Raw genomic sequence first — 62,981 nt, 5'->3', positions numbered from 1 at the left:
CCCCCAAAAGTGACCCCATTTTGGAAACTACACCCCTCAAGGAATTTTTTTTAGGGGTAAAGTTAGCATTTTGACCAAACAGTTGTTTTGCTGAATTCATTGGAATTAGTCTGTAAAGGTAAAAATCTACGTTTTTGCTGAAAAAACAGACATTTTTAATTTTTACAAGGAATAAAGGAGAAAAAGCACCCAAACATTTGTAAAACAATTTCTCCCAATTACGTAAATACGCCATATGTGGTAATAAAGTGCTGTTTGGACCCACAGCGGGGCTTAGAAGGCAAGGCGCGCTATTTGGCTTTTGGAGCTCAAATTTAGCTGCAATAGTTTTTGGGTGTCATGTCGAATTTGCAAAGCCCCCGAGGGACCAAAACAGTGGACGCCCCCCAAAAGTAACCCAATTTGGGAAACTACACCACTTAAGGAATCTATCTAGGGGTATAGTGAGCATTTAGACCCCACACGGTTTTTGCAGAATTTATTAAAATTAGGCCGTGAGAATTAATATCAACATTATTTCCACTAAAATGTAGAATTTTTTCAATTTTACGAAGGATAAAGGAGAAAAAGCACCCCAACATCTGTAAAGCAATTTCTCCCGAGTATGGCTATAACCCACATGTGGTCATAAATGCTTTTTCATTAGAAAGTAATTAACCCTTTCCGGACTGATCCATGTTTTTCTTTTTAATTTTTCCCTCACCGCTTTCCAAGAGCCATAACTTTTTTATTTTTCTGTCAATAGAGCGATGTGAGGGCTTATTTTTTGCGAGACGAGCTGTAGTTTCTATTGGTACCATTTTTTAGTACATACAACTTTTTTAGCACTTTTTATTACATTTTTTTGGTAGAGCCAAGGTGACCAAAAAACTGCGGATTTGCCGTTTCAAATTCTTTATTACCATATTCTGAGGGCCATAACTTTTTTATTTTTCAGTCCAAAAAGCTGTGTAAGGGCTTGTTTTTTGCGGGACGGGATGTAGTTTGTATTGGTACCATTTTGGCGTTCATGCAACTTTTCGATCACTTTTTATTGTATATTTTGGGAGGGGTGGTGACCAAAAAATAGTGATTTCTGGCATTGTTTTTCATTTTATTTTATTTGCGGTGTTCACTGTGCGGGAAAAATAATATTATAGTTTTATAGTTGGGGTCGTTACGAACGCGCCGATACCAAATATGTGTACTTTTTTTTTACGTGTTCATTTTTTTTCCTATAATAAAAGACTTATAGGGAAAAAAAGCAGTTCTTGTTTATGTCACTTATAACTTTTATTTTTACACTTTTTTTTAAATATTTTTATTATTTTTTTTACTTTCTTTACTTGTCCCACTAGGGGACACTTAGACTTGCAGCTCTGATCGCTGCTGGAATACATTACACTACACACGTAGTGTAATGCATTCCAACTGTCATTGTGACGTGACCGTCACACTGACAGGAAGCCTAGGAGGACCAGCAGAGGCTGGTCCTCATAGGCTTCTGTACATGGCAGCCCGGAAGCCATTGTCTGGCGTCCGGTTGCCATGGGTACCATCGCCAGCCCCCGTGATTTCACGTGGGGGCTGCCGATCTCCGCTAAAATCCTTAGATGTGGCAATCGGAATCGACAGCCGCATCGAAGGGGTTAACTGCCGAAATCAGCGGCGATGGGCCGCTGATCTGCAACAGGGAATGCAGGGCAGACACCCTGCACAGTTAACCGCCGCTACGGTGTATCGCCGCATGGCGGTTAACTGTCAAAGCACAGACGTAACTGCACGTCGAGGTGCGCAAAGTTACTGCTCACCTCGACGTGCATTAACGTCAAGGTGCGGGAAGGGGTTAAAGGGGTTGTCTGATTTATACAACCCCTATCTATCTGATAAGCTGATAGTGGGGCTTGTTGGTCTACGTTTCTCCTGCAGCACTTGGAGAAATCACATCCATATTTACGAATAGAAGTGTAAATTATTGTTTTTTTCCACTTTTTGTCTTGGTTTTATTTCCTATGTTATTGATTGTTATGACCTAGCAATCTCTTCGTAGGGTATGTGCACACAACTTATTTTCTGCCATTTTCCGGTCCGTAAACGGCTGAAAAATTTAGAAGCAGAACGCCTCCAAACATCTGCCCATTGATTTCAATGGGAAATACGGCGTTCTGTTTCGACGAGCCATTTTTACGCGGCCATTTTGAAAAACGGCCGGGTAAAAAAATGCCCGCAAAAAAGAAGTGCATGTCACTTCTTGGGACGTTTTTGGAGCCGTTTTTCATTGACGCTATAGAAAAACATCTCCAAAAATGGCCGTAAAAAACGCTGCGAAAAAACGTGAGTTACTTAAACGGCTCAAAATCAGGAGCTGTTTTCCTTTGAAAAACACACAATTTTTTTGCCTAGCGTGTGCACATACACTTAAACTCCATGCAAAACGTACACATTGCTCACATTAAGGCCTAATGCACATGGCCGTGCCCGTAATCACGGCGCACTTAGACTGTCCGCCCGCATTTTCAGGCCGTGCTCCCATACAAAGTAGAATTAAAATGCCAAAGAGCGGACATGTTCCATAACTTTTGGAACATTTCTACGGCACGCACACCCATTCCTAGCAATACGGAAAGGTGTGCGCGGCCAATAGAATTGAATGGGTCTGTAATTGCGGACCGTATTATGGTCACAATTACAGAGTGTTTTTACGGTTGTGTGCATGGGGCCTTACTAATGCTGTTTGATGCAGCGTAAACTTAGACCAGGCAGTCAGAAAATGCACCAAATTTATCGCAGTGGTGCATACTGTATGATAATTTTGCTGCATCTTGCATGACCTGTTAGACACTTTTTAGGCTTCGTTCACATCTGCGTCAGGGCGACGTTCCATCTGAGGTTTCTGTCGAAACGGAACCCTGATTGACACAATTGATTTCAATGGTTGTCGTTTTTACGGAATAGCGTAGTCAACGGAACCCTTGCACAACGGAGACAAACGGCATTGGCATCGGATCAGTCACCATAGCAATCAATGGGAGGTCGTTTCTGACTTTTTTTTTTGTGCTGTTTCCATGTCAAAATCGGCACCAAAAAACTCTGTGTGAATTGGGCCTAAGAATAACCAGTGGGGTGTTCATACTTTGTTTGTCACCCAGGGCCCTCTTCTATAAAACACCGGCCCTGCCACAAATATTATACGTGCACAAATGTGTAAATATGTGTACGTAATGAATTGCAGTGGAACTAGGCTCCAATCATCGCTTAAAAAAAAGCTGAACAATTTGCAGTGCTCCATGCTGGACATTTTCAAACAATATGGGAATGTGCACACATGGCGGAAAAATCTCCCACAAATCCGCCTGTGGGTTTTGCTGTGAATCCTGAGCAAAATCCATGTGAATAATATGCAAATTTTGCAGTGCATATAATGCGGATTATACCCCTCTAGACTGAAACGGGTAAAATCTGCAGTATAATTCTGCAACAGAAATTGACATGCTGAATTTAAAATATGCATCGCTGGTTGACTTCCAAGCGAAAAAATTCCACGGCATATGGGTGAGATTTGTTCAAATGTCATCCACATGGCTGGTACTGTAATCCGCTGCGTATTTTGTGTGTGCAAATCCAAATGGAGAATCCATAGGATTTCCTCTGTGTGAACTCGGCTAAACCCTCCCATCCGACTAGGTTTACTAAGCATTGAGGCGCTGCTTTCTGCATAGACGCTTGGATGTTTTCCCATCTCATGTGCCCATAGGTGACTACCTTTAGTCAAAAGTATGCCAAAAGTGTTGTTAAGTCCTGCATTTGGCCAGTATACTTTGATAACTGTATTGAAAGCGTAGTCCATTAACTTTTTCAATACAACTGTATGCAAAAAACAAAACAAAACCTAATGCGCAGTATATGTTTTTTTCAATGGAAATCAATAGCAATTGTTTGGAACTGTATAAACCTAAGGCCTCATTTACACGAGCGTGTGCGTTTTGCGCAGGCAAAAAAACGCAGCGTTTTGCGTGCGCAAAAGGCACTTGACAGCTCCGTGTGTCATCAGTGTATGATGCGCGGCTGCGTGATTTTCGCGCAGCCGCCATCATAGAGATGAGGCTAGTCGACGTCAGTCACTGTCCAGGGTGCTGAAAGAGTTAACTGATCGGCAGTAACTCTTTCAGCACCCTCGACAGTGAATTCCGATCACCATATCGAGTAACCTGTTTAAAAAAAAAAGAGGTTCGTACTTACCGAGAACTTCCCATCCGTTTCCTTGGTGACGCGCCTCTCGACATCTGGCCCTACCTCCCTGGATGACGCGGCAGTCCATGTGACCGCTGCAGCCTGTGCTTGGCTTGTGATTGGCTGCAGCTGTCACTTGGACTGAATTGTCATCCCGGGAGGTCAGACTGGAGGAAGAAGCCGTGAGTTATCGGTAAGTCAGAACTTTTTTTTTTACACGTTCACGTATATTGGGATCGGAAGTCACTGTCCAGGGTGCTGAACCAGTTTAACTCTTTCAGCACCCTGGACAGTGACTGTCTCCTGCCGGGTTCGGTCAAAACGAGTTCGGCTGAACCCGGTGAAGTTCGGTTCGCTCATCTCTAAGACACTCCGTTCGGATGTTTGTAAACAGAAAAGCACGTGGTGCTTTTCTGTTTACATTCAGTTTGACAGCTCTTGCGCAAATCACGCAGTTCGCATGGAAGTGCTTCCGTGCGGCATGTGTGGTTTTCACGCACCCATTGACTTCAATGGGTGCGTGATGCGTGAAAAACGCACGATTATAGAACATGTCGTGAGTTTTACGCAACGCACTCGCGCTGCGCAAAATTCACGCATTGTCTGCACTGCCCCATAGAGTAATATAGGTGCGTACGACACGCGTGAAAAGCACGCGCGTCGCACGCGCGTATATTACGCTCGTGTAAATGAGGCCTAAAGTTACCTACATTTGGCAGAATATTTCTGATCTAATTCCTGAAAGTAATATGAACCTAACCCTATGAGCACGAACGCTGTTTATCGGCTGAAATATAATGCTCAACTGGCCAATTTTACATCTGACTGCATTCCTTGACTACATAATGGTCCCTGGGGGAAAAAAAACACAGGAGTACTGGAAAGATAAAAAATAAAGCTGGGTTTTAATTTTAGTTGATGTTTTGTTTGTTTTTTAAATTGAAGCAGCGGTTTCCAGAGTTGATGCGGCATTGTCCACAGCTGTAGCAGCCACCGTGACATGGTGGTGGACATGGTCCCAGTCCTTTTTCAGCTCTGTGGAAATTGCCTTTGCATAAGCATCTGCAATTCCTGGGAATGTGACCACACTGGAACTGCGGGATGCCCAGATCACATGACTGTAGGAATGAAGGAAGCACATGTAAGCGGGAATTAATTATAAATGCTGCACAACAGCCATAAAGCACCAACCAGACTTCACTGCATCACAAAACAAAAAAGAGAAACACCGCAAAACATGTAAAGTAGGATCGGGGAAAGGAATAACATTTCCTCAAGAAATCCCTCCATTGTGTTTAGATCCAATCCTCGTTATAATCAAAAAAGACGAGCGGATTTCTTGAACGTGATGTTAAAGGGGCAGAAGTGTTTAAAGACATTATCAAAAAGTATGTCGAATTTTATGTGCGGGTTTTGCTCTGATGCATTTTTGCTCAGTGGAATGAATGGTGAAAAGACACCATCAAGGCCAATTTCATCCGTATTGTTAAAGGGGTTGTCCCAAGATTAAAAGTTATCTCCTAATCACAGAATAAATGATAACATGCTGATCGGTGGGGGTCAGAACGCTGGGACCCTCCACCGATCACGAGAATGTGTGTTCCGTTCCTCCGAACGAATGGCGCATGTGCCCTGTTGCTTCATTCATTCTCTTTGGCACTGCCGAAGGTAGCTGAGCGCTGTACTGGGCTACCTCCGGCAGTGCTATAGACAGTGAATGGAGTGGCAGTGTGGGGGTGATCGGTGGGGGTACCAGCAGTCGGACTCCCACTGATCAGCCTGTTATCACCTATGATGTGGTTAGGGTATAACCTTTAATCTTGAGGCAACCACTTTAAGCCAAAACCAAGAGTGGATCCTAAACATAGAAAGCTTAGCAAAAGAATATAATGTAAAGATGAATACATCTTTGTGTTCGATGAACTCCTGGTTTTGGCTTAAACATACGTACAGATGGAAGATCCTGACTAGTGTGTAAAAGTGGCCAAATTCTGATTTCTTTTATTTTTTCTTAGAAAATCTTTAACAGTTCCTAAACAAAATACAGTTTTTTGTACTACAAAATGTGAATATAATTTTAATGAATGTAAACTCTGATATAAACCATCCACACTGACAATCCCAAATCTGAATTGGACCTGCAGGTGAGTTCACACACTTCAGAGTGAGTTCTGCATGGATGTTGCTGTAGATTTGGCAGGGATTGGACAAGTACACGGATTGCATTGCAAAGGGTGAAATCTGTGGCACATCTACAACCAGTGGCGTAATGATCGCAGTCACAGGGAGAGCGACCACTACCATGTCCGCTGGGAAAGGGTCCCCTCATGCTGCCACATCAGGTGGTCTGTGCTGCGCTATATACAAGGTCCTGACACTGGGCAGCATCAGGATGTTGTATTAGATACAGAACACAATGTCCTGATACTGAAAGTTGGGTGCTGTATCATATACAACATCCTGACGCTGCACAGTGTCAGGACTTTGTATGCCCCGCGGCACAGACCTGGCCTAATGTGGCAGCCTGAGGGAATGCAGGCGGGCCGCCTGAGGACAAGAGAAGTGGTAAGAAAAAGAAAATTCTGAAGTGGGGTCTGATCTGGGCGAGGAGCCTTGACACAGGAAACTCAGGGCAACCCCCCTGCGAGATGGAGGAGTAAAAAATGCTTTTTTTTTTTTGAGGGAGGGGGTCTGATCTGGAGGAGGGGCGCTGGCAAATGGTGATGCCAGTGTCCACAACTTATTAGACATGTCCCATAGATCCGCACCTATCTCTAGAACCGAGCCCCCTGACTACATTCTCATGCTCTCACTAGACAAGGTGGTCGGGAGTATGGAAACAGCATAACACACCGAGCTACGCTTTTTCCATAGCTCCCATTCACTTCAATGGGAGTTATGGAAACAGCATAGTTCAGTGAATTCGGCTGTTTCCATACTCCCGACTACCTCGTAAGTCACTGGCTAGGGAGCAGTTAGAGCAAGAGAAGGTAGGATGGGGGCAGGGGGCCCTGTTTTAAAGATAGGTATTCATGGTATATTCTGTGGATATGCCATAAATGTCCAAGATGTGAACAAATTAAGTAAATAGCGCTATCACACTGTGACCTAATGCAATCACATTAGTGCGATGATCATGGTCACCGTAGAGCCATGGCCTTAATGTGGCTGTATCATGGCAGATCCTGGTGGCCATGTCTATGGGTAACAATGAAGAAGCCATGGGAAATTGGTTAGATGATATGTGGAGATAGGGGCATATTCTGTTATTGTTTGTAATGGGTGATATGTATTTTTAGCTGTTAATAAAACTATTAATCATGAGGTCAGTGATAAGAACCCCTTTAAGAGGATGACCACATAGAGAAGTAATGTTCCTAGAATGTATTCAGTTCTGTGATTTCTGCTCCTATCTCATCTATTGATCTTTATTTTTCAATATAAAATAATTAAGCTTTATTAACATAAAACCGTAAAACCCTCTAAAGCAGCGCAGTTCTATAAAATACAGCACCTGTAATAAAGTTTATCCGGGAAAGCAAAATGATTGATGAAAGCTCGCTCCAGCAGCATTAGTTGGTCATTGATCATGCGAACTCTAAGCGGCCTAGATAGAATGAAACACAGTTAAAGGAACACTCTGAGGAAAACTGATATTCTGTGTTATGTCTAGCGCAGGTCTTCAGGGGTTCAGAACATGCTGTTAGATCACACATGCGCTCTGTAGTGGCCCCAGTAAAGACAAGTTCCCACAAAGCAGATTTTGACTACTGTGGAGAAGCTTGTGTTACATGCGGATCCTGCAGCGGATTTGACTCATTGCTGTGCAAACACGTCACATCTGTGGTAAATCTGGAAAAAAAATACGATAGAAAGGGGTGCTCTGGACGTGAAAATTCGCAGCAAATCCACTTGGATATTTTCAGCTGCTTGTGTTTAGTTAAAGCGATTTTTAAAGCGGTTGTCCAGTCGCCTAGGGTGTGGCAATAAATTCTAAGATTATAAAACAAATACTTATCTAGCTTTTTTCCTCCCCACGGCTCTCTGCCTCACAATGGAGAGGACGGGAAGGAGCTGGGGAGTGTCAGCACAGCCATAAACTACCGCTTCCCTCATATTGCCATTGGTTATCCACCGCCATTACACAACCAGGATTGTGGTAGTGACTAACAGCCATTAGCAAGATCTTACTCAAAATAAGATGTCATGACTGAATATATTCAGAAAATATAGGAGGATTCCTCCAGCTCACCAGTATGTATGTCCAGACTTGGACTGCGCACGACTCCACATGGTGGCACGCGGTACAAACACAGCAGAAACGGAAGTATTTGATCCAGCGCGGTTTCGTTAAAAGGAAGTATTATTCCAACATAACCGTCAATGTCAATTGTGCCATGACTAAGGACAGGTGATCTGTTGGAAACGCGTAGGCTTACTGCTGAGACAACCACTCTTACTCCTAGTGGATTTTGCTCTTGTCTGAAATAAAGTTGGAATATTACATCCTTTTAACAAAACAGCGATGGATCCAATTCATCCGTTTCTGCTGTGAATATATTCAGCCCAGACATCATATCTACAGTGACTGTGTCACGGCACAGTCGCTTTAATACATTGCGCATCTAACTTACGTTTCTTCCGCATTTTTCAGTTCGGAAATTGTTTTGCTGAGCTCCTCAGAAAATTTCTTGTATCTTGCAATTGCATTCTTCAATGGTTCTGAAACACGGACAGTCTGCATGAATATCTGTCGTCACAGAATTGTTCTTAACTTAATATATGACAAAAGAACAGATGAGAGGGGAAGCAGACACAAGAAAAATAAAAAATAATATATTAAGCGTCGAATCATTTTGTTCTTCTTTATTATATCTTTGTTTGGAAAAACCTGGTGACAACCACCAGGGCTGCCATTACAGCACTTAAAGGGTTTATGTGGGGACCAAAAATTATTACCAGTGTACCGTCTACAATATGTGAGTACATTCGCTAATATACATTCCGGTTCCCCATTGCATAGATTCTGAGATTTTCGTCGATTGTTATAGCGCTGCTGGTGGCCTGGAAGTCTAGTTGCACAGCCTTCTTTGATGACGAGATACGTCACTTCGTTACGTGACCGAGCCCACTGTACTCCATGTACAAGCAGGAGCAACCAATCAGACTCCATCTCCCATTTTTCTGATGCTCTTTTGAAAAGGAAACTAGCAATTTGATTGGTTGCTATGGGTAGCTACTCCACTAATCTTTGTGGCAGTTTTGATAAATGACCTCCATTGACTTTTTAAAAACTTGGCAGAAGAGGACGACTCAAGGACTTGGGGAATGTTCCTATTTACAATTCTGAATCAGATCTTCAGAGTTTACGTATATGCATGTGAGATAGTTGCTAGATCAATTTGCCTATAAGCCCAGATAGAGCCGAAATGTTACTTCTGAGTTGTACGTAGCTGTAATACGGCACCCATAGACTTCTATAAGTCTCTACTGTACCTCTGTATGCCTCCGATTTCATACAGGAAGCATACAGAGGTTTTCTCTGTTGGAATCCGCATAAATCCGTAGTGCCTACAGCTCGGTAGTATGGAGTCACAGGGACTCTGTATGCCACTGTAAGGCCGGATTCACACGAGCGTAGCGTTTTTGCGGACGCAAAAAACACTTGACAGCTCCGTGTGTCGTCCATGTATGATGCGCGGCTGCGTGATTTTCGCGCAGCCGCCATCATAGAGATGAGGCTAGTCAACGTCAGTAAGTAGTCACTGTCCAGGGTGCTGAAAGAGTTAACTGATCGGCAGTAACTCTTTCAGCACCCTCGACAGTGAATTCCGATCACAATATCGAGCAACTTCCCTCCCGGCCGTTGCCTTGGTGACGCGTCCCTCTCTTGACATCCGGCCCCACCTCCCTGGATGACGCGGCAGTCCATGTGACCGCTGCAGCCTGTGCTTGGCCTGTGATTGGCTGGAGCTGTCACTTGGACTGAATTGTCATCCCGGGAGGTCAGACTGGAGGAAGAAGCAGGGAGTTATCGGTAAGTCAGAACTTCATTTTTTTTTTTTACACGTTCATGTATATTGTGATCGGAAGTCACTGTCCAGGGTGCTGAAACAGTTTAACTCTTTCAGCACCCTGGACAGTGACTATCTCCTGACGTCGCGTACCGGAACATTTTTTGCCGGGTTCGGTCAAAACGAGTTCGGCCGAACCCGGTGAAGTTTGGTTCGGTTGTCCGGGTTCGCTCATCTCAAAGACACTCTGTTTGGATGTTTGTAAACAGAAAAGCACGTGGTGCTTTTCTGTTTACATTCAGAGTTTGACAGCTCTTGCGCGAATCACGCAGTTCGCACGGAAGTGCTTCCGTGCGGCATGTGTGGTTTTCACGCACCCATTGACTTCAATGGGTGTGTGATGTGCGAGAAACGCCGAAAGAACGGACATGTCGTGACTTTTTTTCAGCGGACTCACACTGAGTAAAAATCACGCACATGTCCGCACGGCCCCATAGACTAATATAGGTCCGTGCAACGCGCGTGCAAATCACGCGCGTTGCACGGACGTGATTCCCGTTCGTCTGAATAAAGCCTAATGGAGAGGTTGTAGAGGGTCAACCTAAACAAATATAATGTCTATGCCCAGATTTAGCTCTGCAGAATTGCTGAGAGCCCACAGAGATGACAAGATATTTACATTGATTACCGCTTGGCACAGGTTTTTAGTGGGCATAATCACTCCCTCTACCTCAGCCATTTAGGGCATCTGCATGAGAAATGGGCATGTCCCTTTTTACGTAGACATCATTTTGCTCCCATTACCCAAAGAGATGCCTCTGGCTGAAAGCTTAGTAGAAAACTCTTTTTCAGCAGTGTTGTAGTAGTCTTCCAGCGTTTCTGTATAATCTCTTGGCCCAAGTGGAAGTATAAGACTGTCTGCAAGTCGAAGCAGAATATTGCCAGCAGTGCGAGCCACTGTCCGATGACTGGTAAATCCTAAAAGGAAATATAGAAGATCTCACTAGAAGCAGATGGAGCGGGAAATTCTTCAAATACATTTCATGTCTGTAGTCTCTACTTTTCTTAACAAAGGTGGGATTTGTTCCTACTGGATTGGATTCTTTCACGAAAAGGAATACATACATGAAATAAGTTTGTTTGAATTAGTTATTTTTCACACATTTTTCCCAAGGCATATGCTCAGGTTGAAAAATACGAGGCTATTTTCAAGAGAAAACAGCCTCTGAATCCAGACATTTTTGGAGCTGATTTTCATAGTGTTTCTTTTTATTTTTTGCAAGCATTTTTAAAGCGTATTTTTGAAGCGTTATTTGAAGTGTCAATGGGAAATGAGAAAAATCAGCTTGTAAAACGCTTCAAGAAGTGACATTTCACTTCTTTTTCATAAAGGGTATTTTTACGAGATTACTTTTTAAAAAAAAAATACGAACTACACGTGTATTTGGAGAGTAATACGAGTGTTTTACGCTACGAAATACACCTGAAAATATGTTGTGTGAACATGGTCATATAAATATAATTTCAGTATCATTAAATACATTTCTAAATGTGAAACTCAATTGGAAATGACTTGTTTTAATTGCTCCCAGGACTGAATATATACACCACGGTTAAGCTCTAATGTACACGACCATGTGTGCCGCCCGAGTCCCGTCCATGATCCGTGGAAAGATAGGATATGTTCTATCCACGGATCGGATCGGAGACCCACTAAAGTGAATGGGTCCGTGAAAACTATCGGTGCCACTCAGATGCTGTGAAAATGGCCCGAGTGGCCAGGGCCACACTATCCATGGGGTGAGATGAGCATCTTGCCTCAGGCGGTGGCCTGCTGCCTCGCTGAGGGGGCGGCGGCGCCACTGAAACCATCCGCCGCCACCCCCTTTTGTACTATAATTGCATAAGCGATGAATGGCTGAGCGCCGTTCCCGGCCATTAAGCGCTTTTCAACAACGCAAGCGGTGCGATGACTTCGTCACGCCACTTTCGTCATTGAAAGGAGCTGATTGGCAGTGCAGAATGATTAGCCCTGCCATCAGCGCCTTTCATCGTTCAGCCCCAGCAGACCTGCTCAGAAGAGATCAGGTCTGCATTGCCACTGGACGGCGTAGGAACAGGATCAAGGTGAGTATGTAAAGTTTTTGTTTTTTTCTAATAAAAATGTTAGTGACATTATCTACAGGGAGCACTGTATACAGGGGTGTGCTATATGAGGGATTCTATGTACAGGGGTGGGCTATATGAGGGACACTATATACAGGGGTTGACTATATGAGTAACACTATATTGGGGTGAGCTATATGTGGAGCATGATGTACAGGGGTGGGCTATATGAGGGATACTATATACAGTGGGGGGCTATATGTGGGGCACTATATACAGGGGTGGGCTATATGTGGAGCACTATATAAAGGGGAGCTATATGTGGGCACTATCTACAATGGTGGGCTATATGTGGGGCACTATATACAGGGGTGGGCTATATGTGGGGCACTATATACAGGGGTGGGCTATATATGGGGCACTATATACAGGGGTGTTCTATATGTTGAGCACTATCTAGGGGAAGCTATATGTGGGGCACTATCTATGGGGGCTATATGTGGGGCACTATCTACAGGGGGCTGTATGTGGGGCACTATCTACAGGGGGATCTTTGTGGGGCACTATCTACAGGGGGATCTATGTGGGGCACTATCTGCAGGGGGCTCTATGGGGGGACACTATCTACAGGGAGCACTGTGTGTGGGACACTGTATGGGACACAGTGTATGGGGCTATTATAATCAGGGACAAGGTGTATGGCGCTATTATAATCAGGGACAGTGTATGGTGCTATTATAATTAGAGGTGCAGTGTATGGCGATTATTATATTTAGTGGCACCATGAGAATTTCATCTTCGTTTATAGGTGCAGAAATGTTTCAAAAGTGAGAAGCTGAAGACATCTAAGCGGCAAACTGCAGAAATGGGCTGTGGCTGGGAGAAGTCATCATAGAGGTCTGGACCGGATAGAGAAGAAGGGAGAAAAAGAACAACTAGAATCTGAGACGTTACCGGTGAGTCACTTAATGTAAATCTTACTGCTGCCTCTAATCAGCACTGTAGTCACTGTATGATCTGCACCGAGATGATGGGTGGTATGATTTTTTTTTTGTGAAACAGCAACTCCCAGAATATTCTTTGTTTACCATTGTTCGGGCCATGCTGGCCTTTACAGCAGAGATTGCACTAAATTGAGCTGTATTTGTGCTGTTGCTGTATATATGTATGAGCTTTGTCCTGGAGCTGTATATATGTACTGAGCTTGGTTCTGGTGTTAGGTATATGTACTGAGCTTTGTTTCAGTGCTGTATTTATGTACTGAGCTTGGTTCTGGTGCTGTATTTATGTACTGAGCATGGTTCCAGTGCTGTATTTATGTACTGAGCATGGTTCCAGTGCTGTATTTATGTACTGAGATTGGTTCTCTTGCTGTATTTATGTTCTGAGCTTTGTTCTGGTGGTGTATTTATGTACTGAGCTTTGTTCTGGTGCTGTGTATATGTACTGAGCTTGGTTCTCATGCTGTATATATTTATGAGCTTGGTTATGGTGTTGTATATATGTATGATGCTTGGTTCTGATGCTGTGTATATATATGTACTCAGCTTTGTTCTGGTGCTGTATTTATGTACTTAGCTTTGTTCTGGTGCTGTATTTATATACTGAGCTTTGTTCTGGTGCTGTATATATGTTATGATATTGTTTCCGGTGCTATATATGTTATGATCTTGGTTCTGGTGCTGTATATATGTTGTGAGCTTTTGTTCTGGAGCTGTATTTATGTACTGAGCTTGGTTCTGGTGCTGTGTGTGTGTGTGTGTGTGTGTGTGTGTGTGTGTGTGTGTGTATATATGTATATATGTATGTATGTATGTATATATATATATATGTAGAGCTTGGTTCTGGTGCTGTATATATGTAATGAGTTTGTTCTGGTGCTGTACATATGTACTGAGCTTGGTTCTGGGGATGTACATATGTACTGAGCTTGGTTCTGGGGATGTGCATATGTACTGAGCTTGGTCCCAATGCCGTATATATGCATGAGCTCGGTCCTGGTCTGTCTATATGTATGAGCTTGGTTCTGGGGCTGTATATATGTACTGCGGTTGGTTCTGGTGCTGTATATATGTATGAGCTTTGTTATGGTGCTGTATTTATGTACTGAGCTTTTTTCTGTTGCTGTATTTTTTGTTCTGGTTCTGTATTTATGTACTGAGCTTGGTTCTAGTATTGTATATATGTACTTAGCTTGGTTCTGTTGCTGTATTTATGTACTGAGCTTTGTTCTGGTGCTGTATATATGTACTGAGCTTGGTTCTGATGCTGTAATTATTTAGGATATATTTATAATAACAAAATTGCAGGGCTAATGGAATTGTTTTAAACTATTTGTATATTTAAAGAGAACCTATCAGGTCGTTTTAACCCCTTGAACCGCCACTATGCGGTAATACATGACCTGACAATTTTTCCAAACATTCCCTTGTATGTTTTTTTTCAGATGCAGCAAAATCTATAAAATCAACTTTTAAAACGGCGCACGCTATAGCCTAATTACTCATTAAAGGTTCATGGGGCGGTGCCGCTATCCTGAATAGTCACATAGTCCTGCCTCCAAACCCACCTTTCCATGCTTGATTGACATCCCCCTGGCTGTTATACATCACTACCAGTCTCCTCCAACTTTCTCGGATGCGCCATTGCCTTGTACTCCTGCACGCACCGTGCAGCGAGGTGTACTCTGCCAGGCTGCACTGCGCATGCCAGTACAAGGCAACGGCGCATCCGCAAGATTTGGAGGAGGCTGATAGTGATGTAGAACAGCCAGGGGAATGTCAATCAAAATCTGGGGGGCACCATTTCGCCTCAGGCAGCAGAAAAGCTAGAACCGGCCCGACACTCGGTCATGTGCAAGAGAGTTAAAGCCTGTAAAAAAATATCTAGCATTCAAGAACGGTAGAGACAATTGGGATATAAACACTGGTGTGTTATCTGCTTCTATGCTGTGATATGGAGATCAATTTCTTACCTGGGTCAATATGCCGATCTGTATAATCAAATGTGTCAAATGCTGTGTGATAAGCCGGATAGATCCGGGCAGTTGTCTTTTTCTGTAGAAAGGAGATACAGTATAACCACATAATACAAGGATTGTATAGACTTCTTATAAGAATACTGGCATTGTTATAATAATAATAATCTTTATTTATATAGCGCCAACATATTACGCAGCACTTTACAATTTAGAGGGAACATGAAACAAACAATATCATAGATTACATAGTGACAAATTTAATTTACATTTCAAACCTGAGGAGGGAGGACCCTGCTCGCAAGAGCTTACAATCTATGAGGAAATAAGGGAGACACAAAGTGTAACAGTGTTTGTTCTGTACAATGGTCCAGCCATCTTTTATACACATGGGGTGGTAACATAAAGCTGCATGAGCCGGTCACCAGCCAGTATCCGTGAATGATGGAATGAAGAGGAGTGTGAGGGAATCTTATTCTGATGACTAATCTAAAAGGGGGGCCATGGAAAGGAGTCAGATTAGGGAATGTTATAGGCCTGTCTAAAAAGATGTGTTTTCAGGGCACGTTTAAAACTGTGGATATTGGGAATTAATCTGATTGTCTGGGGTAGCGCATTCCAGAGAACTGGTGCAACACAAGAAAAATCTTGGAGACGGGAGTGGGAGGTTCGGATTATGCAGGATTTAAATCTAAGGTCGTTGGCAGAACGTAGAGCGCGAGTAGGGTGGTAGACAGAGATGAGGGAGGAGATGTAAGGAGGTGCAGCACTGTGGAGAGCTTTGTGGGTAAGAGTAATACGTTTGAATTGAATTCTGAATAGGATGGGCAACCAGAGCAGTGACTGGCACAGGGTAGAGGCGTTGGTGTAACGGTTGGTCATAAAGATGAGCCTGGCTGCTGCATTGAGGATAGATTGGAGAGGGGAGAGTTTAGTGAGGGGAAGACCGACTAGTAATGAGTTACAGTAGTCAAGACGGATGTGAATCAGAGCAACAATGAGAGTTTTGGCGGTTTCCTCCGTAAGAAAAGAGCGGATTCTGGAGATGTTTTTGAGGTGAAAATGACAGGAGCGTGAAAGTGATTGAACGTGAGAAGTAAAGGAAAGATCAAAAATAACCCTGATACAGCGGGCGCGCTGCTTAGGAGTGATGGTAGTGCCACACACAGAGATGGAGACATCAGGTTTAGGGAGGTTAGTAGATGGTGGGAACACAAGGAGCTCAGTTTTAGAAAGATTCCGTTTCATATAGAGAGAGGACATGATGTTAGAGACAGCGGACAGACAATCACTGGTGTTTTGTATTAGAGCAGGGGTGATGTCACGGGAAGAGGCATATAATTGGATGTCATTAGCGTAGAGATGGTACTGGAAGCCAAATCTGCTGATGCTTTGTCCAATAGGGGCTGTGTAGAGAGAAAAGAGCAGCGGACCTAGGACTGATCCCTGAGGAACCCCGATAGCAAGGGGAAGAGGAGAAGAAGTGGAACCAGCAAATGACACACTGAATGAGCGGTCAGAGAGATAGGAGGAAAACCAAGAGAGAGCAGCGTCCTTGAGGCCAATAGAGTGGAGCATGTTAAGTAGGAGTTTGTGGTCTACAGTGTCAAAGGCTGCAGAGAGATCCAGAAGAATCAGGAGAGAGATTTACAGTCGGATTTAGCTGCCAAGAGATCATTTGAGACTTTAGTAAGGGCAGTTTCTGTGGAGTGTAGAGTGCGGAAACCAGATTGTAAGGGGTCAAGAATGGAGTTAGCAGAGAGATAGCGGATAAGGTGAGAGTAGACCAAGCGTTCCAGGAGTTTGGAGATATAGGGGAGATTAGAGACTGGTCGGTGGTTAGCAGCGCTGGATGGGTCAAGAGTTGTTTTTTTCAGTAATGGGGTTATAACGCATGTTTAAAAGAGGAGGGAAAGATACCAGAGGAAAGAGAGAGGTTAAATATTTTAGTCAGGTGACTAGTGACAGCCGGGGAGAGGTACTGGTGGAGGTGTGAGGGGATAGAATCACTAGGGCAGGTAGGAGGACGAGAAGAAGAGAGGAGCCTGGAGACTTCTTCTTCTGTTATTGGGTCGAATGCTGAAAGTTAAGAAGAGGGAGTGCGGGAGGGAAGGGGATCGATGTTACTAGGGGACTGGGAGATAATATCATGCCGGATGTTGTCAATTTTAACCTTAAAATAAGTGGGCATATTTATTTATTGTTATAAATAAATATGCTGACAAATATCTTAATAGATCTGTATAGTAGTCAGAGCCAGTGGCGCCATATTCAACAGTATCTGCATCCTTCGGACACAGATACTATTGAACTATATGACAGAGCAAGGAGGTATCTCTTTGGCCTGCTGCCTATCAGGCGCATGGACAAGATACCTGCGCAGGACGGCGTGATGATGTCACTGGATCACACCGTCCTACGCAAGGATCCCGTCAGAATTGTGGAGCAGCTTCGTTCGTCGTGGAAACGGGGTCTATGTGAATACAATTTTTTTAGTTTTATTTGTTTGGGGGGGTACTGTCTACAATGGAGCGGTAGGGGGCTGTATGGCACTGTCTACTAGGTGGAGGTGGGGGCACTATCTACAAGGGGTGTGACACTATCTACAGGGGGGCTGCATGGCACTATCTACAAGAGGGAAGTGACACTATCTACAGGGGGCTGTATGGCAGAATCTACAGGGGAGCTGTATGGCACTATCTATAGGGGCTGTATAACACAATCCACAGGGGGCTGTATCACACAATCTACAGTGGGGGATGTATAGCACAATCTATAGGGGGGCACTATCTACAAGGGGGGCTGTGTGTGGTACCCAGGGAAGGGGAGGGGGGTCAGTCAAAAGTTTGCTGTGGGGCCCAGTCTTTCCTAGTTACGCCCCTGGTCAGAGTCCAGTTTTTCTGATACAGAGCTGGAAGCCCTCTAAAGGGTTAGTTTCCGCAAATTAATGTTATTTTCTTGTACAATTTTCCTACATACTTGCTGTATTATTTCTCATGGTTTTCAAGATCTCTGCTTGTTGTTATTCAGTAGGAACATTCATTATTTATTTCCAGTTGATACTATTCTGTCCATGGACATGTGATTGAGACACAGGAGCTGGGCTTACGGCTCTGATACACATACTGCAACTGTAAAGTGCCTTGCGCCTGTGTGTGCATCACATGACCAGGACAGAATTTTATCCACTGTAAGTAAACAGTAAGTGTTCCTACTGAATAATAGCAAGCAGAGATCTTGAAAACTGTGGAAAAATAATTGCATTATTGCAGTAAGCTCCTAAACTTTCTCTAGTGGTGGCTGCGGGCTGCACAATGTATTTTAAATCATTTCATAAGCAGGGGATTCAGGCCCCATGCACACGTTCGTAGATCCGTAATTGCAAATAGAATACTGACACATTCATTTCTAACGGCCGCAGACACCTTCCCGTATATTTACGGGTGCCGTGTCCAAGCCGTAGAAATGTGACGCAAAAAAAAAGGAAATTTTTACTGTGAGCATGGTCCGCAAATGCGGATGATACTCCGCGACCCTTCCGTGAAGTATTTACTGACCGTAAATACTTCACGAACATGTGCATGGGGCCTCGTAGCTCTGTTTCAGTAAAATATTAAGATTAATCAACAAAGAATTTTGCACCTAATAGCAACATGGTTCTACAGGTTGGAAAATCACTTTTAAGAGTAAGGCCCTATTCACATGACAGGGTTTCCCGGCCATGTGACGGCCTTCAAAAAACGTCCATCGCACGGACGCAGTAGGAATAATAGACCCCAAATGGGGCTATTCACATGACCGATTTTTTGACGACCTGGCAGTCTATGGGGCCGGGTAATACACGGCCATCACTTGAATGTGTTCCGAGTGACGGCCGTGTCTTCTGTCGCTCACTCTCTCCTCACAGTGCGAAGTGCATGTAAGGAGGAGGAGGAAGGTCTTTTTTTGCTCCCTGTAGGAGCAGAATCCTCGGCCACAGCTTCGGCAACGCTGTGGCTGGGGATTGGGGATTCTGCTCCAGGAGAAGTCCCTGACTTCACTGTCCATATATGGACACAGTGACGTCAGGGACTTCTGAAGCGGAATCCACGGCGCTGTGACCGGTGTTTCCGCCCAAAAACCCGGTTCAGCCCCCACAGTATCATGCTTCCATAGTGCCTCCCACACAATATAATACCAAATAACTGCCCCCACACAGTAGAATGCCCCCGTAGCTGCCACCATACAGTCAATTGTCCCCCATAGCTGCCACCATACAATATACTGCAGAGTAGATGCCCCCAAACAGTATAAAGCCAACAAAGGTGCCCCCATACAGTATAATGCCCACACAGATGCCCCAATACAGTATAATGCCCACAGAAATTCCCCCATACAGCATAATGTCTCATAGCTTCCCCCATGCAGTATAATGCACCCTTAGCTGCCCATAGTGCCAGTGACCTTGTAGTAACACATTGCCCATGTAGATAGCACCATAGTGTCCCCTGTAGATAGTGTCTCTATATAGTGCAACAGTGTCTATGTAGATAGTGCCACACCCCCCTTAAAGATAGCGCCACCCTCACATTGGGACTCCCCCCTAGGAGCGGAATCCCCAGCCAGAGCATAGGCCAGGGATTCCGCTCCTAGCGGGAAGCCCCGATGTCACTGTCCATACAGTGACGTCAGTGGCTACGACTTGAGCGGAATCCCCGTTACCGACCCTCGCCGGGGATTCCGCTCCAGGAGGAGCCCCTGACATCAATGTCCATGTATGGACAGTGACCTCAGGGGTTTCCTCTGGGAGCGGAATCACTGGACAGATCATTTGCAATGGGGATTCAGCTCAAGGAGTAGCGAGTGATATCACTGTCCGTATATGAGAACGCAGATACAGTTGACAGCGGAACATAACCCTAGCCACCCGGGACACCGCCCGGAATCCGGGACTGTCCCGCTGCATTCGGGATGGTTGGGAGGTATGCTATTACTTCCGGTAAAACAACGGACACCCTCATGAAGACCCGACACAACCCATTAAAGTCAATAGGTTCTGTCAGGCACCGGTAGTGTCTATGATGCAATTGCTCCTTCAGTTATTTCGTTCTTCTCTTCCTATGATGGAAAAGAAGAAGGGAAAACAGTGCAAATGTGATTGAAGCCTTCAACTGCATAGCTGAGTTACAGTTGGTTTGTCCTACATCAGATTACAATACAGCTCTACACAGCAAGAAATGCTGAATGTAGGGGCGTTGCTAGGGTCTTGGAAGATCAGGGGCACAAGCCCCGAGACATATATCCCACCTCCCCATATTTTTATTTTTACATGCATATCGGAGATAGCATATCTATAAGACTAAGGCTCCTATAGCTACACCGCTGGATAGAATTGGATACATTGTCTCAGCAGACAGTATCATACATAATAAGGTTAGATACATGACACCAGCAGACCGTATCACACATGATAGGCTTAGATACATGGGCCAGCATGTTGGACTACTTTGGATTAGAGGACTTCTTCGATGACAGCTTTTTTTTATTCTCAATAAAGTGGTTAACGAGAGTTGTGTGAGGGTTTTTTATTTCAATAAATTATTTTTTCTATGTCCTTGTATTTATTTTAACTTTATTACTGTCACCTTAGTAATGGCCGCTGGCTGATTGACAGCATCCATTACTAAGGCGGTCCCTAACACTAACCCCCCATTCTTACCCTGGGACCCGCTGCACTCCATGGTTGCCGGGAAGAGCCGGATACGATCCAGTACCCAACCATCTGTAGTGATGGTCGGGTACTGGGGTGGTGGCAGGCTGGTATTATTAGGCTGGGAAAGCCCAAAAACAGTGGCCCTTCTTCCCACCCTGGTAATGCTAGCGTTCTGCTGTGTTGTATCTGACTGGTTATGAAAAATCGGGGGAACACCATGCCGTTTTTCCAATTATTTAAAAAAAAAACTACGTGGGACCCCCCCCATTTTTTATAACCAGCCAGATAGAACACAACAGCCGCAGCCTAGCATTACCAGGGCTGGAAGGACCACTGTTGTTGGGCTTTCCCAGCCTAATAATACCAGCCTGCGGCCGCCCCAGTAGCCGACCATCGCTACAGATGGTTGGGTACTGGATCGTACCTGGCTCTTCCTGGCACCCCTGGTGGCAGTGGGAACCGGGGTAATAATGAGGAGTTAGTATTAGCCTTTTCACCACCTAACATTAAGCCTCGCATTAGGAATGGACGCTGTTAATCAGCTAGCGGCCATTACTAAAGTGGTAGTAATAAAGTTTAAAAGAACTTACAAAGACATAGAAAAAATATTTTCTTGAAATAAAAAAAAACCCACGTAATACTCGTTAACCATTTTTTGAAAATAAAAAAGCCGTCATCTAAGTAGTCCTCAAATCCGAAGTAGTCCAACTTTCGAACCTATAAAAAAACACAAACACACAAAAAACCCCATTAGTAACACATAGTAGGCTTAGATACAGGGCCCCAGCAGACAGTAATATTATACTGTATAAGATTACTGTCTGCTGGGGCCCTGTATCTAAGCCTACTATGTGGTAAGCTTAGATTCAGGGCCCAGCATTCAGGATCACACCATGTGGTAGGCTTAGATACAGGGCCCCAGCAGACAGTAATCTTATACAGTATAAGGTTACTGTCTGCTCGGGCACTGTATCTAAGTCTACTATGTGGTAGGCTTAGATACAGGGCCTATTAGACAGTATCATACATGGCGATGTCTAAGCCTACCATGTGGTAGGCTTAGATACAGGGCTCATGTGTGATACTCCCTGTTAGACCCTGTATCCAAGGCTACCACAAGGTAGGCTTAGATACAGGACCCCAGCAGACAGTAATGCTACACTTACCCTCCTGTTACTCACCCTCCGGGTGCGGCGGCTGCCCTGACCCCATCCCACGTTGTGACGTCATGACGTGAGAAGACGTCAGGACTTCCGCTGCGCTCGGGAAGGAGGAGGGTAAGTATAGTGTCATCACTAAAGTAACAAGGGTCCGTGTATTTTATTACATCGGCCCCAGTTACTATAGTAACTTTTTATAGACGCGGTGCGGGGGGGGGGCGCGGTCCCCCTTGGCTTCAGGGCCTGGTTGGAATTGCGACCCCTATAGCTGCACCACTGAATGTTGCAGTCGCCCGGGAATCTGGGGCATCGAGCCAAAGATCCAGGGCTTAGGCCCAATGTTCCCTCTAAGGGTATGTGCACACGATAACTGCATTTACGTCTGAAATTACGTAATTGCGGCATTTCAGACGTAATTGCTCGTACTCGCGTTTTGCGAGGCGTCAATTACAGCCGTAATTTGGAGCTGTTCTTCATTGCAATCAATGAAAAACGGCTCAAATTACGTCTCAAGAAGTGTCCTTCACTTCTTTTGACGAGCCGTCTTTTTTACGCGTAGTCGTTTGACAGCGACGCGTAAATGACAGGTCATCGGCACAGTACGTCGGCAAACCCATTCTAATGAATGGGCAGATCTTTGCCGACGTATTGGAGCCGTATTTTCACACGTAAACCGAGGCGTGAAACGCCTCGTTTACGTCTGAAAATAGGTCGTGTGAACCCAGCCTAAGTCTTAGAAGCTCCTGAGCGGGGCAGTTAGGGAGCAGGGCAAGTCTCCATCAATGGTGGGCGATCTGATGACCAAAAGTAATACCCCCAGTAAACGCTAATATATCATACTACATAAGAGAATAAGAAAACTTATGTTAAATTAGTTTTAATTACTTTTTTAAATACTATACACCGCGTTACAAATTATTATGCAAATGTTATTTTTCGCTGATTTTCCTAAATAGTCGATGCAAATGACAGTCAGTATAATCTTCAAGCCATCAAGCGTTGGAGTATAATGCGAATTTTATTGAACAAATCTCCTAATGATAAGGCTGGATTCACACGAGGTCATTACGTCCGTAATTGACGGACGTATTTCGGCCGCAAGTCCCGGACCGAACACAGTGCAGGGAGCCGGGCTCCTAGCATCATACTTATGTACGATGCTAGGAGTACCTGACTCGCTGCCGGACAACTGTCCCATACTGTAATCATGTTTTCAGTACGGGACAGTTGTCCGGCAGCGAGGCAGGGACTCCTAGCATCGTACATAAGTATGATGCTAGGAGCCCGGCTCCCTGCACTGTGTTCGGTCCGGGACTTGCGGCCGAAATACGTCCGTCAATTACGGACGTAATGACCTCGTGTGAATCCAGCCTAACCGATTTCTTTTTATAAGTAAAAAACTCAAAATGCACTGTTTCAAATTATTATGCACAACAGAGATCAAAACGTTTTAAAGGTTGTAAAGACAACTAAAATTGTAATTTGTTGAATTTGCATCATCGGGAGATCATATTTACAGAAATCAAAAGCTCTTTCAATAAAAAAAAACTTAATAGGCCAAGTTACATGTTAACATAGGACCCCTTCTTTGATATCACCTTCACAATTCTTGCATCCATTGAATTTGTGAGTATTTGAACAGTTTCTGCTTAAATATCTTTGCAGGATGTCAGAATAGCCTCCCAGAGCTTCTGTTTAGATGTGAACTGCCTCCCACCCTCATAGATATTTTGTTTGAGGATGCTCCAAAGGTTCTCAATAGGGGTGAGGTCAGGGGAACATGGGGGCCACACCATGATTTTCTCTCCTTTTGTGCCAATAGCAGCCAATGACACAGAGGTATTCTTTGCAGCATGAGATGGTGCATTGTCATGCATGAAGATAATTTTGCTACGGAAGGCACGGTTCTTATTTTTGTACCACGGAAGAAAGTGGTCAGTCATAAACTCTACGTACTTTGCAGAGGTCATTTTCACACCATCAGGGACCCTAAAGGGGCCTACCATCTATCTCCCCATGATTTCAGTCCAAAACATGACTCTGCCACCTCCTTGCTGACGTCGCAGCCTTGTTGGGACATGGTGGCCATTCACCATCCAGTCTTCATGTATTTCTGAGCCCACTGCAACCGTTTCTGCTTGTGAGCATTGTTTAGGGGTGGCCGAATAATAGCTTTATGCACACTTGCAAACCTCTGGAGGATCCTACACCTTGAGGTTCGCGGGACTCCAGAGGCACCAGCGGCTTCAAATACCTGTTTGCTGCTTTGCAATGGCATTTTAGCAGCTGTTCTCCTAATCCTATTAATTTGTCTGGCAGAAACATTCCTCATTATGCCTTTATTTGAACAAACCCGTATGTGCTCTGAATCAGCCACAAATCTTTTCACAGTACGATAATCACGCCTAAGTTTTCTTGAAATATCCAATGTTTTCATACCTTGTCCAAGGTATTGCACTATTTCACGCTTTTTGGCAGCAGAGAGATCCTTTTTCTTTCCCATATTGCTTGAAACCTGTGGCCTGCTTAATAATGTGGAACGTCTTTCTTAAGTAGTTTTCCTTTGATTGGGCACACCTGGCAAACTAATTATCACAGGTGTCTGAGATTGATTACAATGATCCAAAGAGCCCTAAGACACAATACCATCCATGAGTTTAATTGAAAAACTAATAATTAAATGTTTATGACACTTAAATCCAATGTGCATAATAATTTGGAACATGGTGTAATATTACAAGTCCAGCAGTAAAATAAACGACAGTTATAAACACCAATTATAGGCATCAGTGAAAGAATCCTTCATTACACCACTGTCCATATAGATAGCGCCACACAGACCCCCTGTAGATAGCGCCACACAGCCCCCTGTAGATAGCGCCACACACATGCCCCAGTAGATAGCGCCACACAGCCCCATGTAGATACTACCCCATGTTGATACTGTATATACCTCCACACAAACCCCCCCTTGTATATACTGCCACACAGCCCCCCTTGTATATACTGCCACACAGACCCTTGTATATACTGCCAGACAGCGCCCTTTGTATATACTGTCACACAGCGCTCTTTGTATATACTGCCACACAGCGCTCTTTGTATATACTGCCACACAGCCCCCCTTGTATATAATGCCACACAGCCCCGCTTGTATATACTGCCACACAGCCCCGCTTGTATATACTGCCACACAGCCCCGCTTGTATATACTGCCACACAGCCCCGCTTGTATATACTGCCACACAGCCCCGCTTGTATATACTGCCACACAGCACCTTGTATATATACTGCCACACAGACCCCCTTGTATATACTGCCACACAGACCCCCTTGTATATACTGCCACACAGACCCCCGTATATACTGCCACACAGGCCCTTATATATACTGCATCACAGTGCCCCTTGTATATACTTCCACACAGCCCCCTTGTATATACTACCACACAGCCCCCCTTGTAGATTGCCATACACAGCCCCCCTTGTAGATAGCTACACACAGCCCCCCTTGTAGATAGCCACACACAGCCCCCCCTTGTAGATAGCCACACACAGCCCCCCCTTGTAGATAGCCACACACAGCCCCCCATGTAGATAGCCATACACAGCCCCCCTAGTAGATAGCCGCACACACACAGTCCACCTTGTAGATAGCCACACACATCAGTGAAAGAATCCTTCATTATACCACTGTCCCTATAGATAGCGCCACACAGACCCCCTGTAGATAGCGCCACACACATGCCCCAGTAGATAGCGCCACACAGCCCCATGTAGATACTAACCCATGTTAATACTGTATATACCTCCACACAGACCCCCCCTTGTATATACTGCCACACAGCCCCCCTTGTAGATAGCCACACACAGCCCCCCTTGTAGATAGCCACACACAGCCCCCCTTGTAGATAGCCACACACAGCCCCCCCTTGTAGATAGCCATGCACAGCCCCCCTAGTAGATAGCCACACACAGCCCCTCTTGTAGATAGCCACACACAGCCCCCCCTTGTAGATAGCCATACACAGCCCCCCTAGTAGATAGCCGCACACAGCCCCCCTTGTAGATAGCCACACACAGTCGACCTTGTAGAAAGCCACACACATCAGTGAAAGAATCCTTCATTACACCACTGCCCCTATAGATAGTGCCACACAGACCCCCTGTAGATAGCGCCACACAGCCCCCTGTAGATAGCGTCACACACATGCCCCAGTAGATAGCGCCACACAGCCCCATGTAGATACTACCCTATGTTGATACTGTATATACCTCCACACAGACCCCCCCCTTGTATATACTGCCACACAGCGCCCCTTGTACATACTGCCACACAGCGCTCTTTGTATATACTGCCACACAGCACCCCTTGTATATACTGCCACACAGCCCCCCTTGTATATACTGCCACACAGTCCCACTTGTATATACTGCCACACAGCACCTTGTATATATACTGCCACACAGACCCCCTTGTAAATACTGCCACACAGACCCCCTTGTAAATACTGCCACACACTAGCCTCCCAGAGCTTCTGTTTAGATGTTAACTGCCTCCCACCCTCATAGATATTTTGCTTGAGGATGCTCCAAAGGTTCTCAATAGGGGTGAGGTCAGGGGAACATGGGGGCCACACCATGATTTTCTCTCCTTTTATGCCCATAGCAGCCAATGACACAGAGGTATTCTTTGCAGCATGAGATGGTGCATTGTCATGCATTAAGATAATTTTGCTACGGAAGGAACGGTTCTTATTTTTGTACCACGGAAGAAAGTGGTCAGTCATAAACTCTACGAAGTGATTTTAACTCTGAAGCCTGAAGGATTATGAATTCAGCACTGGAGTATAAAACAGGCTGTAACTCACGTTAAGTACAAGATAAATAATATAATATATTTACAAAGTTTTTCAACTTAATTTTTACTCAGTACTTCATACAGCCAATTTGATTGATCTTTATGATCTGTTTAGCTCCGTTACCCTGTCATAGGTGTATGCGAGGTCCATGCAACTGATGCCCAAATAATGAAGGAATGGAGCGTAGTCACTGCCTGCACCGAGTGTACCCAGCCTATATGGAAAAATGTAGATAATATAATAAATACATGTAAATGTGGAAACATATGGCAGTGGAAATAAAGGAAATGCTATGTTTTATTACATTAGCATTATGGTTTTCATTTATATCAGTGCCATGACAGCTATGCTGGATCCATTTTCAAATGGATACCAGTGAGTTCTGATGTACCCCATTGTCTTTCATGCAGCACTATTATTGACAGCAAGAATAGTTCTGCAGGCTGTGCTAATCTTGCGTTCAAAAATACTGAAAAGTCTGATGGAAACCTGTGTGACGTTTCCAGGCAGCAGGTTATCAAACCATGGATAAGTGTGAACTGCGCTCACAAATTCATAAATTTTATCAGAAGTATATGGCAGTAGACACGTATTTTCTAATGGTCCTATTACCATAGATGTAATACCTGCAAGCTGTAGGGTCCTTCTGTGGAAAAAGAAAGTGCACCCTTAGCTCTAATACCTGGTATTGCCCCCTGCGGCATAAACAACCTACAGAAGGTGTTTCTTATAAATGTCTACCAGTCTCGGACATCGACTGGGAAATTTTTTTTCCTACTCCTTCATGGAGAATTTTTTTCAGCTGTGCATCAAATCCCACCACACATCTCGAATCGGGGCTTTAATTTAGCCATTCAAGGACCCTTCGTTCATTTTTTTTTTCAGCCATTCCTTGGTGGATTTACTAGTATGTTTAGGGTCAGTGTCATGTAGTCTTAAACCATAAAATTTTCACACCCATGCTTTACAGTTCTTCTAGGGAAATTGTACGTGCAGCACTGTGATGTGCGGACTGCTGCAACTCTTTAACGCCCAAAACGTTGCTACGTTCTATGCAGTGGTGTGATCAATAATATAGATTAATTGAAATAAAAATAATTTACTTCACCTGCATATTGGTATGCCGACCTGCTATTTTTTTCTGTAAATGAATATAATTTACTTATAATGGGTCCATCAGGTTTCCATCGGGTGTCTAAACTATCCTAGTTGACAAATAGCAACGAAAACCTAACAGAAGTGTGAATAGAGCCATGGATGTGCTAAGTAGACATGTTTCGTGGACTTACTGTGGTATCAGTCCTTCATAGAGCGAGCTGTTTCGGTTAAAGTAACGGATCCAGTTGTCGTACACACTCAAGGAAGGGCTCACTGGTGTTTCCACCTATAAAGATTATGGGAGGGAATGGTGAGCAGTGGATCAGTTGTGGTAACTATTTCTGCCTGTCGTGGACATGTATTACAAATATGCCTGGCTAACTTTCTAATCCTATATTGCACACAACCTTACCTGGACCTAGTCCACCGGTCTACATCTAATGGTAGCTTATATGTATATTTTGTTTGAAAAAAGATGTAAGCAATAAAGGCTATATGTGACCTTCTATGCTACCTCCCTGGTTATGAGCCCTGTTTAAACTCAATTCTCATAGGACAGGAACCACCGCCATTCGATATCGCAGTTTTTTTTGTAGATCTTTGTTCTTGCATAATTGTAATCATTGGTACATTTAGGTTTAAGCCCTGAACCTTCTTGTTGGGTTTTCAGAGAGCCCAGGAGTAAAAGGCCATCAACGTTTGATTGGTGGGTGTCTAGCCCCAGGAACATAGCTGACCAGCAGAGTGTAAGAGCAACGGTGCTCCAGCTTTAATGGGGCTGAGCTGCAGTACAGAACAAACTGATGTTCCTATGTAAACAATGAAGAGACAGTACAGTTTGCTGATTGACAGGGGTCTGGGAGTCTGACCCCAAATGATCAAACATTGAAGGCCTTTTCTGAAGAGACAGGCCATCAATGTTTTACTCCCGAAAAAACAGTCTATTTGGTTACTACTTCGGCAAACTATATCCACACAACTATATATATATATATATATATATATATATATATGAGACTATTGACCTTTCTTGCCTGTCAGAGCCGTAGCTAGGGGTTTAGCACACGGGGGGCGAAACATATCTGAGTGTGCCCCAACCCAGTGGGCCCCCCCAACGCATTTTTACAACTGAAGAGGCGGATTCTAATTATAGTGGTCATTATTCTGAGGGTATGTTCACACGCTGAGAGGCAGTTACGTGTGAAAAGACAGACTGTTAACAGCTGCCTCGTTTCACACGTAAAAGCTCCTCCTCGTAATTTACGAGGCGTCTGAGACGCTCGTAAACCTTGAGCCGTGCTTCATTGATTTCAATGAAGAACGGCTCAAATTACGTGGCAAAGAAGTGCCCTGCACTTCTTTGCCGAGGCAGTAAATTTACGCGTCGTCGTTTGACAGCTGTCAAACGACGACGCGTAAATTACAGGTCGTCTGCACAGTACGTCGGCAAACCCATTCAAATGAATGGGCAGATGTTTGCCGACGTATTGCAGCCCTATTTTCAGACGTACAACGAGGCATAATACGCCTCGTATACGTCTGAAATTTGGCCGTGTGAACATACCCTGAAAGAGCAAGAGTGCTGCATATGCTGCTATATTTACCATTCTTACTAAATTTAAACATTTTTCTCTGACAGAGCAGTTTGCATTAGAAAGTGTTGCAGACCTCTCTGAAAGTAAATGGCAGGATATATAGCACTCATCAGCCCTGTATATACCAGCCATCACCCCTGCATATAACCCCCATCTTCCCTGTATATAACCCCATCATCCCTGTACAGTATATACAAGCCATCATCCCTGTATATAACCCCCATCATACCTGTATATACCAGCCTAACTAGTATGTACAGGTAAGATGGGGGTTATAAACAGTGATGATGGCTGGTATATACATGGATGATGGGGGTTAATGCAGGGATGACGGCTGAACTACCCATCATCCCTGTATATAAAAATCATCATCCCTGTATATACTAGCCATCATCACTGTTTATAACCCCCATCTTAGCTGTATATACTTTCCAGGCTGGTATATACAGGAATGATGGGGGTTCTATACAGGGATGATGGCTGGTATATACAGAGATGATGGGGGTTTTATATATATATGGATTATAGCTGGTCTAGCCATGATCACTGTATTTAACCACCATCATTCCTGTATATACCAGCCATCATCCCCGTATATAACTCCCATCATCCCTGTATATACCAGCCATCATCCCTGTTTATAACCCCCAACATTCCTGTATATACCAGCCTGGCTGGTATATACAGGGATGATGGGGTTTATATACAGGGATGATGGTTGTTATATACAGGGATGATGGGTAGTCCAGCCATCATCACAGCATTAACCCCACCATCCCTGTATATACCAACCCATCATCCCTGTATCCATCCACTTATTGGGGAGGGGCGCTTGCTCACCCTCTCCTCACACGCAGGCTTCTTCTGCTCCTCTCTGGTGGGCAGCGTCAGAGGTATGTTCTAGCAGACGTGCCTAGCGTGCGGTCAAGGCGGGAACGGTGGCGGCCATGGCAGGAGCGGTGGACCCCATCACCTCAGTGGGCCCGAGGCCCCTGCCCCCCCCTGCTAGCTATGCCACTGTTGCCTCTGCATTACATGCTAGTGATAAGCTGATACTTTACCTGTTTTGCAGCAGCGAAAATGACATTCTGTACTGGTGGCGTCCCTTGAGCTCTTAGTGTTGCATTTGCTGGTTAGAGACAGAAATATCAGAATACGATCAGAAAACTGAAATTAAATCCGTGTGTTCTGTAATCATTATTTTATTAGATTAGCGTTTCTTAAAAAGCACAATATCCTGCCCAGTCTCGTAATCCCTGACCTGGGACTACATTGTAAATCCTTTCCTGCCATACGGTTAAGAAAGCTTCAGTTTTTTTTGGTGTTCACACCTGTCAGTCACATTTTGCTCAGTTTTCTCATTTATGACATGATCATAACTAATGAAAAAAAAAATTATATAAAAATGCATCAGATGTTATCAGTTTTCATCATTTGTCACCAGTCTTTATAGACCCATTGTAAAAAAAAAAATGACATTCCATCATTTTCATCAGTTACCATCAACTTCAAATAAAAATGAAGTTAACTGGGCAAGGGATGAAAATATGGATGACAATGGGCCTGTCCACATCAGCGTCAAGGTTTCTGTTGATGGGTTCGGTTCCGTCAGACTTTCCGCTGGAGGAACTCATCAAAGGAGAGTCAAACGGAAACCATAGCTTCCATAGCAAACCATAGGAAAAAAAAAACCTTTGCAACGGACAGGATGCTTTTTGAAAATTGTTTTGCACAACAAAGCCCATTGACTTCAAAAGGATCTCTTATGTCATTAGGTAGAGCAGTGGTTTCCAACCTGTGGCTCTCCGGCAATTGGAAAACTACAACTCTCAGCATGACCTGATAACCATAGCCACCTGCTGGGAGTTGTAGGTTCCCAACAGCTGGAGAGGCACAGGTTGGAGAACACTTAGGTAGGGGAAGTAAATCTCACAAGTTTCTGTCTTTAGACAATAGTATGCCTAATATATTAAAGAAAAGATTCTCAAACAAGAGTCGTTATTTACAATGCAAAAGCTACTTGGGATTCTACCAATTTCCTTAAGACACTAGGCAATTCACACTGTAGCAATTCTTGCTTTGATATATGTATTTATTGCATCTAATATAATATATATATAGTATAGTATACTTTCTGAACCTTGAATAAAACCTCCAAAGACTTAAAAGTTCTCAAGGTTGAAAGGTATAGGAAGGAGATCAGATTAAAAGCACAGCAATGACAAGATCCTTTCAATTGCTGGAACTGGTTTTGGCATTACGTAGCGTCATTAATAGTAAGACTAGTTTCCCATGGACGCCTGTATTATGCTCGTGTGAAACCGGATAAATTGTCTCTAATATTAAGTATAAAATGTCTCATATATCATTCGTAGTCTCAAAAAATGTCTCGGCTTAATTTGGCCACACCACCCGTGTCGGTTTTCTGGACTCTATTAGCCATTTTTCAAATTTGCGCTTATACATTTTTCATGATAATATACAATCACATATGACACATATTTACCAAAAACTAAAATGTAATAACAATTTAACGACAACTTATCACAGTTACTTAATTGGTCCTCACCAAACACAGAAATGTCCACATTGATGTATGCTGCAGTTCTGTCCCGTAGCTTACTATAGTAGTCCTACACAGGAAAAGAACGAAGGTTTTCTGTTAAGGCAAAAAAATCTAACAAACTTTTTAGTACTTCAAAATTAGATTTCACCTGACCCATTCTTAATAGATGACACCCACCTCAGAGTAGTAATATTCTAATTACCCTGGCCAAGGGAGAACACTTTTAGGGACTCTTTTAACTAAGGTTTGAGGACCTCTACATACTCAAGCAAGCAATCTCCCTCAGGATGCAGTCACATATGGCATACTTGCTTTGTACCTTCCGCAGCACAAACATACGCTGACAAAAACTTTACAATGTATGACTATGGGCAAAATATTCTGCAACACTGAATTTTCTTTGCATGCATCGAAAAAATACTCTGCGAAAATACAAAGCAAGTACTCCACTTGTGATTCATTTAAAATCTGAAAATTCAGGTTTGTGTGCAATGTAATACATTGTCCTGCTCTCTTCTCTTCCCTAGTGATCCAATCTGCAGTCTAAGATGGTTAGATGTCTGCCACTGTTCGGGTATGTTCACACGGCTTATTTACGGACGTAATTCGGGCGTTTTACGCGTGGAATTACGCCCGAAAATACGGCTTGAAAGCGTTGACAAACATCTGCCCATTGAAAGCAATGGGTTTGACGTTGGTCTGTTCCCACGAGGCGTATATTTACGCGTCGCTGTCAAAAGATGGCGCGTAAATAGACGCCCGCGTCAAAGAAGTGCCTTGTCACTTCTTCAGACGTAAATGGAGTCATTTTCCATTGACTCCATGGGAAAACAGCTCCATTTACGTCCGTAAAGGACGCTGCGAAATAGCGCCTCAACATGCCATGACGGCTGAAATTACGGAGCTGTTTTCTCCTGAAAACAGCCCCGTAATTTCAGCCATTACGGACGCTGCCGTGTGAACATACTCTTCCACTGAGGAATAAAATAGACTCGATTCACACCCTGTCTTTGTGGTGTACTCCCAGAATATATTCTTGGAAAATCTCCCAGGGTATACCCAGATGTGTCCATAGACTTTAGTAGTCAAATGTTTGCCAAAAAGGAATGCTTTTATGTTTGTTCAGTATATGGAGCCCAAACTGCATTTAAAAGAGCAGTCCACTGTGCTTTTCGAAACAACTGTAATATAGTATCATTGCCAGGCAAAAGATGACATGTTATTCTTACCTCTACAAATTCTGTAGATCCAATTAAACCAAATTCTTCTGCACCCCAGCTTCCAAAAATGATTGTTCGACGTGGGCGCCATTTGCCTATTAACAATAAGTACAATAAGTATAATGAAATATGTGGGTTTTTTTGTGTTCATGGGGTTCTGCGCTTAATGTTAGGGTAGGTACCCACTTGTGTGTGGTTGCTGTGGCAACAATTGCAAAATGTATACTGAGAACCTTATGTTCAGTTTTAAAAAACTTTGCTTAGAAAAAAATAGAAAAGACAGCGATTCCCAACCACTCTCCAGAAGGCAGCAGCAGCCAGATCTGTCACTCTTAGGCTGGGTTCACACGACCTATTTTCAGGCGTAAACGAGGCGTATTATGCCTCGTTTTACGCCTGAAAATAGGGCTGCAATACGTCGGCAAACATCTGCCCATTCATTTGAATGGGTTTGCCGACGTACTGTGCAGACGACCTGTAATTTACGCGTTGTCGTTTGACAGCTGTCAAACGACGACGCGTAAATTGACTGCCTCGGCAAAGAAGTGCAGGGCACTTCTTTGCAACGTAATTTGAGCTGTTCTTCATTGAACTCAATGAAGAGCAGCTCAAGATATACGAGCGTCACAGACGCCTCGTATATTACGAGGAGGAGCATTTACGGCTGAAACGAGGCAGCTGTTTTCTTCTGAAAACAGTCTGTCATTTCAGCCGTAAATGCCTGCTACCGTGTTCACATACCCTTACATTAAAAATGTTAAACTGATTAAATTGAGGATGTGTCATTGCAGAACTTTACAGATTTGCCATCAGTTGCCTAGATAGGTGAAGTGGTGGCCATTTTAATTGTCATTAGGGTTTTCCAGGAAAAAATATAATAAAATAATGTAACTGAGAACAAAGGGGTAACTTGAAGCTCCTAGGTTCCAGTACAAAACCTGTAAGGCCCTGTTTACATCACATTTTGGCCCTATGTTTAGCATGCACGTTGGAAAAGTTCCCTACGTACACGCTAAACGTGTCCATAGGGCTCCATTAGCCTGATGGAGTCCAAACGAGTGTCCTTTTGGCCTCCGTCGGGCTGGTATTCCGTGGTATACCTTTTTTTTGGAGGATGGAATAACATAGTATACTACGCTATTCCATCCTGAGGGATCCCGCAAAAAAAAACATATGCACGTGGGATGCTTTTTTTTTTTTTTACATCCGTCACATGTATATGTTGAACGTATAACATCAGGTAGTGCCTTGCCTGTGGATTCCAGCCCCTCTGAAGCCCCTGATGTCACTGTCCATGTATGAACAGTAATGTCAGTGGCTTTCAACAACAGAGTCGTCACCCCCCCGGCCAGAGCATTGGTAGCGCTGTGGCCGAGGACTCCGGGACTGGAGAATGCTCTGGCCAGGGTCATCTCAAAGCTCATAACATTATTGTCCATATAGACAGTGATGTCAGGGGCTCCCTCTTGAAGCGAAATCGCTGACAAGAGCATTGCCAGCACTCTGGCCGGGATTTCCAGGCATCTCAATGCCCCTAACGTTACTGTCCATGTACAGACATTGACATCAAGGGCTCCGTCTTGGAGCGGAATCCCCGGCCAGATCGTTGCCGACGCCCTAGCCGAGGTTTCTGGCATCTTAAAGCCCCTAACATTACTGTCCATATATGGACAGTGACGTCAGGGGATCCCTTTAGGAGCGGAATCCCAGGCCAAAGCGTTGCCGATTCTCTGTGGATAGGTGATAAATGTTAACTGTAGGGAAAACCATTTTAATTCTGTCCATCCTGACAATATTGTTAACCATCATAAATCATACTTTACTTGATTAGAACTAGATATCTTATCCGTAAATATCCCTCAAAGTCCACCCTACATCCTGAACTCCTTGGTAATCATACGTTATAACATTCATTTACCAGACTGGACTGACATCAATAACGAATAAGCAAAAGTTTAACCCATCCTAGTTATTGCTAAGCATTCACGCCAGGAATACAGTAATAAAGCATTAGATGACAATAATAAGGCATGTACCTTCTTTGACCTTGGTTCCAAGCACCCTTGTAACTTCCAGCATGACTGCGGTACCGCTGCTGGGGTCTATAGCTCCGTGGACCCAGCTGTCTCTGTGATTGCCGTATAATATATACCTATCTGTAAGCGCACACAAGATATAAAGATATGAGCTGCTGTGTAACATTTTAGGATATGCGGGTAATAAGAAAAAGAACCTAAGGCCTCTTTCACACGAGCATATTTGGAAATATCCGTAATATTTGGAAATATCCGTAATACGGAATCGTAATAAGGATGTATTACGGATGATATTGCATCAGTATTTCCTCAGTATTACAGATCCGTATTACTGATGTCTTTTAGGGAGATAAATGAATGACATTAGACCGCATTCACACGGCCGTTGTTTTCATCTGTAATTACGGATCCGTAATTACGGTTGAAATTACGGACCCACTCATTTCTATTGGCCACGTACACCTTTCCGTATATTTACAGATGTGTGTCTGTGCCGTATAAATGATCTGCAAAATATAGAACATGTCCTACTCTTTTACGCAATTGCAGCACGGACTTCTATGGATGTGTATGCGTAGCCGTCGGATCCATATCTGCGGACAGTAAAAACCCTTAAGATCGTGGGCATGAGGCCCATACCTCCCAATCGTCCCGAATTCAGCAGGACAGTCCCGGATTTCAGGCTGTGTCCTGCTGTCCCGGGCAGCCGGTGGTATGTCCTGGACTACTGGTGTCAACTGTATCTGTGTCCTCAGGACGCAGGTACAGTTGAATCCAATGCTGAAGCATGGAACCGTCAGTTCTCTGCTTCAGCATGAGTACAGAGGACTCACCGGGCACAGTGCTACTTTAAGCGGAGAGTCCGGGGAAGCATGGGCAGTGACGTCAGTGGCTCCTCCTGTAGCAGAATCCCCTGCCAGAGCATTGCCGACTCTATGGCTGGGGATTCCACTCCTAGAGGGATTCCTTGACATCACTGACATCACTGTCCATATATGGACATCAGTGGCTCCTCCTGTAGAAGAATCCCTGGCCAGAGCGTATCCCTGGCCAGAGGGATTCCCTGACTTCACTGTCCATATATGGACAGTGATGTCAGTGGCTCCTCCTGGAGCGGAATCCCCGACCATGGTGTTGCTGACACTCTGGCTGGGGATTCCGCCCCTAGAGGGAGTCCCAATGGCTATGGGGTGGTATTGCTATCTACAGGAGGGTGGCACTATCTTTAAGGGGTGTGTGGCACTATCTACATGGTCACTGTGGCACTATGTGGGCACTGGCACTAGGGGCAGCTAAGGGGGCATTATACTGTATGGGGGCATTATACTGTATGGGGCAGCAAAGGGGCATCATACTGTATGTTGGCAGCTAGAGGGGCATTATACTGTATGGGGCAGCTATGGGGCATTATACTGTATGGGGCAGCTACAGGGGCATTATACTGTATGGGGCAGCTGTGGGGGCATTATAGTGTATGGTGGCAGCTAAGGGGGTATTAACGTGTATTGTGGTAGTTATGGGGGCATTATAGTGTATGGTGGTAGCTATGGAGGCATTATACTCTATGGGGAAATCTATAGGGGCATTATACTGTATGGGACAGGTGTATTGCCATTTCTATTGATGGCACAACCGCTTTAAAGGGGAAGATCACTTTTTAACAAAAAGGGTCCATTAGACTAGCTTCATAATTTCAATTGCTTGGAAATATAATGCAGTAAATTATAAACAATTTGTGGAGTCTCACTAGTTTTTACACCTACAGAGTTTTTAAAAATAAGAACATAAACAAGCAAATGATTGTAAATGATCCACAGGTAATAAGGAGTCGATAAAACAATCAACTCTGGGTCTTAAGGTCAATTGCACAATGAAGAACAGTACAGAGTACAGTGTACAAGGCAATGAAAACCTAAATCAGGGATTACAACATATTAAAATGGACATATTTCAGTAAAATCAGCCAACAATCTAATGTCTATAGGGGCTCCCTAACTGTCGACCAACAGCGGGTATCAAGTGGAAAGAAGGATATTCTTTGTTCTGCTGGGAGAAGAGTGGGAAAAATGTGTATTATTCCCCACTGCCCACTGAATAAAAAAAGCATTCTTGGTGGCGTCAGGAGAAATAGCTGCCGGACAAACGAGCATTCTGCTGACAGGCATCTCATGTGTATGCTGATGGGTCAAGCTTCTGATGAATAAAAAATAACATGGCTGCAAAACGGGAAACATGGAAGTTTGAACCAACCAAGCAGAAGATGGGGGAAATAGATATGGACAGAATTAGTTATTTTGATCATTGATCAAATGAAAAGAAGGAGAAAAAGAACAGAACGGATGTGATGAAGAATGCAGGGGCCTCTCCTACCAAGGAGGGGCAAAAACTATTATAATCTTTTAACACTTAAATGGATGTTTGTTAAATATGTTATTCTCCTTTAATAGACATCCAGTCAAATCAATTCTACATTGTAACATCTTTTCTTGAACCTCTGTGTTGTGCTGTTCCTCTGTTATTCCCCCTGGAAATGTATGTATAAATTGACAACTGATTCTTACCATTCCCTCTGTGAATAGGCCTTGTCCTTACACATTTTAACACTGTCCAATTACTGCTGACAGTCAGAGTTTTGTAGGGTTACACCATATTGTCGAGTGAAATAGCAACACCCAGTTGTCAATTTATTCATACATTTCTAGGAGCAATAACAGAGGAATGACACAACACAGAGTTCTACTAAAAGATTGTCCGGAATTGTTATCTCATGGGGAATACAAATATTTACTAAAATAGACATATTCGGAGAGGTGACAGGTCCACTTTAAACAAAACGGTGGTAATTCTCTTACCAGGCTCCACGCTTCCTCTGATAATGCCCATCACATTTGCTGAAGGCTTAATTTCTGCGTAATTATATACATTGACCTGAACATCGCTGGTGGAAAAGGAGGATTCAAGAGTTATTACTATGATTAGATATACAGGCTTATATTTACTGTGCAGATAATTATTCACAAATAGGGTGAAGTCACACGCGGCAGATTTTGTTGCAGAAATTTCTGTGACTGAAAATCACTTCCATTTATCTAAATGTGGTTGTTTCTGCAAGTTTCATATCGGATGAATGAACTGATTTTCAGTCACAGAAATGTCTGCAATAAAATCTGCTGGGTGTTACTGCACCCTCAGGGCACGTTCAGACGTGGCAGATTTGCTGCGGAATTCTACTGCACAGAGGCCGCAGTGGAAATCTGCAGCAGACTTTTTTGCTTTGGTTTCTATAGCTTTTTAGTTAGTGCGAACGTTGCGGAAAACAACTGCACGAAAATGAGCTTACATTCCGCAGCATGTACAGTCTGTTGCAGAGAAGCAGCGGATTTTGACTGCAGAATTCAGGCTTGGTAATGTAAAGGCTAAAAACTACGGCAAGTACGCCGCAAAATATCCGCGAAGTATGCAAATTTTGCTGCAGATTCATTCAATATTTACTGCGGATTTGCGGCGAAATCTGCAGCGGAAAATTTCTGCCACGTCTGAACGTGCCCTTATGCCTTTTTCACACAGTGCATATTTTCTGCAGATTTTGTATGCATTTTTTAAGCCAAAACCAGAATTGGATCCAGGAGAGCAGACCTAGAAGGCCGTCCTTTATATATTTCTTTTGTTTAGGTTCCGTTCCTGGTTTTGACTTAAAAAAATCATGTAAAATATGCAGCAAATCTGGTCTGTCAGCAGGGCCTTAGGCTGGATTACGTCCGTAATTGACGGGCGTATTTCGGCCGCAAGTCCCGGACCGAACACAGTGCAGGGAGCCGGGCTCCTCGCATCATAGTTATGTACGATGCTAGGAGTCCCTGCCTCGCTGCCGGACAACTGTCCCGTACTGTAATCATGTTTTCAGTACGGGACAGTTGTCCGGCAGCGAGGCAGGGACTCCAAGCGTCGTACATAACTATGATCCTAGGAGCCCGGCTCCCTGCACTGTGTTCGGTCCGGGACTTGCGGCCGAAATACGTCCGTCAATTACGGACGTAATGACCTCGTATGAATCCAGTCTTAAGGTTCTTCTACATGCCACATTTCCTGGCTGGTAAACGAGCACCGATGGACGATACAGCGTATCGATCAGCGCTTGTTAACTCCATTTCTGTATGGTATTGCATCTCAGCCCTATTCACTTCAAAACATGTGAGCTGTAATACCAGACACAACCTATGCACAATAGTGGTGCTGTTTCTGTAAGAAAGCAGCCATGTTTTCTAATCCTGTACAACCCCTTTAAGGAATTTGTCTGGATTTGACAGCCATTTGTTAAATGCCCTATGAGAGCACATTGTGCTGTTAGAGCTGGTGCAACCACTCTCTATTAGCTAAAGAGTCATATCAAGTGGATCTCTCAGTTCAGTCAGATAGCAGTGGGTAGAGTGGTTCCGCAGGTATACAATCTTATAACAGCTTGTCTCAAGGATAGTCACAAACATAGGCTCTGTGCTCATCTGAGCCATTATGTCCATTGTAAGGTCATAGAAACAGGATACCGAAAATAACTGAAGTGCTGGATCCATCACATGACGGACACCAATGGCGCCCGATGGTACCCACTGATTTTAATGGGTTTCGTCAGGTTTCTGTCATGGTGTCCGTCATTTACCTGAACATAATAGCGCTGAATGCTGCGCTATTTTGACAGAGATTTTGGATGGAATCTGCGAAAGAGGCTCCTAATGGAGCCTCCAACACAGATGTGAACATAGTCTAAGGGTCACTTCATACAACAACCAGTGTAAAAATCTATGGTGATCTTAGTTCACTTCAATAAAACTGTACGGGGTTGGGGTGTTGCAGTCGTAGTACTCAATATATATTGATGTATTATGACCATCTGAAACGGGCCTTAAATGGGTTGTCCAAAACAAAAATACATTGAAACCTAGTATATATAGAGGGGCGTCCTGTCACACATATTATTTGGATTTTTATATTTTTTTAACCCAAAATCATTTACAGGAAATACTCAACTGTTACTAAATCTGTCTAAAAAGTAAGTGAATATAACAACCTTGTTTTTTTTTAAATAAATAAATAAGTAAAAAACCTTGTTGATCATCCTGGATCCACTATTACAGCGATCAGCTGTAAATTGTGGGGAAACCTGTGCTATTTTTTACGGAAGGTTTCTACGGGACGGACACCTTCCTGTAGATATACGGGAAGGTGTCCGTGGACAATAAAAATGAATGGGTCCTTAAATGCGGACCGTAATTACAGTCCGCAATTGAGGACGAAATCTACGGTCGTGTGCATGGGGCCTTAGTGTTCAATATCCCTGCAGTGGCACCACAGGGGAAATTGTGAATTACACAGTGCCCTTTGCAAAATATCCATGGAGCATTGCCCTTAAGACTCCCTACCTGCTGGATCTCCGCAAGGAGAATTAGTACCTTCTAAGAACAGCGCCTTCAAATGGCTTGTCCGTGTCTTGCAGGAGAGGTGCAAGAAAAGCAGAGGTGTTTGTTATAACTGCTCTCGACTCTGGCCAAGGATATATGACTCTGGCCATAGAGTATTCTAAAGTAGACAACTCCTTTAATGTTCCCAACAGAACAACACCAACCACTTAGTAATTTCATTTCACACTTACTACACATATCTTACAAAGTATTAGCATCAAGGCGAATAAGAAAATCTTACCTCCCACTGAATCCTCCACCTGGGTGAAAACCAGGCCCTATGTTGTATTTACATGACAAGCCACCTTGCCAGGCATCGTCAGCTTCTGTACCATTCAGTTGACTGTGAGAGTAGAAGTGACGCGTGTTAATGAGAGCACATAACACATAGTTCTGATTTCCTGGACTCTTCTAACAAACTAGGTATGGTAGATATAAATTGTGTAAATGTAATCTTAGTGGTTGTACAATTTACAATCAGTGAGATCAGAGGTGCACAACCTGTGAGTCTGAACAGCACGTTGAACCCCAGAATCAGACATGTGCGTAACATGTCCTAGAATACAGGGGGTAGCTAAAGGGGGAGCAGAGGCAGCAGTATGTCCAGGGCACTTGTACCTGAGGAGGGTCAATACATCAGTATTATAAATGGCACAGCTTAAAGGAAACCTGTAACCAGCATTTCACATATTGAACTCTACTTAGTCCCTCGCTGGCCACTGCTGTCAAAAGTTTATTGCCGTTAGCCCCTCTCCTAAACTCCTCCTCCAACCGTAAATAACGGTCTTCAAACATTTAGCTCCTTTTATGGTAATAATCTGGCAATCTTGTTTGTTCCTCCTATTATGCCTGCCCACCACCGAAAACTGGCCCGCCGTGAATACCAAAATCCCGTCTGAGAAAGGGCGCATTCGCCAGTCATGTATAGTCCGATACACTTCCCTGCTTCGTCCAGGCCTCAAATCTAGTTATTGCACACGCACCAGAACAGGACATCGATGCGCAAGTGCGGGATTTCGTGTGTGCAAAATCTTTTTTTTCTCCATTCCCCCAACCAAAAGAAATAAATAAAAGTTAATCAAGAAGACCCATGCACCCAAAAATAGTAGCGATGAAAACTACACATGTCCTGCCAAAAACAAGCCCTAATATGGCAATATCAACGGAAAAATAATAAAGTTATGGCCCTTGGAATGCGGTTATGCAAAAATTTATTATTTTTGTTTAAAAGGGTTCTTATTGTGCAAACGTAGTAAAACATAAAAAACCTATACATATGTGGTATCGTCGTAATCGTACCGACCAATAGAATAAAGGTTACATGTTATTTATCTCGCATAGTGAAAGGCGTAAATTTAAAATGTGAAAAACAATGCAGGAATAGCGTTTTTTTCCAATTCCCTCCCCCCAAAAAAGTTAATAAACGTTAATCAATATAATATATGCACAAAAAAATGTTGCCATTGAAAAATACAACTCGGCCCGCAAAAAACAAGCCCTCATACGCCTATGTTGACGGAAAAATAAAAAAGTTATAACTCTTTGAATGTGTAGATGAAAAAAATAAAAAAGAATGCTTGGTCATTAAGGCCAAAATAGGCATGGTCGTTAAGGGGTTAATGGGTTTATCCTACCAAAGTCTCCCAAAACCCCCAACAAATAGCCCTTCTGGCTCGTAGAGGTGGTCCTGTGCATGGGATCTCCCCCTATGACGTCCATATTCCCCAATAGCCACATAGGGGTGCAAAACCTTTAAACAGCTTCTCAAGGTAAGGATACTGCGCACAGCAGCCCACATCTCTGCTAACTGGAATCCTGTCCGTATCATTTTGGCGGAAGAGGTGGATTGGTACTCAAACCTAAATTTTCAGCTTTGACTGGAATCATTTAGAACAAAATAAAATGTTTATGTTTATTTGCCAAATTACCATATAAGTTTCTCTGCATCCCCAAATCCTATTGGTTGAGTTGGGATTGGGGGGAGTCCGTTAATATCCTTCTCATCTTTCCTGTAGGTAAAAGCTTGAAAAACAATTTCACAGTTAATTATTTGAAATTATGAGGATTTGATTTAAGAAACACACATAGAACAGACTAAGTCATGCAAAGCATAATAATAGGGTAATGTAAGCGAGGGTTGAGATCCATGCCAAATACAAAGACCATACAGGTACATGATGACGTATACTTACTTTTAGCTGGATAATATGGAGTGAGCAGATCTCCAAAGTCTTCAACATATGATCCGCGCTCTACCCCAGATGGGGGCATATACCAGGAATGAGGATATGTCTGAGACCCAAGAGCATTACCATCATTGATATCTTTGGGGTCTGTATATACAATGAGGCCAATCACTCCAAATTTGGCAGCATTTATAGCCTAAGCAATAAGAAAACCATTAGCATTTGTTTCTTCAAACATGTCTTACTGGTCGTATCCACCGGGTTGTCATACTAGTTCAAAGTGCTCAGACTGACAGATAAAAACCTATAACTAAGATCTAGGATTCTATTCTGCTACAAATTCTTGCTGTAAATTATAGAATTCTCCAGATCGTAAGGAACATACATAATCGGCTTTAATCCTCATTTACAGCTTGTATTTATGTTGACAATCATTATGCAAATATATGTCTAAAAATACATTTAATGTACTGTATATAGTTTTCCTGTGCTCACATGGATTTTGCCCTTGTCCTATTTTATGCCTGGATGCCGCAGCCGTCGGTTAACCCTTGCCAAGTGGGACAGCGGCTTGAGGGACCCCTGTTCTCCACAAAAGTGAAAGTTGGGACCCGCATCTATCACACATTTCAGTTAAATGTGTGAGTTGCGAATACCCCTATAAAGTGAATGTCTACTTTTGAACACCATTTTGTCTGTATTGCAATCCAAAGTTCTGTGCCGATTAATTTCTTACTAAATCTTTATAGTGGTTCGAGCTCAGTCCTTTTAGAGATCTCACCATCCTCTGCATAGACGTAGATGTCAATGCTAAAATTCAGACTGCCTACAGCCACCAGTAGGGGGAGCTTACTGCATACTGTTTATTATACAATTCATTCAGCAGCGGCAGGCAGCCTATAATGTTATTATTTTACTTTATTTTTATGCAGGAGATTTGTAGCTCTGTATCAGAAAAACTGACTACTATAAAGATATATTAAGAAATTAATCAGAACAGAATGTTAGACATATGAATGTCATGTGATAAAGTGTTGATAATCGCTTTAAGATTGTATTAGGGAATTACATAAGGAACTATACTATATTAAATTATTAATGAAAGCTTGTCCTTGTGACCCATCAGCAGAATACAGACTGCTGTTAACAGTGGCGGATTATCATATGGGCAGTTCGGGCGGCCGCCCGGGGCCCATGGCTCCCAGGGGGCCCATGGCCGCCCGAACGGCACATCATTTTAAAAATCACTTAAGAGACTCAGTGCTAGCGCCGCTAATGGCCTCTGCTGAGAGAGAGGGAGGGAGAGAGGGAGGGAATGGAGGGGCGGACTGGAACGGAATAGAGCCACCAGCGCAGTGCTCAGGGGGAAGGATAGTAATAGCAGGGGCTGGATAGGACTAGCAGATGTGCGTCTGCTAGGTGGTAGAACACGTCCCTCTTTGACGCTGCAAGTAACTCCAGTGAGGAACAGAAGACAGGGGCGGTGGTCGAGCGGTGAGGAAGGTTAGTCTGCTGTTCGTCTCCTGCCCCAAGCAACAATCGGCAGACGCTAAGGGGGGATTAATTATACAGCAAAGGAGGGGATTTCCATCTAACTCACTGCAGAGCACTCTATGAAGGGGGGAATAACCTCCCCCCCCCCCCATAGAGCCCTCAGTATTTCAGTATTTATTATACAGCAAGGGGGGAGATTTACATCTAACTAACTGCAGGGGACTCTATGAAGGGGGGAATAATTTCCCCCCATAGATACTCAGCAGTCAGTTACACGCTCAACCCCTCCCCCCTGCTGTATAATAAATACTGAAATACTGAGGGCTCTATGGGGGATGAAGGTATTATTCCCCCCTTCATAGAGTCCTCTGGAGTCACTTAGAAGGTTAGACCCCCCCATTCAGTATAATTCCCCCCCTTCCCATAGAGCCCTCACTAGTTACTAATATTTTGCAAGGGGTAGCCAAATTGTCTCACTGCTGGGGGTTCTATAGGGGGGGGGGAGTTTAAGCGACTAACTTCTGGGGGCTCTATAGGGAGGTCTGAGCAGCGGGCTCTATGGGGGGGCTATCCCCCCCACAGAGATGTCAGAATCAGACACTCAGACCTCCCTGTAGAGCCCCCAGCAGTCAGTGAGACAACCTCACCTTCCCTTGCAAAATAATCCCCCCCATACAGCCCTCAGTTTTCCCATAAGGGAAATGTATGACATGTCCACCTGTTTTTGCTCTCGCTGCCTCCTGGCCACAACCTGATTACATGGTCGGGAGTTACGAAAACAGCGTAGCTTGCTGAGCTACGCTGTTTCTGTAAGTCCCATAAAACTGAATGAACATTTACTTACCCTTTAGGGCATGACCACACATGGCGGAATTCCTCCGCAACTGTCCGCATCGATGCCGCACAGAATCTGCGTTGCAGATTCTGCAGCGGATCTGCACAAAATGTGCAGTACATTGATGCGGACTAGCTGCTGCAGACTGCGGGAAAAGTGCTTCCCTTCTCCCTATCAGTGCAGGATAGAGAGAAGGGACAGCACTTTCCCTAGTGAAAGTAAACGATTTTCATACTTACCGGCCGTTGTCTTGGTGACGCGTCCCTCTTTCGGCATCCAGCCCGACCTCCCTGGATGACGCGCCAGTCCATGTGACCGCTGCAGCCTGTGCTTGGCCTGTGATTGGCTGCAGCCGTCACTTACACTGAAACGTCATCCTGGGAGGCCGGACTGGAGACAGACGAAGGGAGTTCTCGGTAAGTATGAACTTATATGTTTTTTTACAGATACATGTATATTGGGATCGGTAGTCACTGTCCCGGGTGCAGAAACAGTTACTGCCGATCGCTTAACTCTTTCAGCACCCTGGACAGTGACTATTTACAGACGTCTCCTAGCAACGCTCCCGTCATTACGGGAGCCCCATTGACTTCCTCAGTCTGGCTGTAGACCTAGAAATACCTAGGTCCAGCCAGAATGAAGAAATGTCAAGTTAAAAAAGCAAGACGCATCCGCAGCACACATGACATGTGCATGACAGCTGCGGACTTCATTGCGGAACTTAGAATCTCCATTGAAGTCAATGGAGAAATTCCGCCATGAGTCCGCCACTGCTCCGCAACAGACAGAGCATGCTGCGGACACCAAATTCCGCTCCGCAGCCTATGCTCCGCAGCGGAATTGTACGCATCGTGTAAACGAACACTGCTAAATTAAAGTGAAAGTCAATGGAGAAACGGCTCCGCTGCGGATTAACGCTGCGGAGTGTCCGCAGCGGAATTTAAGTGGAATTCCGCCATGTGTGAACCCGCCCTTAAAAAGAGGTGTTACAATTTGTTTTTATTTGATGTGTTAAAGGCTATGTAAACCTTTCAAAAAGTTTTTTTTTTAAATAAAGTAGTGTATGGGGTTTGGTGCAACCCTTTCTGAATACTTATTAAAAATAATTTTTACTTTTTGAGATACAGCTGCTTTATATCCTGAATACAGAGCATCTGTATCTAGTGCTAAAACCTGTATCCGTCAGGTCAGTGGCACTGACGGGTACAGTGTCAGCAGGTTGGGGGGGTTGAATTGCGTGTGAGGGGGAAGGAGGGGGCCCAAGTTGTGTCAACCGTCCAGAGCCCATGGTACATTTAATCCGCCACTGGCTGTTAATGTAGATGGCAACCTGTAGTCTGTAAAAATAGACTCTGATCAACGTATGCATCCTGTGTGCACAGTCCATTGGTAGAATAAATTCCAACATAAACTACTGATGGGTTTGCAGGTCAATGTGGGCAAAAATTACCAGCAGCCCTGCCGGTTATTATTAAATCACTCATTAGTGCAAACAAAATATTGCCTCACCTCTATCTGCAAATATAATGTATTTTAGCAAATAAAAGCACTTTGCTTTGTCTTTAATCTTTAATAAAATACCTACTGAGATACTAACCTTAGCTGCTCTGCCAGCTCCTCCGTAGCGCACAATAGCAATGGTCCCTTCCAGAACAATTGTTTTATTAAGGGTTTCAAAGTCACTCATTTTGCCTTGATTGGCATACACCAGCTTTCCCTATGAGTCCGGAAAATAATCAGACATGTTAGGTTTTGTGTCCTATGAAAAAGGGAAACGTCACACAAGCTGGAAACTGTGATCTAGCTATTTGACAAAGAGGAGGCAAACAAATCTGTGGCCACCAAGTTTTCTCATGCAGGAAAAAAGTTTCTGATCCCACAAGGGCAGTTACTTAGATCCAGTCCATCCAGAGCCCTTCCTATATTATTGATACAATGCCTTTCCCCTAGTCTACTGTATATTTCTTGGCATGAATAGTTCTTATTCAAAGCCTAATTTTTCCAACCTTGCAACAAAAAACAGACCTCTTATCCCTCATATCAATCTAGTTTCATGTCTTTGAACCCTCTCCAGTTTTTCTGTATGGTGTTAAAAACTGTATCCCATGTCTGATATAAAATATAAAGTAGGTAGTTGAACTATTTGCAAGGTGTAGTAAAACTGTACCAGCTTTTCAAGTGGTTAGGCAATATTGGGTAGTTTGCTGTTCAGTTTCTGTATAGACTCTTAGTCTTGTACCAGTGTTGGGCATCTCAGTTGCATACCTTTGGATTTCCACTGGGGGCATATGCAGCAAATGGCTTAACCACATCCGGGTCCTTCTGATCATCAGTTAAGTTTTCCTCAGTGAGTTGTGTTTGCATTTGTTGTATGCCACCTGGCGTAACTGATATGTGAAAAGAAGATAGAAAGGATTCATTGATAACAATTAATTATGAAAAAGAAAAACCTGTACTATAAATAAGTTATAAAACACACTTTAAGTTAAAGAGGCTCTGTCACCAGATTTTGCAACCCCTATCTGCTATTGCAGCAGATCGGCGCTGCAATGTAGATAAGAGTAACTTTTTTATTTTAAAAAAATGAGCATTTTTGGCCAAGTTATGACCATTTTTGTATTTATACAAATGAGGCTTGCAAAAGTCCAACTGGGCGTGTTTAAAGTAAAAGTCCAACTGGGCGTGTATTATGTGCGTACATCGGGGCGTGTTTACTACTTTTACTAGCTGGGCGTTCTGACGAGAAGTATCATCCACTTCTCTACACAACGCCCAGCTTCTGGCAGTGCAGACACACAGCGTGTTCTCGAGAGATCACGCTGTGACGTCACTCACTTCCTGCCCCAGGTCCTGCATCGTGTCGGACGAGCGAGGACACATCGGCACCAGAGGCTTCAGTTGATTCTGCAGCAGCATCGGCATTTGCAGGTAAGTCGATGTAGCTACTTACCTGCAAACGCTGATGCTGCTGCAGAATCAACTGTAGCCTCTGGGTGCTGATGTGGCCGACACGATGCAGGACCTGGGGCAGGAAGTGAGTGACGTCACAGCGTGATCTCTCGAGAACACGCTGTGTGTCTGCACTGCCAGATCTGGGCGTTCTGAAGAGAAGTGGATGATACTTCTCGTCAGAACGCCCAGCTAGTAAAAGTAGTAAAAACGCCCCGATGTTGGACTTTTACTTTAAACACGCCCAGTTTGACTTTTGCAAGCCTCATTTGCATAAATACCAAAATGGTCATAACTTGGCCAAAAATGCTCATTTTTTAAAAATAAAAACGTTACTGTAATCTACATTGCAGAGCCTATCTGCTGCAATAGCAGGTAGGGGCTGCAAAATCTGGTGACAGAGCCTCTTTAAGATAAGGTTAAAGACGAGCTGTCATTTCATAAAACTTTTGATATGTCATAGTGACATGTCAGGAGTTTTGATCGGTGGGGGTCCGGGTGCTGAGATCCCGACCTATCGCAGAAATAAAGGGGCAGAAGTGCTCAGCCGAGAGCAGTGTTCCTTTGGCTGTAATGGGTGCACTTCGGCTCTTTTCGACTATTTTTAGAGTGGCAGGGTTAGCTGAAGACAGGCTCATAGAAGGCTTACCAATTAAAACTTCTGACGTATCACTATGACATGTCAAAAGTTTTATAAAACGACAGTTACTCTTTAAGACATTGCCTTTATATTTCATTAAATTGTCTGGTTTAGAAGTTTTATATGACAAAAACTTTTATCAAAATATCGGATTTAACAAAGAATACATATCTTCCCTTTTCACTACTCTGCAGAAGGCTGCCATATTAATAGGAGAGTATTATTTTACCTAAATAGAATGAATTTGTGACATCTTTAAAACTTTAGTTTTGATAACCAGATTTCAATTTTGATAAACTGGTTCCCCGACCAATAATCTATACAAATTCCATCTATTATGTTTAGGACTATTACTACAAAGGACTATTACTTCAAAGGACTATTACTACAAGTAAGGTATCCATTATGTCATGTAGCATTATCATTTTAGGGCTACTATGTGCCACTTTCTTCCAGGAAATTTGACTCTTACATACCGACTTGAACATTGTTGGGAGTGTCTGCTTTAGGGAATGATAGGTAGACATTGTATCTTTCATCCTTAGCTTCATCAAGCCCAAATTTTGGGTCTTTCCATTGATTGAGGATCATCTTCACTAATTCTTCATCCCCCTTAGTAGTGGCCATGTGAGGATACTTACTAAGTTTCCTGTACAAAAGGGAGAGATAGTTTATGTTATACTGGTGTCTGTAAAGATGGATTACATTGAGAAATGAAAGGAGAATGTGAACAAGATCTATCAAGACTCATATCTTTGGGGATAGCATGGCTGCTCCGTGAAGTCTCATGTTAGCGATTGGACAGGGTGATAAGCAGCAACAACGTCCTTTCGCCATAGACATACCATGCCTGTTCCGCTGAGCAAAACGGGTGTGTAAAGGCAATATTTCATAATGACAGATCCCCTTTAACTAAGTAATGATGCTTTAAAGGCTATGTACACCTTCAAAAGCGATTTTAACAAAAAAAAAATAATAATAATGTGTAGTAGTGTGTTTGGTGCAACTTTCTAATTCGTTTTTACAAAAAATAATTTTTACTTTTTGAGATAAAGCTGCTTTGTATACTGTATACAGAGCAGCTGTATCTAGCGCTGAATCCTGAATCCGCCAGATCAGCAGGACTGACGGGTTCAGTGACAGCGGGTCCACGTAGGATCCATGCCCTGCTCTGTGTCCCACAGTTCATACTCGGCTCGATAATGAGAACCACTGTCCCCCATTTGTAGTGGAGGGGTGGCCACATTTCCACCGTCACTCTCCATTAAAGTGGAGGGAGAGTTAGGCCTCATTCACACGAGCGTATCCGATTCATGTGCGTGAATCGGGTCCATGTGTGTTGCGTTATGCATCAGTGTGCTTTGCGAGGGGCATGCGTTATTCACGCACTAGCAAAGCACATATGTTTTTTATTTATTTTTTTCAACTGAATTGATGCGTTAATCACGCACCGCACACGCATGTGCATTTGTGTGCGGCGCGTGGTTTTCACACACTCATTGACTTCAATGGCCACGTAGGTGCGTGATAACGCACCAATATAGGACATGCAGTGAGTTTGATTAGCGGACTCTCGCTGCGTGAAAAATCATGCATGTGTGAACGGCCCCATTGAAATCAACGGGTACGTGTGCTGTGCGTTGTTTCAACGCACAGCACACGGACGTAATTCACGCTCGTGTGAATGGGGCCTTAGGGTATGTTCACACATTGTTTTTTGCAGGCACGAAAATTGTGCCTGGAAATATCAGCTCAGTTTTTTTAAGTGGTTTTGGACCACACGTGTTTTTGGACGCATTTTTGGCGCGATTTTTTATGCGTTTTTTTTAAGGCAGTTATTTTACCTATTCCTTCAACGCGTCAAAAATCGTGGCAAAAAAACGCATTTAAAAAATGTATTTATTTCCGTTTCCCATCGATTTGAATGGGGTTTTTGAGGCGGAAAACGGCTCAAGATAGGGCATGTCACTTCTTTTTCCCGCGAGAGGTTTTTTTTGCTCGCGGGGAAAAAACGCCTCCACCTCCCATTGAAATCAATGGGAGTCAATTTCGGACCTTTTTTTGCCGCATTTTTTGCCGCGGTTTCCGCTGCAAAAAACTCTGTGTGAACAGGGTCTTAGGCTATGTCCACACGCTTAACAAAAAATGTCTGAAAATACTGAGCTGCGTTTTTTACGGCCGTTTTTGGAGCTGTTTTTCAACAATGAAAAACGGCTCCAAAAACGGCTCAAGAAGTGACAAGCACTTCTATTTACGATGCGTTTTTTTTACGCGGTCGTTTATAAAAATAAACCCCAGTATTATTGCAAATATTCCTATTAGCAACTGCTTCTGATCGCAATAGAATAGTGGGGCATCATTGTTCTAATAGGAGCATGTTCTATCTGTTCTGGCTTCTTGACTACAGGAGCTCATTCGTTGCAGTTTCTGCCATTTTATTTTTGTTGAGTTTGCCAAGAACCTATTATCTATACCAAACAACATTGGGTGCCAATGCCATATATGTATATCTGTATATTAATAGCTAAATTTAATGTTTACCCACCAGCCAGTACTGGTGATTTAATATTTGACCTACACGCTTCAGCGTCAAATTTATATACATGTGTTATTACTGTTGATACGTTTCTGCTACATGAGTTTGTTTCTATTTTTCTTTAGCATCGATCTAATTCCCTCTGAAAGTTTTTTCCACCCTATTATAGTAATAATAATAATCTTTATATAGCACTGACATATTCCGCAGCACTTTACATTTGAGAGGGAACATGTACAGACAATATAAAACATCTCAAAGTAACAAAACAAACAATTCAAACAAGAGGAGTGAGGGCCCTGCTCACAAGAGCTTACAATCTATGAGGAAATAAGGGGGACACGAAATAAAAAGTGCTTGTTTTATTAAACAAAGAGTTATTTTATTAAAAAATAAAAAAGGGCAGTACACATATTCAGAGCATGTTTATAATTTATGTTTACTTAGGCTGGGTTCACACGACAGGGTCCCGCCCGAGCCCGAGTGTCGGCCGGTAAAATCGGCCATTTTGCCCGGCCGGTTTGCATAAAGTTTTGCATCCGTTCCGGGCCGGGCAGATCTGGACAGTGACATCAGCGGCAACTCCTGAAGGGGAATCCCCATGTGATTGGTGATTCCGCTTCAGGAGTTTCCCCTGATTTCACTGCCCAGATATGGACAGAGACATCAAGCGCTCTGTCCAGGAGCGGAATCCCCGAAAACACGGGGATTCGGCTCCTTCAAGGAGCTAAAGTGAGGCTAGCACATAGCAGAGCGGGGAGATACCTCCCTGCTCTGCTATAGTGGCGTCGCTACAGTAGTAGCAGCCGCAGCAGCAGCAGCTGCTAGCGGCGCCATGGAAGGTGTCGCCGGGCCAGGGCGCTTTTAAAACAAGCAGGGGAAGGGAGCCAGCGCAGTGCTCCCTTCCACCTGCTGTACACCCCGGCCCTGCCACACAGTGTACAGCGTACAGCCATTCGTCCGAATGGCATCAACTCCTCCTCCTCACATGCACTCTGCGCTGTGAGGAGGAGGAAATAGAGCGCAAGCGATGGAAAACCCGGCCATCACTCGGGACACATTCCGGTGATGGCCGTGTATTACCCGGCCCCATAGACTTCTATGGGAGCCGGGCGGCCGGGTACCCGGCCGAAAATAGAGCATGTCCCATTTTTTGACGGACGGTTTTCTCGGCCGTCAAAAAATCGGTCGTGTGAATAGCCCAATTAGGGGTCTATTATTCCTAATGAAGCCGGGTGCCGGCCGATTTATGAATGGCCGGCACCCGGCCGGGAAACCCTGTCGTGTGAATGAGGCCTTAGAAACCAGAATGCTTAATGTCTTAAGTAAATCTTTTACGCTGTTCACATTTAGCTGCACTGATATGTCGTGGATGTTGATGTGATGGATGTTGCAGTATTCATGTTACTCTATTGTGTCCCTTGCTATACTGTAAAGTAAGGGTATGTTCACACGGCAGCCTCCGTTACGGCTGAAATTACGGAGCTGTTTTCAGGAGAAAACAGCTCCGTAATTTCAGACATAATTGCATGTACTCGCGTTTTGCGAGGCGTCATTGACGGCCGTAATTTGGAGTTATTCTTCATTGGAATCAATGAAAAACGGCTCAAATTACGTCTCAAGAAGTGTCCTGCACTTCTTTTGACGAGCCGTCTTTTTTACGCGTCATCGTTTGACAGCGACGCGTAAATGACAGGTCGTCGGCACAGTACGTCGGCAAACCCATTGAAATGAATGGGCAGATGTTTGCCGACGTATTGGAGCCGTATTTTCAGGCGTAAATCGAGGCATAATACGCCTCGTTTATGCCTGAAAATAGGTCGTGTGAACCCAGCCTAATGGTAAAAATTAATATTACGATAGATACGTGGATACCCCTGAAACTAATTTCCACTCCCAGATAATGCCTGATACCCTTATCACCTCAAAGAAACTTAGAAGTAGGAGTGAGTAAAGCATTCTATAATTCTATATTCTGGCCAATTTTGCCATTCTATTGTAAAATTGACAGCACTATCAAGAAACCCCAAAAAGATGTCCCTAACAATAACAGCCGTTCAAAATATACGTTGGGCTTGGTGGATCCCCTGGTACTTGTTTTTTTCCTCTTTCACCATTTCCCTTACCCTTCTGGCTTGTACTTACAGCCTGGGCATTATCCCCCTCCCGTGGTATGATTCTTTTTACCCCGGCTGTTATTGTTAGTGACATCTTTTTGGGGTTTCTTGATATGTTTCTGGATATCCAGTGTATGCATTATTTTCTGATATTTATGTATTCTGACTACATTATTGCTTTATTCATACACTGCATGTACTTTGCCAGGGTGATCCACCTATTTGTGTGTTTTGTTGGTCTGTATGTGTTTTTCTATTTTTTACTATGTATTTTTAATGATTTACCTATTAAAATGTTGATGTTTTTTTTAATCTCCTCGTTATTGTCCTGCATGACCTTCATTGGCTTAGATTAGTATATTCATGCATTTTATGGACCCTTTCACATGGAAATATTGATTGGTGTTAACTTTATGGATAATTAGAAACCGTTAAAAAAATTTTTTTAACAAGTCGGATACATTTTTATCCAATGGAAACTCCGCATCAATCAGATAGATCCTTTGTCACCATAGAATGACCAGGTAGGGCATGGCCAGACGTGGCGGAATTGCTTTGGAATTCCGCAGCGGACATTTTCTCCATTGTTTTCCACAACTTTTTAGTTAGGTTCGTGCACACGTGGCGGAAAACTCAGCTGCGGACCATAGGCTGCGGTGCGGAATTTGGTGTCCGCAGCATACACTGGCTGTTGCGGACGTGTAGCGGACTTGTTGCGGACATATTGTGGAATTTCTCCATTGACTTCAATGGAGTTTCAAAATTCTGCAATTAAATCCGCAGATGTTATGTGTGTTGCGTTGCGTATTGGTTTTACAAACAGGATATTTCTTCATTCTGGCTGGACCTATGTGTCTCGAGGTCTATAGCCAGACTGAGATTAAATGTTTTAGAAGACAGTAGGAAGAACTCTTCACCTGAATACGCAACGGCTAATCCGCATCAATTTACTGCACATTTTAGGCAAAGCCGCAACAGAATCTGCCACGTCTGGCCATGCCCGTATCGCTAAAACCAAATAATCTGCATGTCTCAAATACACAAAAAAACCTGGCTCTGTAACTAACAACAGATATAAATAAATCTTCCTCAGGCCGGAGCAGGTAAAAATCGGGTGAAATCCAAATACACAAAAAATTGATTGATTTGTCCATAGGAATTACATGTTGGACTGCCTTTATGGTGCCGTGTGAGCGGTAATCTGCATGTTCACCCGCACGTCAGGGGATGTGAGAGGAACCACAGATCTCTGCAGCTGTTTTATGCACATATTGTTTGCTTATGTCCTTATTATGATACAAAAATGGTTTTCTCTCACCTCAGATATTCTCTAATGTTATTGCTGTCAACTTCTTTCATGAACTCCCGAATGAAATCTTCATCGACATCTTTAGAAAGGTCTGTAGCCCATGATGGTGTGGAGGTCTTTGAGATGCCAAAGTGTCCGATGAGTAATCCAATGGCCAGCATCAAAACGCTCACAAAAACACCACCAACTATTTTCCATATATTCATTGTTCCTCGCTGATCCAAGACAATCAAAAGAAGAAAAATTTTCTTTCTCCGAATGCTTTATAAAACTATTATCTCATAATGACCTTGGTTTAGATTTGGCTTGAGATAACAAAGTGAGGTATTCTTACACCATATATGACAGTGCAAGTAACATATTATCAGTTTACAGCTCTACAACACTTTTTTTAAGTCTTAGTGACCAAAATCTATACAATTATTACAGTATTTATTGTAGGGCAATGTTAATTTTTTATTATATATTAACATTCCGAATCAGGTAAAATGCTGCGGAGGTCATACAGTGTAACACTTGCTTAAGATGTATGTCATTCAGTATTCTAGTACTGAGCTTTAAAACTCCTTATTAAACTAGCCGTACATATTCTGGGCACCAAAGTTTACTTCATGTGCAGATACTGTAAAAGACTAACTACCTTTGATCCAAAGAATTATTATTTAACCAGGTTGTGAATGGATCTATTAGAAAAATACTGATGACAAAGTCCTAGAAATCAAGATAAAGAATAAATCTCAGATGAGACCTTTTTGTCTGAAGAAATCTGTGTGCATAGTGGCTCTACAACGGTACACGGCGACCTTTTTTATCTGTGCCAAGGCCGGACTTGTCATCTGGCAGTTCTGGCAGATGCCAGATGGGCTGTTCCACAGTGGGCTGGTTGACTGCCCCACAGTGTCCTGATTTAAGGGGTTATGCAGGATCAAGAAAAAATAGGCCATGTGCGGCGGAATAGTATACAATAATAAAAGAAGCATTACTTGCCTTTTAAATCCAGTGCCACCGCTTCGGTGATCCCATCCAGTCTTTGTTTACTGAGCTGTGTCAATACACATGACCGCTGCAGCCAATCACTTGCATCAGCAGAGAGCACGTTTGTCACGTGATGTCATCACTGCAGCTCAGTAAGTAGACATCACCGGGGATCAACAGAGAGGCGGAACTGGAGTGGTGGGAGATTTAAAAGGTAAGTAATGATTCTTTTATTATTTTATGCCATATCTGCCCGCTTGGCCTGTTTTTTTCTTGACTCTAGACAACCCCTTAAATTATAGCTACGTACCTATTCACTCTGGGTGTCTGATCAAGCTTACCTGAACGCAACCGCTGATCAGACACTCAGAGAGATGGCGAGGGGGAGAAGAGGGATGTATAATCAAGCACCAACAAAGCGGCTTTCGCCCCTCTGCCCACAAGGAAATAACCCGCCCCCCAGCCCAGCAATGGTTTGTTCACAGTTGAATCTGCGACCGTGGGGCTTCATCGGCAGATTTTAAAGACCTCATTACATAAGAGAAAGAGACAATGGCACTACTGAGCCAATAAGCAGTCACTGGACTTGGCATACAGCAGCTGCTCAGCAGTGCCACTCTCCCTATTGCTGTCTACACTAAACTAACATCACCCAGTAGCTGTCGAAATTAGGCTCTAGTCACATCTGCATCGGAGTCTCGGTCACAGTTTCTGTCAGCTTTTATGTAAAATATAGCACTACATGCTGCGTTATTTTTACAGTCAAAACTATGGAAGCCATGACAATGAACCCCATTGTAAGTCAATGTCCCAGCTTTGAGTGACGCGTGTGCGGCATGTATCCGAGGTGTAAGTGGCACATGTGCAGCACGTGTCCTAGGTAATTCATGTGTTCCTTATACATGGCAGCATTATTCATGTGTATAGTATATAGTGACTTAATTCATGTGTACAGTATATATGGTGGCATTATTGTGTACAGTATATAATGGCGTTATTAATGCGTACAGTATATAGTTACATAGTTACATAGTTACATAGTTTGTACGGTTGAAAAAAGACACTTGTCCATCAAGTTCAACCAAGGGATGGGAAAGGGGAAGTGGGATGGGAAAGAGGAAGTCAAAAATTTCTACACATAGGAGCTAATATTTTTTTGTTCTAGGAAATTATCTAAGCCTTTTTTAACGCCATCTACTGTCCCTGATGTGACCAGCTCCTGCCGTAGACTATTCCATAGATTCACAGTTCTCACAGTAAAGTTCACCATATTTTTTGTATGTGCCATTAATATATTTATATAAGTTAATCATGTCCCCCCCTTAGTCGTCTTTTTTCAAGGCTAAATAGGTTTAGTTCTTTTAATCTTTCCTCATAACTTAGATTCTCCATGGCCCTTAGCTTCGTTGCACTTTTTTGTATTTTTTCTAACTCCAGGGGTTCCTTTCTATGAACTGGAGCCCAGAACTGAACTGCATATTCTAGATGAGGCCTCACTAATGCTTTGTAAAGTGGTAATATTATATCCCTGTCCCGTGAGTCCATGCCTCTTTTATTACACGACAATATCTTGCTGGCCCTTGAAGCAACTGATTGACATTGCATGCTGTTATTTAGTTTATGATTTACAAGTACACCCAGATCCTTCTTAACAAGTACATGCAGGTTGTTCGTACCCAGGTGCATAACTTTACATTTATCTACATTAAACTTAATTTGCCAACTGGATGCCCAAACACTCAGTTTGTTTAAATCCACTTGCAATTCACGAACATCTTCCATAGACTGAACTATATTACATAGCTTGGTGTCATCTGCAAAAATAGAAATAGTGCTATTAATCCCATCCTCTATATCATTAATAAATAAGTTGAATAATAGTGGTCCCAGCACTGAACCCTGGGGTACACCACTTATAACCGGGGACCATTCAGAGTAGGAATCACTTACCAGAACTCTCTGGATACGGTCCTTGACCCAATTCTCAATCCAATTACAAACTATACTTTCTAAACCTATAGTCCTTAATTTACCCATTAGACGTCTATGAGGGACAGTGTCAAATGCCTTTGCAAAGTCCAAAAACACTATATCCACAGCGGCCCCTCTGTCTAGGCTTCTGCTCACCTCTTCATAAAAACAAATCAGGTTGGTTTGACAGCTTCTGTCCCTACTAAAACCGTGCTGACTGTAACTTATAATACTATTTATTGTCACATAATTCTGTATATAGTCCCTCAATAGCCCCTCAAACATTTTCCCCACAATGGATGTTAAGCTTACTGGTCTGTAATTACCCGGGGAAGACCTAGAGCCCTGTTTGAAAATAGGCACCACATTTGCCCTGCGCCAGTCCCTTGGCACTATACCAGTCAGTAGAGATTCTCTAAATATTATGAAGAGGGGGACAGAAATAACTGAACTAAGCTCCTTAAGAACTCTATGGTGTAACCCATCTGGTCCCGGGGCCTTGTGTACGTTTATTTTATTTAATTTAGCTTGCACCATATCTACATTCATCCAATTCAGTATATCAACTGATATATTAACAGCACTGGCACCAGCTACATCAGCTGCTCTTTCTTCTGTTGTATATACAGAGCTGAAGAACCCATTTAGTAACTCTGCCTACTCTTGATCCCCTGTGGCCAACTCCCCATTACCACTATCTAGGGGTCCTACATGTTCAGACCTTGGCTTTTTTGCATTTATATATTTGAAGAACTTTTGGGGATTTGTTTTACTATCCTTGGCCACCTGCCTTTCATTTTGTATTTTTGCTGATTTTATTACCTTTTTACAGATTTTATTAACCTCTTTCTAAGTTACAGCGGCTACAGCTGTACCCTCAGATTTGTATTTTTCAAATGCCCTTTTTTTGTCATGTATTGCCCTTTTTATAGAAAGTGTAAGCCATGTGGGGTTTAATTTTAGTTGCTTATACTTGTTACCTATAGGAATACATTTTGCACTATAATTACCCAAAGTAGATTTGAAAATCTCCCATTTATCATTTGTCCCATTATTTAACATTAGTTCTTCCCAGTCTATATCCTGAATTGCAGCCCTCATCCTGGGGAAATTGGCCTCCTTAAAATTAAGTGTTTTTGCCTTCCCAGCCTGTGTTTGTTTTTTACAGTATAGGTAAAATGTAACTATATTGTGATCACTGTTACCGGGGTTTTCACGAACATTGACATTCCCAACAAGCTCTACATTATTAGAAATGACCAGATCCAACAGAGCTTCACCTCTAGTCGGGTCTTTCACAAACTGGCCCATAAAATTTTCCTGCAACAGGTTGAGGAAATGTCTCCCCTTTGCAGTTGAAGCCGAACCATGACACCAATTAATATCCCGGGAATTAAAATCTCCCATTATCACTACAGTACCCGCCTGTGCAGCCCGCTCCATCTGTTTATATAGCTGAACTTCCATCTCTTCAGTTATATTGGGGGGTCTATAGATTACACCAAAAGTAATTTTTTCAGTGTTTACCTCCCTTTCTAGTTCCACCCACAAGGTTTCAACCTCCTCACAATCTTCACCCACTATTCTTTCTTTCACACTCGCCTTCATATCACTTCTCACATACAGACATACACGTTTCCTATTTATCCTGTCTTTCCGAAAAAGTGTAAAACCCTCTAGATTTACAGCCCAGTCGTGCAAAGAGCCTAGCCATGTTTCAGCAACACCAACTATATCTATATTTTCTTTCAGTATCAAGGGCTCCAGCTCCCCCATTTTGCTTGATAGACTTCTGGCATTTGTAAACATACACTTTAACTTGCCTTTAAATTTTTCACATTCAGTATCAGAAATGTGATTATTTGACATTATTTGGGCATTTTTATCTTCAATGTTGTTTTGTTTTGTAACAAAAGGATCTCCTTATCTTGTTGCCTAGTCCTCTCCCCACAGTCTGTTTCTCCCCCCACCAATATAGTCTGACCCCTCTCTAACCTAACTACCCCTTTATTTTCTACATTGGCCTCCCTCTTCAGCCCTAGTTTAAATACTCCGCCACATTAAGATGGTGGCATTATTAATGTGTACAGTATATAGTGACGTTATTCACGTGTACTGTTAACATTATATGGTGACATTATTCTTGCATACAATATAGAGTGGCATTATTCATATGTACAGTATATAGTTGTGTATTTCTGTGTACAGTATACATTGCAGCATTATTCAGGTATACAGTATAGTGGCGTTCTTCATGTGTGCAATATATACGGTTGCATTATTCTTATATACAGTATATACAGTGAAGGAAATAAGTATTTGATCCCTTGCTGATTTTGCAAGTTTGCCCACTGTCAAAGACATGAACAGTCTAGAATTTTTAGGCTAGGTTAATTTTACCAGTGAGAGATAGATTATATTAAAAAAAAACAGAAAATCACATTGTCAAAATTATATATATTTATTTGCATTGTGCACAGAGAAATAAGTATTTGATCCCTTTGGCAAACAAGACTTAATACTTGGTGGCAAAACCCTTGTTGGCAAGCACAGCAGTCAGACATTTTTTGTAGTTGATGATGAGGTTTGCACACATATTAGATGGAATTTTGGCCCCCTCCTCTTTGCAGATCATCTGTAAATCATTAAGATTTCGAGGCTGTCGCTTGGCAACTCGGATCTTCAGCTCCCTCCATAAGTTTTCGATGGGATTAAGGTCTGGAGACTGGCTAGGCCACTCCATGACCTTAATGTGCTTCTTTTTGAGCCACTCCTTTGTTGCCTTGGCTGTATGTTTCGGGTCATTGTCGTGCTGGAAGACCCAGCCACGAGCCATTTTTAATGTCCTGGTGGAGGGAAGGAGGTTATCCCTCCGGATTTGACGGTACATGGCTCCATCCATTCTCCCATTGATGCGGTGAAGTAGTCCTGTGCCATTAGCAGAGAAACACCCCCAAAACATAATGTTTCCACCTCCATGCTTGACAGTGGGGAGGGTGTTCTTTGGGTCATAGGCAGCATTTCTCTTCCTCCAAACACGGCGAGTTGAGTTAATGCCAAAGAGCTAAATTTTAGTCTCATCTGACCACAGCACCTTCTCCCAATCACTCCCAGAATCATCCAGATGTTCATTTGCAAACTTCGGACGGGCCTGTACATGTGCCTTCTTGAGCAGGGGGACCTTGCGGGCACTGCAGGATTTTAATCCATTACGGCGTAATGTGTTACCAATGGTTTTCTTGGTGACTGTGGTCCCAGCTGCCTTGAGATCATTAACAAGTTCCCCCCGTGTAGTTTTCGGCTGAACTCTCACCTTCCTCAGGATCAAGGATACCCCACGAGGTGAGATTTTGCATGGAGCCCCAGATCGATGTCGATTGACAGTCATTTTGTATGTCTTCCATTTTCTTACTACTGCACCAACAGTTGTCTCCTTCTCACCCAGCGTCTTACTTATGGTTTTGTAGCCCATTCCAGCCTTGTGCAGGTCTATGATCTTGTCCCTGACATCCTTAGAAAGCTCTTTGGTCTTGCCCATGTTGTAGAGGTTAGAGGCAGACTGATTAATTGAGTCTGTGGACAGGAGTCTTTTATACAGGTGACCATGTAAGACAGCTGTCTTTAATGCAGGCACCAAGTTGATTTGGAGCGTGTAACTGGTCTGGAGGAGGCTGAACTCTTAATGGTTGGTAGGGGATCAAATACTTATTTCTCTGTGCACAATGCAAATAAATATATATAATTTTGACTATGTGATTTTCTGTTTTTTTTATTTTATATAATCTATCTCTCACTGGTAAAATTAACCTAGCCTAAAAATTCTAGATTGTTCATGACTTTGACAGTGGGCAAACTTACAAAATCAGCAAGGGATCAAATACTTATTTCCTTCACTGTATATATATATATATATATATATATATATATATATATATATATATATGGCTACATTGTTAGTGTGTACAGTATATAGCGGCATTATAAAGAATATATTTTATTATTTTAAATATAATTATTACTGGGGAGAGTCTGTATCCAGGTATTGTCATCATTGATTCATCTGTATCTAACCCCCATTCCTGCTGCCTTGCTTTTGTTCTGCTCACAATTTTTCATAATGGGTAATCAGACAGCGTTCCTGTAAGAGAGTTGTGACTGGTGTATACATTCAGCCCATCACATGATACTCGCATTTAGCCTTTTTTAGGTGGGATCTATTGATTTATGAAATATCTGAGTAGAACAACAGGAAGGCAGCATTTAAGAAACAACTTTTAATGTTTTAGTATAGCTAAAGGGTAAGTTTGTAAGGGTGCAAACATATTTAATGGACAGCAGGTAGGCCTGTGTGCTTTAAAATACCATGGCCGATTTTATGTCCCAGTCCAGCCCTGGTCTGTACTACAGAGTGTCACGTTGGGTACGTAGACCCACTGGACCGTACTGCCTTGACGGTATGGCAGCTGGCCAACAGGACACAGGTCATAGTCTATAGTTCGTATAGCTGTACCTGTGGTAGCTCAGACAGTAGCAAGACAGGCTCGGCTGGGACTTAGGCAGAAGGCAGGCACCAGGCGTGGTGACGCAGTACAGGTGTGGTACTCAGTGCAGCACGACCCCAACTCAATACGGCACTTGACAAGCATAGCACGGGATACAGGTTACAGGTAGCAGAAACGGGAAACACTGGGAACTGGAAAACACTTAGGAGACCATTTGCATAGACAGACTAGGGTAACGACAACAAAGCTCAGGCAAGGCAGGAAGGGACTGGGCCTTTCTTATAGTCCAGGGTGCACTGGAAGAAATCAGCTCAATCTCACACCTGTGTGCGCTTTGGCTCCTTAAGTCTGGACTGAGCTCGCGAGCGCACACTGGTGGTCACTGTGGAACAGGACGGCCGCATGTGCAGAAATCTCTGCAGAGAAGGGCGTCGACCAGATGGAAGGAGTTCGTGATCAGCAACCACCTACATTACAGTA

At 43.3% G+C, this 62,981-nt stretch overlaps 1 protein-coding gene across 1 annotated transcript; it reads right to left on the bottom strand.

Moving 5' to 3' along the window:
- Positions 1-5,128: 5,128 nt before the first annotated feature.
- NAALADL1 (N-acetylated alpha-linked acidic dipeptidase like 1) lies at positions 5,129-55,259 on the bottom strand. Its single transcript, XM_075837157.1, has 19 exons — positions 55,063-55,259; positions 49,568-49,740; positions 47,768-47,889; positions 47,100-47,219; positions 43,180-43,369; positions 42,916-43,009; positions 41,229-41,330; positions 38,387-38,472; positions 35,535-35,654; positions 33,508-33,593; positions 32,282-32,345; positions 30,774-30,841; positions 28,309-28,403; positions 27,143-27,233; positions 15,304-15,385; positions 11,028-11,201; positions 8,844-8,931; positions 7,724-7,816; positions 5,129-5,327 (listed from the first exon to the last, which is right to left on the bottom strand). Exons 1-19 carry the CDS (start codon positions 55,257-55,259, stop codon positions 5,144-5,146), a joined length of 2,229 nt encoding a protein of 742 aa, XP_075693272.1. The 3' UTR covers positions 5,129-5,143.
- Between the last annotated feature and the right edge of the window lie 7,722 nt (positions 55,260-62,981).

The sequence above is a fragment of the Rhinoderma darwinii genome, chromosome 9, assembly GCF_050947455.1.
Source record: "Rhinoderma darwinii isolate aRhiDar2 chromosome 9, aRhiDar2.hap1, whole genome shotgun sequence".
NCBI lineage: Eukaryota > Metazoa > Chordata > Amphibia > Anura > Rhinodermatidae > Rhinoderma > Rhinoderma darwinii.
The sequence above is the reverse complement of the archived record's forward strand: the minus strand, read 5'-3'. Positions and strand labels throughout refer to the sequence as shown.

What these genes read in the sequence shown, in the direction of transcription:
- NAALADL1 (XM_075837157.1), bottom strand. Translation starts at nt 55,259, where the DNA reads ATGAATATATGGAAAATAGTTGGTGGTGTTTTTGTGAGCGTTTTGATG. An exon ending in AACATTAGAGAATATCTGAG is followed by an intron (nt 49,741 to 55,062) that starts GTGAGAGAAAAC and finishes CCTTTTGTACAG; the next exon opens with GAAACTTAGTAAGTATCCTC. An exon ending in GGTGGAGGATTCAGTGGGAG is followed by an intron (nt 38,473 to 41,228) that starts GTAAGATTTTCT and finishes CTTTTCCACCAG; the next exon opens with CGATGTTCAGGTCAATGTAT.